General features: G+C 32.1%; 4 protein-coding genes and 1 long non-coding RNA gene across 5 annotated transcripts; 2 read left to right on the top strand and 3 right to left on the bottom strand.

Annotated features, from left to right (window-relative positions):
- The first annotated feature begins 21,015 nt into the window (after positions 1–21,015).
- On the top strand, positions 21,016–23,967 carry LOC108466033 (probable protein S-acyltransferase 1). The gene is made up of 5 exons (XM_017766403.2): positions 21,016–21,676; positions 22,068–22,247; positions 22,376–22,693; positions 22,773–22,994; positions 23,457–23,967. Exons 1-5 carry the CDS (start codon positions 21,530–21,532, stop codon positions 23,775–23,777), a joined length of 1,188 nt encoding a protein of 395 aa, XP_017621892.1. The 5' UTR covers positions 21,016–21,529; the 3' UTR covers positions 23,778–23,967.
- A 12,171-nt stretch (positions 23,968–36,138) lies between these two features.
- On the bottom strand, positions 36,139–37,256 carry LOC108466492 (calmodulin-binding protein 25-like). The gene has a single exon (XM_017766856.2). The coding sequence runs from the start codon at positions 36,990–36,992 to the stop codon at positions 36,345–36,347; it is 648 nt and encodes a 215-aa protein (XP_017622345.1). The 5' UTR covers positions 36,993–37,256; the 3' UTR covers positions 36,139–36,344.
- Positions 37,257–39,409: 2,153 nt separating this feature from the next.
- LOC108466275 (uncharacterized) lies at positions 39,410–40,256 on the bottom strand. The gene is made up of 2 exons (XR_008279032.1): positions 39,974–40,256; positions 39,410–39,687 (listed from the first exon to the last, which is right to left on the bottom strand). It is a non-coding gene; the product is annotated as an uncharacterized LOC108466275 (long non-coding RNA).
- A 13,258-nt stretch (positions 40,257–53,514) lies between these two features.
- Positions 53,515–54,322, top strand: LOC108466454 (50S ribosomal protein 5 alpha, chloroplastic). Its single transcript, XM_017766814.2, has 2 exons — positions 53,515–53,702; positions 53,817–54,322. The coding sequence occupies exons 1-2, from the start codon at positions 53,612–53,614 to the stop codon at positions 54,152–54,154; spliced, it is 429 nt and encodes a 142-aa protein (XP_017622303.1). The 5' UTR covers positions 53,515–53,611; the 3' UTR covers positions 54,155–54,322.
- A 950-nt stretch (positions 54,323–55,272) lies between these two features.
- On the bottom strand, positions 55,273–63,669 carry LOC108462284 (short integuments 2, mitochondrial). Its single transcript, XM_017762256.2, has 8 exons — positions 63,348–63,669; positions 63,139–63,243; positions 62,685–62,762; positions 59,965–60,106; positions 59,782–59,852; positions 58,566–58,662; positions 57,327–57,541; positions 55,273–55,653 (listed from the first exon to the last, which is right to left on the bottom strand). The coding sequence occupies exons 1-8, from the start codon at positions 63,513–63,515 to the stop codon at positions 55,414–55,416; spliced, it is 1,116 nt and encodes a 371-aa protein (XP_017617745.1). The 5' UTR covers positions 63,516–63,669; the 3' UTR covers positions 55,273–55,413.
- Between the last annotated feature and the right edge of the window lie 8,420 nt (positions 63,670–72,089).

Below are 72,089 nucleotides of genomic sequence, written 5' to 3'. Positions count from 1 at the left end.
AAGTTTGATAATGAAAGAATGCTTATCATAAAGAATGCTTACAAAGAGTTGCATATAGAATCACAAAATTTTCTCAGACTCCCTTTGAAATAAAAGGCGAAGTATGTAAAAAGTTTCAAGAAAAAATTACAGAATTTTCTCCGACTCCCAACAGGTTTCTACAAATAGTTTCATTTGAGTATTAGGACACATACTCTCAATAGCCATTGAAATGTTAAAGACACTCTCTAACTACATAAGTTTGCAAACATGTCGTTTTAAGACGTATAGATCATTTTCATACCCACATGTCATCTTTAGATTCTCCAGATCCATTTATCCTCTTCAAACCAACAAATCCTCTTTAAACAATCGAGTTATTTCAATACTTACAAGACACAAACTGTCTTAAGACCCACAGATAATCTTCAGACCTTTAGGTCACCTTCAGACAACTCAATTTTAGTATCACAAGTCTTTTATAGAGTTATAAGTTTTCTTCAAGTTAGTGATACACCTACAAGACATTTTTGAAATTACAAACAATAAATATTTATATAAGATCTTCATTAAGAAACTTGGCTTTCACATAAATCCCCCCAAATGATACAAAATCCTTCAAGGAATGCATTTAAATATCGATGCTCTCCAAAGACTTGATTACAAAAGTTTTGCTCCCACAAAATTGGTTGAGAAAAATCTTTTCCTTTGACATCTTCCTCATCTTCCATTAACGTATTTATCGATATATTTTGTTTGTTTTAGTATTACCTAGTCACTTTATAATAGGCTTCAAACTTAAAGGGGGGCTATTTTAATAACATGATATGAATAAGGAAAAATACGCTATTTGTCAAACACTACCAACTCTACTTAGTATAATGTAAGACCATTCCTTACATCAACATTCAATAAGAAGCAAGCTTGGAGGGCCAAGCATAAGACCATGAGATTTTATGTCTCTCGTCATATTTATCTTCTTCATTTTCTTTACTAAGTTGATATGTTTTTACTAACTCCATAGCTATGGATCTTTGACTAACTTAAACATCAAAGACTAACCAAAGTGCCAACTTCGACACCCTTAGCTCATCCTTTAGTTTTGCAAATTGAATTCAATCCCTCAAAGCATCTCAACAAGCTTGATTAATACTAGATTGAAGATGACACTAACAACATTAAAAGTCAACTTTGATAAAGCCTATCGATGGTGTAATACACCTTACACGACCCGATCGACAAATCTGAGCAACAGGATGCCACATTCGTTGTCAGAGCAACTACACTCAATTATACAGTAAAATAATCATTCAAACATACAAACATGCCATAAACACATTTACAAAATGATACATAATTAGATTCAATCCATAATCAAGCTTACAAAAGTTTATTTGTTGACCCAAGCATAAAATAGGACCAATTGTAAAGATTACAAAACTTTGGGTCGACGTCGCAACGTGAGGGGATTCATCGTCGTAATGTGACATACTGACTTGGTCTCATTATGATGATGGGGTTCCTCATCACATCGTGCCTTAAAGTCCAAAGCTCGTCACGACATGGACTCTATTTTAGTACAAACTAGGACATTTAGTACCTATTTCATGTCCACCTATAAAACCTTCAATTTGGTGCAATATTACACAATTGAACCTGTATAAAATCAACCAACTACATGCCAAAATTTGTCTTTAACCATCCCCAATCATTCATTCCAATATGACTTCTATTTGACACCAAAACATACTAATTCAATTTTAGTCTATTCAACTATGTTTTTTGGCCATTTAATACCATCATTGTAACGCCCTGAACAATTTAACTTTGTTTCTTTGAATTTTGACATCAATATGTTCTGTTTTAGTGGTTAAGTATTTTTTTTGTGTGTACGAGGCCTTGGGTTCAAGCCCCATTTTTGGAAATTTGATTATTTTTTATCCTAGCCTTATCCCTGTTGCGTGGGCTTATGTTATATTTTTGGTAAACTTACATTAGAATGAGCCTACTGGTTCGAGTGGTAAGGAGTTAGCTTCCTGGAGGTCTTTTGTTTGAATCTTTGTATGAGCGTGGATTAGCTTGCTAGAGGTCTTGTGTTTGAATCCTTGTATGAGCGTGGGTGACAATTTTCATTTCGGTTGTCTAAAAGAGGCTCGATGGAGTTGGGAGTCAAAGGTAGTTGGATGTGGTTACTGGGTAGGATTTTATGAGATAAGTGGTTAGTGAATGGAGTAGGGTTAGTTCAATTTTTATTTTTATTTTTATTTTATATTATTCTCTTTCCCAAAAATTTTCCCCTGTTTGACGTTCTTTTTCAGTTTTTTGAGAAGAAATTTCTTTCTTTTCCATTTTGAATTCTATCTCAATTTCGTTGTTTAAATTACTGTGCCTTGATGTTCTTCGTGCAGTTTGGTAAGTAGAGGTGGTTAGGTTTTGCAGTTTAGGGGTAAATTTCAAAGTTGTTCTTAACTTGTTGTTCTTTTCGTTAATATTGTTTCTGGGTTATTGGCAATAGTGAATCGTGAGGAACTAAACTCGCCTCTTGCAAAATCATAGTAGAAATCGTTCGGGGATTTAGGTAAGTGATGAACCCTTGAATTTCACTATTTTCGATTTTGTTGATTCAGTTTAACTGAGGATTTAGGATGAATTTTGGAGCGTGTATTGTTGATTTTTAAGTTCTGGTCTCTCAAGATTGTCTTCGCATAAAAAACGAATCAGGTGTGTAACGAAAACATGAGAAATCAAGGTTTGCCAAAAGTTGAAAAAGTAGCCTGTCAGCGCCACACAGGTGTGCCCGGCAGTGTTGTTGGCCATGTGTGAGACACGGTCGTATCACAGGCAAGTGTATGGCTGTGTGGGCTACATGGGCATGCCACATGAGCATGTGGGCCCAAAATTTTGGACTTTTTCCTAGGGTCGAATGTAACACCCCTAACCCATATCCGTCATCAGAACAAGGTTACTGAGCATTACCGGGAAACAGTAACTTAAAAAATTTCATTCTTAAGCATTTCATATATCATAGCATATTTCATTTAAACACATACATAATGTCCCTTATTCGAGCCATCGGTGCCTTAGAATCACTTTAGAAACAATTTAGGACTAAATCAGAAAATTTTATTTTTTAATAGAAAAAGATAGAATTTTCTTCAAACTATAGGGTTCACACGGCCGTGTGACTCACACGGTTGAGACACACGCCCATGTCTCAAGCTATGTAACATTTGAAATAGGGACACATGCCCGTGTCCTTACTAATGTAACTTACTGACTTGTCCCACACGGCCAAGCCACATGTTCGTGTACGAGGTTGTGTGCTAGGCCATGTAACTAGCTTATTTGAAACCTTTAGAAATTATAAGAGACACACGACCATGTGTCATACATGGCTGAGACACACGCCCGTGTCTTAAGCCGTGTGGACAAGAAAATGACCACTTCTAAGCCATTTTTTTAACCCCTTTCAAGCATAAACATACAAGAAATTTCTACATGTATACAAGACCTGTAAACATACTCAAATTATGCAAAGAATGACTAATCTCCATACCAAATGTTCATACAACAAATATGCCAAAAGGCACCTCAATCATCAAGTATCTAACTTATATATATATTTATATACATGAGCATATTTGTTCAAACCTTAACCATACATACCTAATTAATCTCAATACTATTTCTATGCTATATCAAAAATAATCTCACCACATTTATACCATTTACCAACTGACTTGTTTCCATACCAATACATAACACAATTGACACATACCAACCTTACCATATTAGGCATATCATATCTCAATCATGAACATCTATTCAAGACTTTTCCAAAACATACCATGTCTTGGCCATGTTGAGATCGATACAACATATACCAAATTTGGTTATTTCTAAACATGCATCAACTTGACCATATTAACCATAACCAATAAGATATCAATAGTACCTTAAGTACCTCAAATGCAAGGCAACATTTCATGTCATAATTATCAACTAAAATGACATATATATACCAAACTAATCAATTAAACATTAGACATAATCCACCTATACATGCCATTATAACCTTAACCAAGACATCAAAATCTACCGATATAATCACTGGATAGTGTGATAGATCTCTGACAAGCTTCTAACCCGATCGAGCTTCTAATAATCTGTAAAGTAAGGGATAAACAACTACATAAGCAATGAAGGCTTAGTAGGCTTGTACAAACTTTAAACATAATATTCCAATTCAATAATAAACTTTATATGATAAATATAAAGCTATACCAATGCTTCAAGATTTATCAACTACATAACCATCAACTCATAAATGAGTAAGCCTATCAACATCATATATATATTCATTCCTACCATAATAAGATTTTATAAAACATTTTACACCATCATTAACATTTTCATAAAACTACAAATAACTTCCTTTACTTACTTTCCATTCCATTTACTAAACATAAACTTAAATAACAGCATCAATTAACTAATTAATATATTTATTCACAACATAGATAAGTTCAACAATAACATATGTAATTTCTCATACATAAGTACATTATTCAACCCATCAATCCTTTTTTCATCATATCACATTTCAATTATGAACTTACTGTAACACCCCTTACCCATTCCCGAGACTGGGATCAGGCACGAGGCATTACCAGACACATACTCGGATAATTTTGGGAAAAACAGGTTATAAAATTTCGTTCCAATTTGAACCCAATCAAACAACATCTCAATGTCCCTATTATGGGCCTACAAGGCCCAAAACATACATTGAAAATGGTCCGGGACTAAACCAATGACCTAAGGAAATTTTAAGAAAATTTCTATGTTAATGTCTCACATGCCCGTGTGGAGACAATGCACACGCCCGTGGGCTTTGGGACACGCCGTGTGGAGACAATGCACACGCCCATGTGCTTTAGGACACACCCGTGTCCCCTATCCGTGTGGAATTAATTGAATTTATTTCCTATTTCGAACCTACAGGGTATTTTACACGGCCGAGCATACACTCGTATCCTTGGCTCGTATCCCTCACACGGCCTTGACACGCCCGTGTCCAAAAACTTGAGCATTATGTTTATGACGTCAGCATGCATTTAGGGGCACACGGCCAAGACACACGCCCGTGTGCTAGGCCGTGCCCTCTACACAGTTGAGACACACAGTCGTGCCTCTACCCGTGTGTTTACTACCATGCAATCTGACTTAAACTTTTTAGGTGCAGGGGATACACGGCCTAGACAGACGCCCGTGTGTCTACCCGTGTGGACCTTGTTGGACTATTTTCCAAGCCTTTGGTCACCCTCTAATATTCATATCCACTTATAGTTTTCAATAACACTTAAAATGGTGTAATTATACTCTTAAATGACATTAATATACCTCATTGCATGAAAACCTCATCTCATCAGTCTTATACATACTCGGTTATCCCTTTTATATTAAGGATTTATATGACTGATAACTCAATTAAGCTTGGCTCATTGTCTTAACTCATTGAAAAATTGTGGCCTAACCACCCCATATGATTTGGTCATATTATATATGACTAATTGTAACACACCATATTTAATCATCACAAGAACATTGGAACATAACATGCACAATTTGGTAGGTCATAACCTACACTAAAATGAGCCAATTCCTCTGGCCATATACAAGTGAATATGTATACTTTTATAAGCTTTCATAATGGCTAATCAAATGAAACATATAACAAAATAACAAAAGCCCTATACATGCCATTGAACAAAATAAGAGTATCTATATACCAAAGCTAAATAAGATGATAGTGTGTTGATTCTCCAACCTTCTCCCAATCTTCGCGAGTCCACGAGCTCCATAACACAAGGAAAAGAGAGGGGGTAAGCATTTACATGCTTAGTAAGCCCAAATAACTAGAAAGTAAACTTACCGATTAATTAGCATGCATCCATATTAGGCAATAAAACCAACAAGCAAGAAATAGTTTCCCTATCACATGCACTCAAACCGACAAGTTAGTTCCATAACGATACACCATGTAATTTGTCTTAGATGAGTTCATCAGTCAACATTTTCATTTTTTTATCTCACGTTAACCCCGTGGAGTTTCTCTGAAAAGGTAGATGGATTCTCCATTTACTGTCAAGTCATAAGAGTGATCATCTCAAGTACGCGCTCTCGCGAACCTCACATCATACGGCGGGATTACCAATCCAGGCTAAATCCCTTATAGCGACAAACACTCTTAATGAGCTCGGATCTGAATTACCAGTCCAGGCTAAATTCAGACCCTAATCGGATTACCCGTCGGGGCTAAATCCACAATGCACACATATTCTTCGGAAGGCTCAATCACTCAAGGAATACCAGTCTGGCTAGATCATTTCTATATTTGAGATCAATGGATTACCCGTCCAAGCTAAATCCTTTTTCCTACAACACATGGCAGGATCTCAAGTCATGTAAGCCATGGTTTAACCATCGAATTTCCCTTTTTACTTCAACCGGGACATTGATTATCATATCATTATTATTAACACATTTCATGGATTTTCATGCCATCACTGTAACCAATTATTTTAAATTTATAAAACATGCAATTAGACATATTAATAGTTTACTTAAAGTTATTCGAACTTACCTGGTACTCGTTTCGGTTTCGCATTTCGGTTATTCTAAAACTTTTCATTTTCCTCGATCAACCTTCGAAACTTGTTCCTCGGGGTATATAACAACAAAAATGAATCATTAATACCTCACATTATCCTTTTCGATTCTAAATTTCACCATAGACAAAATGACTGTTTTACCCCTAACCTTTCACATTATTTATGATTTAGTCTCTAGGCTCGTATGATGAAATGCATGAATTTTCTACATTACCTAAGCCTAGACAAATGTTCTTTCCTCTTATGGCAGCCCACATTTTTCCATAATTTCACATTTCTACCACATATTTTACACCTTTTTGCAAAAATGTCCTTTTAGGGGTTTTTCATGAAAATCACCTAGAAAAAGATGTTTAACACACATCCAACTTTCATATTCCTCCATAAAACATCAAGGAATAAACATGTCACACATGGGTCACTTTGCAAACATGAACCCTAACTCAAAATATGGGTAGAAATGGATAGAGTAAGCTCCGATATTTCAAAAATACGAAGAATATTAAAAACGGGGCTAGAGAGCACTTACTATTGAGCTTGAAAAGCTTGAAAACCCTAGCTATGGGAGAACCCCAATTTTCAGCAGCAACATGGAGAGAATGGGTTGGTTTTTGGCTTATTTTCCCATTTTATTTCATTCATTAGCCAAATGACCAAAATGCCCATAAGCCATTTCTTTTAAATTTTATCCATACATGCTAATTTTTGTCCAAAAACATAGAAATTGGGAAAATTGATCTTTAAGTACTTCTAATTAATAATCTAACGCAATTTCATGCAAATTGCTTCTAGAATCCAAGTTTTACAATTTATTTAATTTGGTCCTTGTTTTCCAATTGGACACCTTACTCATAGAATTTCTTCATGAAACTTTAACACATGCATGTTTTCATATTCTAGACCTTATAATAATCATAAAATAAATATTTAAATGTCGGATTTGTGGTCCCAAAACCACTGTTCCGACTAGGCCCTATTTCGAGATGTTACACTTACCGTTTCATTTGTATAATACTAGACATAAACATATACATCAATTATAATCTCAAGCTTGACATAAGCCTAAGCACCACCATCAATAGAAAAGTTAGTCCATTTATGCATATAACTCATTTGGGGTCAATCACATGATAAACCATTTTATAAGAAATTACACCTTTTGAATCTTACCACATTTTCATGAACATAAACATATTTCCGTTTAACCAATTATATGCCAATGTATATCATTAATATTCAGCATGATAGAATGCAACAAAAAAATTAGCACAAACCTAAGCATTATCCACAATCTCAACTATTGAATTCATTTATGTTCAGGTCAATATTCAATATATAACAAAACTTTCAAATTCATTTAACAAATTACCTTACCAAGATTTTCCATATGAAGAATGACTTACGGGTAAGAATACATCGTCAACAGAAGCTCATAAGAGCTGGTCCTCTCGAACACGCCAATAGAAGCTCATAAGAGTTGAACAGAAGCTCGTAAGAGTTGATCCACCCGAATCACGCCAAACAGAAAGTAAAACGCAAAAGTTTGCAAAAAATGCTGAACCCCAGTTTACTTGGATAAAATGCCGATATCTCACTCCAGTACCATCTCCACTACAAACCCCCGTCCTACACCAAATCATGAATGTACTTAAATCCTGCGTTCAATCCAAACTGAGTATTAAATTTGATAATATATTTCCAAAAATAATTCAATTCCAACAATAGAACATATATATAATACCAATCATCAATTTGTAAAAATGTTAAATTTTAACCGTACGAACTTACCTGGCTAAATTGCAAAAATGTCAAAGTACAGGGGCATTTTGGTAATTTTTCATTGTCCTGGATTTTTCACTCAACCTTGATCTAAATTAATAATTTCATTCAATATATTAATTCAGAAAATAAAACAATTTATTTTATGAAATTTAGTAATTTTTAATTTTTTATAAAATTGCCCCTAACATTTTACTTTTATTTAATTTAGTCCCTAAGCCTAAAACATGCAAATTAACCATTTTTAATGCAAAATCATGCTAGCCAAATATTCATGGCATTCATTACAGTCCATTTTTGAAATAATTTCACAACAAACCCTTGTATTTTTACTCTTTCAATAATTTAGTCCCTAATAAAAAAGTTCATCAAAAATCCCTTAACAAAATACTTTTAAATACCAACCAACATTTCAAATTCATAATTTAAAATAAAAATCACTAAGGTATCCAATAATCCAATTTCATTATAAGGGTATCTAATAATCCAATTTCATTATAAATTGACTTCCCATATTGTCAATCTCAATATCATCAATTCATCAATCGAGATATCAATTCATATATAACATAGCATGAATCATATTAGTTTAAAGCAAATTTCACTAAGTAACATTATCTTTAATTTTATTCAATTTAATCATCTATCTCACAAACCAATCAAATCCATACCAATATGATTCAATCAATCATAATCAGCCATCAATTGATCTAATATCTCAAATTACAATTCATCATATTCAATTTATTAGTTCTTTACAATTTTGTCCATATCTCATCTTTTATACCAAATTGCAAACATTTCAAATTACTACTAAATATACACAAATTCATAAATCAAACATACAACAATTGAAATACAATCATACCACATGAACTTACCTAGTTAAATCAACAAACAAGTTGAAATTCAAGGACTATTCATAATTTTGTCTTTTCCCCGATTATTTCTAATTTGGTCCAATTTCTGATCTATATAATAATTCAATTCAATTTATTAGTTTCAAGCATATTATATTTTCATATTATATATATTAGTTCAATTTCATTTTCTGAATGCCTCCTGAAGTTTTGCATTTTATTCAATTTAGTTCCTAAAATCAAAATTGTCATAACTTTAAAATTTGATCTTCGATTTCAAAACTTACCTCAATTACATCCTTCTATAACCCTCTATTATTAATAATTATAGAAATTTAACATTAATTTCAAAATTTACAAACTTTAGTCCCTATGTTAAAAAACTAGCAATTATACTTTACAATCTTGTCATTTTTCATATCTAACTTAAAATTTAATAATTTAAAACCAATTTCTTCAAGAATTCAACAATGGAAATTTTTAGAAACTTTAATACTTTTACAAAATGATATATGGGTTAGCTAAATCAAGATCTCACGATGTCAATAACATAAAAATTACAAGAAAATGACTAAATTGAACATACTAATTGAATGACTAAAAAATTAAAGCATGAAACCCTATTCTTTTCGTTTCACTTTGTAATGTTGAAGAAGGTGGATGAAAAATGCCTTTCTTTTCTTTTCTTTTATTATTGATACTTAAGTTAATATATAATTAATAATAATTAACCTCATTAACCATTAATTATTAAACATAAACATAATTAACAAAAATTGGTGGAGTACAATTATCATCCACCATCGTTTATCCATTTACTAATGGTCCAATTGCTTAAATGATCCTTCAATTAATAAAATTCATAGCAATGAGCTTTTACAATTTAATCCTTATACCTTAATTAACCATCCAATTGAAAGAATTAATAACCTATTTGTTAGAATTAAGTGACCCAAGTTCTTATTTAAATAAAATACGTTGGAAAATAAAATAAAAGTAAAATCCATATAGAACTAGACTTCTTTTATTTTATTTTAGAATAAGGTTTTTAAACCTTATTAAACTCTATCTATTTTATATTGATTAGGATAAGGTGTTTCAATCCTACTAGAATATGGCTTTTCAAGCCTATAAATAGACGTAGTCTATTCCTCTTGTATTTGATTCAAATTTTTCGACATAGTGAATTTTCTTCTCCTCTGCCCGTGGTTTTTTCCCGAAAGGGTTTCCACGTAAAATTTGTGTGTTCTTTATTTTTCACACTATTAAATATTAAATAATAATATTTATGGACTTGAACATCGAAAATGGGGTTCCAAAATCATCATTTTTGACACCACTAAAAAATGGGCTGTTACAGATGGTCAGATAAAAGGGGAGCAAGAGAGGTAATTATAAAAAAACTTATAAGGGTGAGTGAATGACATGTTCAATACCTTTTGAGATGATAGCATCGATGTTTGAAGCAAAGGCCAAAGCTTGTCTTCGAGCAATGGAGTACGCTTTAGATTTGGATTTTCATAGGATTCAAGTTGAAAAGGTAGATTTAGTGTCATTAAGAAAATCAAATGACTAACACTTGATTCCTCTCCTATAGGCCAATGATATTTGACCTGGACTGGATCGACCGATCAGATTTGTTAGACTGAGAATCAAACTGTGTATTGATCTAAAGAAAGCCATTACACCTGTTAACCCAAAAAACGGTATAAACCAATCAGTCCAGGCAAAAAACACGTTAAACAAGGAAGTTGAATCGAATTTTTTTTAATTTTTTTATTTAATTGAACCAAATTGACCAATTGAACCAATCAAATTGATTGGATTGATGAATTGATGACCTGACTTGACTAGTTCTAAAAATCTTGCTTTCAACACTCTAATCTTTGATAGTCACCAAATAACTCTCAGTTTTAAGGATATTTCCTTCCTGCATGTGGAAGGGAATAGGAATCAAGTTACCATAATTTGTCAAAGCTAGGACCAGAATCACAAGACTCAACTTTTGGCTAAAGCAGATTATAAAAACTTTTCTTTCTTTTTGTAAATAGTGATCGTTTCTTATTACATTTGATGTTAAATGGATTGATTAGATTATACTGGGTGGCACATCAGTTCAATATTCTATTTTTTTAAATGGGCGTGAGGTCGGTCCTATTATGAGTCTCTGTCAGAGAGATTCATCATCTCTATACTAGTTCTTATTATGCACTGAGGGATTAAGTTACTTGATTAGTACAATGGAATCGCAAGGTGAATTGCATTGTATATCGGTATGTAGACGAGGTCCAAGTATTTCTCACCTTTTATTTGTAAACGATAATTTTCTGTTGTTTTGGGCAACTCATTCTAGATGTAAAGTGGTCAAAGACATACTCAGGTATGAGGCGGCATTAGTCAAGCAATTCACTTTGTGATGTCAAGAATCATGTTTAATTTAAACACTAGTGGTGCCATTTAGGATTCAGTTAAATCGATGTTGGGCGTTAATATCCCTCTTAATCATGAGTGTTATCTTAGGCTTCCTTCATTGGTGGGTCGTAACAAGCAGCAAATATTTGGTTCTATCAAGGAACATCTTAGTAAACACATTTTGTAACAGTCCATTTTCAGTGAAATCAGAACAGTGGTTTAGGGACCACATATTCGAGCTAGAAAGAAATTTTATTTTTATATTTTTGCATGGTTAGTATTTTGATGGGAATGTCATAAGAAAATTCTGATAAGAAAATTTTATCGATTTTCTGCTTAATTACAGATAGGACCCAATTGCATAAAATGCAAAAGTTAGATTCTAGTAGCTAGAAGGATTAAATAGCTATGGAATTCAAAACTTAAGGTCCTTATATGGTAATTATACCATTAAAGAAAATTTAGTAGATATTTTTGATGATTCATCCATGGAAAAATTAAAACAGTGTAAGGACTAAATTGGAAAAGAGAAAAATTAATGGATGATAAATAATTATAAGAAATAAAAATCATTTTATGTCATATTCTTCCCCAAATATTCCATGGAAACCCTAGGAAAGAGAAAATAAGTTTTCTTGGCATAATTGGGTAAGTATTCAAGCCCCATTTTTAGTAATTTTTATATTATTGAAACCGAGATTGTCTAATTCATCTATTTGGAGGATTAATTTCAAAATTTATCAAAGTGTAGAAGTTATTGCATGGATGAAAATGCTTGAAAATTTGAAATTTATGGCAGAAAATGAAAGGTTGTTGATAGATAAACAACTTTTACAAAGTGGATTATGATGAAATTGTGATTTAGGGACTAAATTGCAAAATTGTGTAAATTGAAGAAAAATTTTGAATTTTATAGAATATATGTGCTGTAAATTTTATATTTAAATTTCAGTTAGGCTTGGAATAAGGAGTAAATTGTATGAATTTCATTTCCCGAGCCTAGGGACGAAATTAGAATTTATGGAAAGTTTAGGGGCAAAATGGTAATTTTGCCTATGATATAAATTGAATTCAATAGAATATGAAATGTGAGTAATTGATGATTAAATTTATTTATATAGATCCGGATAACACAAATTCAAAGCTAGATCGAGGAAAAGAGAAATTTTCAAATTAGTAGATTTTCTTGTACGAATTGAATTATTATCAAGGTAAGTTCGTGTAACTTATTTATGCATATTAACATGTTAAATTGATTGTCGAATATGATATATGTTTTTTGTGATTTATGGAATGTTATAAAAATATGAAATGATTTCATGATTGGAAATGTATTTAAAATGTTAAGTTTTGTTTGAATAATGAAAATCGATGGATACATGTGATTTCTCGTATATGAATGTGATTCTGCATATGTTGCAGAAGGGATTTAGCTCAGACGAGTAATCTCGATATAGCCTCTCGAACATACTGATATATATATATAGTTCCTGCGAGCATTCGGGTCGGTACTGATCTTGCATTTGTTGCACGTTACCGTAGCTCTTTGTGAGTGTCCCGACATAAGATCAGTTGTGATCTTGCATATAATGCAGACACAAACGCAGCTCTTCATGAGCGTCCTGTTAAGCTCGCTTGAACTCTCTGTTACCTTATCCAAAGCTCCTTGATATGATCTCTTCAGAGATATCAAAAAGGCTCTATGAGCTTCCTGAGTAAAAACTCTTATGAGTTTCCTGATTAGCTCAGATAAGTGTTTTGTTACATGATTACATGGCTTATTTGAGCATCCTAACATGTGACTCGAGAGTATGTTCCCTGAATAAGAATTAACAGTTTATAGTTATGTACACCTTGAGTGTACCATTTAAGTATCCATCGATACTTCAATAATTCAACGGATAAAACTCTTGAAATGAGAAAATGATGAGATAAATAGAAATATCCTCTGAATGTTTCTGAATTATTTGATGTAGGATTATATGATGAGCTCATCTATGTTTATTTGATGTATAAATGTATGATATGGCTAACTTGTATGATTGAGTGTATGTGTTTAGGCAATTTGCCAAGTTGATGGGAAAACATGTTATTGTATACTTAATTTTAATAAATGAGATTGATAAGTTTAATTCCTGTTATACAAACTTACTAAACATATAATGCTTACTAGGTTTATTTTCTCTGTTTTATAGTGCTTGGAGGCTCGCGAAGGTTGGAGATCGATTGGAGCATCGCCACACTATCCACTAGCTTGTTTTGGTATAAATAGTAAACTCATTTTGATATAATGGCATGTATAGGTAACTTGGCCATTATTGGCATACAAATCTAGTTTGTAAATTAGCCATTGGTATAGTTAATAATGTTTTGTTTTGATATACTTATAAGGTTATATTATAGTAAATATCTATGTGTTAAATATATTGAATATGATTGATAAAGTTATGCTTAACATAATAAGTTAAACAAAGGTAAGATTACAATCATGAATACATATAATAAAATATCATATTTGATGTTAAAATTTGCTTGGATTTAATGCTTGAATTGGCTAGTATATACTTGTAAGTTTTGATGTAGGTTAATGGCAAATTTGGGTGAGAAATAAAGCTAGGAAATTACTTTATTTTGTCCACACGAGTAGACACACAGGCGTTATGAATACTCATATTGGGCCTCGAGATCCCGATTTAGTCTCGACTCGATTCTAATACCCATATTGGGCCTCGAGGGTCTATTTAAGGGACGTCATGAATAATCTTGGAAAATGAATAGTAATTGTCGTGAATTATCTGTAAATGTTCTAAAAATTCTAATAATGCTCCGTAACCCTGTTTCGGTGATGGGCACAGGTTAAGGGTGTTACACATTTTTCATTGGCAAAATAAGATACTGTCTCAGGCAGGTAAAGAGGTATTGATAAAGAATGTTGCTCAATTTGTTCTCGTATATTGCATGAGTGTATTTTTGTTGCCTATGACATCTATGTGTTGAGTTGTATAGAATGTCGAACTCGTTCTGATAAGGTCCTGGTCAAGACATTCGTAAAGGAGTTCACTGGGAATAGTAAGATTATTTTTATGTCCCTAAGAAGTGGTGTAACACCCTTCGCCCGATCCGATCGTCGGGTCAATACAGGCTTCTATATTCATTGCCAGAGTAACTACAGTCAATTAGTAAACAAACAAGCATTTATACATGTAATCAATTGTTAATCAACCTCAAAATATGATAGACAATCATTTCAAGGTCTTAGTCGAGCTTACAAAAGCTCAATACCATCCTGGGGACAAACCATGAACAAACTGAAAATTTTTAAAATATGCTAGGTGGGTATCACGATATCCAGGGCTTGAAATTGCGATCTTCCAGACAGTTACTAAACTTCCCAACCTGAGGACCAAATTGAAAAGTTTTCCAAATAAAACAGGGTCGATATTTCGAGATCGAGGGTATGGTATTGCAATAATGGAAACAGACCACTAAGTCCCTTTTTTTTTTGGAAAAATACACATTTTTTGTGCCTATTTTAAAGATTCCATTTCAACCATTCAAATATGCATCAAAATAGCATTCCTAATTTTCTCAAGACTTACCAAACATACCAAATCCTTCAAATGACTATGTTCAAGGTTTCATCAAAACATTCATTACATGAACATCATTTAAACTTCAACAAATCGATGTCAATTACCACAAATTCACCAAGTCATTTCATAGCAACTTTACCTATGCCAATCCACTTTAGAATATGCAACTTCATAAGTCATACATACCTTAAACATATAATTCAAAGTGTACCTATTCAAACTAGGCATCACAAATACCAAATCATGCATTTTTAAACCATATATAAAACCATCTAGATCACACATATACCAAGTTCAGTATCATGTTCAACTCATTAAGACTTTTATACATCAAAATACCTATATACATGCCACAATTCTAGCTTTAAAATGATCAAACATCTACCAATTCAGTGATAGGATAGTGTGAGCTTTGAACAATCCGGCTTGACGAGTTCCACAAGATAAAGATCTACAAGAAAAATGGAAACAACAGGATGAGCATATAAAATGCTTAGTAAGTTCATATGAAAATTACATTACTTACCTTAATCAATTCAACAAGCTAAATTATGAATTACATTGGCATTCAATATGGCATACATTGACATGCTTTGATGCAACTAATACATATTATCATATACAATCAAATAAGTTAGCCAATTTGCATATCAAGATCAATAAATAAGAAATCACATACCACAACTCAAATTGAGTGCATATGCAAACTATATCCAAACCATTTCAAGATTTCCACCTCCATTAGGTTAAAGTTTTGCACGAAGGAACTATAGTATAATGAACCCGAATACACAAGAATGTTTTGCTTACACAAGCTGACATAGATCAGGGTTGCTTATAAAAGCTATCATTTTAACAGTATTTTCCTCAGACAATCTAACATCATATCAAGGTTACCAGTCTAAGCTAAACCAACGATACGTATAACTCGAGAATCTACAATAAATGCTAGATCTTGTATCATCATGTAAATCTTTAATCAGTTACGTAAATAACCTTGATAACATGCCATATGTATCCTAATCTTTTACTAAGTTCACATGGGCATCATTGTCGTATTCGTGTCGTTAACAAACCCAATATCATTTTACATATTTCATACAAGTCTGGTACACATTCAACAATCATATTTAGTACTTCATACCTATTCATAATAACCAATATTTTTATGCTTTTCAATTCAATTCATTTTAAGCCAAATATGTCAATTTCACCAATTTAACTTTAATATAAACATATAAATTAAATAAACACTATTCAACATAGCATCAAATAAAATTGTAAGTTATATATGAACTTACCTGGTCAAAACAACAAGCAAATTAAATCCTTAAAGACTATTCAATAATTTTGGCTTTTCCCCGATTATCTCTAGTTTGATTCAATTTTTCATCTAAACAATTATTTTAGACAATTCATCACAAGCAAATATTTTTATATCATTCTATAATATGCATAAACCTACTTAATTCCAAATTTTGAATTCCCCTTAAGTTTTTCATTTTATTGAATTTAGTCCTTAAAATCGAAATAGCCATAATTTTCAGTTTTGAGCTTCAATTTTAAAATCAAATTTAATTACATCCTTTAGGTACCCTTTGCTATCTATTATTACTGAAATTTCACATTTTATTCACTTTAGTCCTTATGAACAAAACTAACAATTAAATTTTATAATCTAGTCATTTTCACATCTAAGTTTAAAATTTATCAATTTAACACTAATTTTTTTCAAGATATCAACAATGGTAACTTTCAAAAAGATCTAACAGTTTTATAAATTAGTACATGAGCCAGTCAAATCAAGCTCCCATGACCTCAAAAACATAAAAATTATAAGAAAAAATACTTAATTGAACTTACTAATTAAAGGTAGAACGTTTGAAGTTTCCTTAAGGGTTTTCTTTCTTTCTTTGTTTGGTAGAGAAGAATATGAATAGAAATTGACCTTTTAATTCTTTAATTTATCTTATATAGTTGGATTGGGGGTTAGTTAATTAGGTTTAATTAACTTAATTATACTTAATTAACAAAAAAACTAATAATTAAACTTAGTTAATGGACAAATCATCACCATCCACTATCCATAATAGAAAATTTGTTTAATTACTATTTCAAACCTTAGGCTAATTACAATATATGTCGCTTGGTCTTTGGCCAATTAAAAACTTATAACGATAAGACTTTTACAATTGAGTCCTTGTACCTTAATTAAGTAATTAATTGAAAATATTGAAGGTACCAAACTTTAATATTATATTATACCAACTCCATATGGACTCGATTTACAAAATGAGGTTCTAAAACTGCCTTTTTCGGTACCACTAAAAATTAGACTGTTACAAGTGAGGCAACATGGGCTTTAGGGAATTTCATTGTTTTGACTTGGCATCATTGAAAAGCAGGTTGTAAGATTGGTTTCAAATTTAGACAACTTAGTTAGTTGTTTCTTTAAGGATAAATATTTTACAAGCTGTAGTCTTTTTGAAACTGATGAGGCTGCCAATCAGTCTTTCTATTTGGCAAAGTTTATTGGTTGCATGACATCTTGTGTACAGCGAAATTTGATGGAGAGTTGGTAATGGGTGTGACATTGGAGTTTATCAAGATCCATGGCTTATTAATGATGATTTTTATGTTGATTCACTTTCGTTACCTAGTATGAAGAATCTTTGAGTTTCTAATTTGCATAATGTGGATGGGGGTTTTTGGAATAGGCCATAGATTGAATGTGTGTTTTTGCCAAGTGATTGTGAATGGATATGGCAAATCCTAGTTAATTTCAATTGTCGCCTAAATAAAATTATATGGCACTTTGCTCTTGATGGAAGGTATAGTGTAAAGTTGAGTAATAAATTAGTGATGAACTTGTATTCTAATATGAATTTTTTTAATTCAGGACAAGCCTTGGCAATAGATATGACATTTGTATATCCTTCTACATGTGAAGGAGTTTCTTTGGCATTGTTTGCATACCTTTCTTCCAGTTAAAAGTTGACTTCTTAAAAGGGGTATTTTTGTTACGCAAGTGTGTAGGGAAGGTGATGGGAAGGAGGACGTTGAGCATGCCATATTATGCTATTATAAGGCACAAGCTGTTTGGACTATAACAATGGTACCTATAGATAAGGTTACTTGGTTGGATTTCTTGTTGGGATTGTTGACTATGTCGAACAGTGAGGTTTAGAGACGGTGTCTTGTGTTGTTGTGGTAAATATGGTAGGCCAGAAACTTATCTTTATGGCAACATCGTGAGCTTCCACCATTTTAGGTTCTTTATAATGTATATTGTTTCATTCAAGAGTTTATGGTTACAAATGTTGTTTATCCGAAAGCTAAGTCCCAATCGGCCTCAGATATAGAAGATGGGAGTGAGGTCGGGATGAGAGAAGGATTCCCAGAGTCTCCAAGGTGTCAACTAACTCCTTCCCGGCTGTTCAAATGTAATGTCAATGCCTTTGTTTTTGTAGATGAACCGACTATCAGGGTTGGACTAGTTCTTCAAGATAGTTGTTAGAATTAAGTGACCTGAATCCTTATTTAAATAAAATACAATGGTAAAATAAAATAAAAGTAAAATCCATATAGAACTACACTTCTTTTATTTTATTTTAGAGTAAGGTTTTTTTAATCCTTAGTAAACTCCATCTATTTTATATTGATTAGAATAAGGTGTTTCAATCTTACTACACTTTTATTAGTATATGGCTTTACAAAGCCTATAAATAGACATAGTCTATTCCTCTTGTATTAATTCGAATTTGACATAGTGAATTTTTTTCTCCTCTGCCGGTGGTTTTTTCTCGAAAGGGTTTTCACGTGAAATTTTTTTGTTCTTTATTTATTTTATTTTATTTTATTTTCACAATAGTCGTGATGTTTTGATAAAAAGGTTTTCGACATTTGAAAGTGTAACATTTAGCCCTCAGTTAGCTGAGGCCTTCGTCATCCGAGAGGCCTTGTCATGGTTGAAATCTAATCATTACGATCACATCATTGTTATGTTGGATTGTGCATCAGTGGTGCATGCATTGAATCAATCCATTGTTGACAACTCAGAGTTAGACTGTTTAATTTAGGATTGTTTATGTTGAGTGCTTTCTTTAAGTCCTTATCATTTAATTGGGTATGTCGATCAGCTAAAAGGCAGCTCATTCACATTCTCAGGTAACCTTATTACATATTAATCATACTACATAATCTACTTTACCGTCTTCATTTTTAGATGTTTGATGATTATTTTATGGTTCACTAAACTAGATACTGTCACGAAAAAAGCAAGCGCACATATCGAATGGTAGTATAGCTATGGTGAGTCCAGAATATCGTATCCACAAGACTAAAAGTACTAGGATTAACTATCTTTCTATTATTTAGCCTAGAATAGAAGGGATTTTGTTTTAATCTAAATTTAACTAAACTAATTAACTAATAAACACGACAGAGAGTGAAGAAAATAATCGAATAAACCAATAATAAAGACAATACCCAAGGAAGAATCCACATAGACTTCACTTATTATTCTGACTCTGAATCAAATGATTTATTCACTTGTCTTGATCCGTAGAAATCCCTAAATTATGTTAGTATCACTTTCGAGACTAAAAACAATTGACTCTAGGTTGATTAATTGAAATCTCTTTCTAATTAAAACCCCTATTATAGCATTAACTCAATCTATGAATTCCCTTATTAGATTTGACTCTAATTCGACAAATTTATGTCGCCCTATTTCTAGGATTGCATGCAACTCCGCTTAATTATGGTAGATCTACTCTTAGACAGGAACTTTTGCTCCTCTGAATAAGCACATCAACTTGAATTAATATCCTGAAAATATTAGATCAAGAATTAAGAACACATAATTAAGAACAAGAACGAGTATTTATCATTAAATTCAGAACATTAAATAATAAGATTCGTCATAGGTTTCATCCTCCCTAGGTATTTAGGGAGTTTAGTTTATAATGTGAAAGGAAAACATCTCAAATTTAGAAAAACAACAAGACATAAAAAAACCCAAATAAACTTCGAGAGAAATTTGAATAGAGATCTTCAATCTTGAGGTGGGTCTGCTTCTGAGACGATTCCAACGGCTTCCTTCTAGTAATTCCTGCTTTCTGCTCTATGTGTCCCCATAGGTCTTCTTCTAGTATGTATTTATAGACTTTTGAATACTCAGAAACCCTAAAAATTACCTTTTTTCCACATGTTTGGGAAACAGGGAACGATATCGACACGGACTGGCACATGGGCATGTGGCCTACCCGTGTGGATCCTGAAAACTCCGATTTTGGCCCATTTTTCACTCCTTTTGCTCCGAAATACTCTCTTAAATATAGAAACATGAATTTAAGGGATTAGGAACATCAAATTCACTAATTTACATCATTAATCATCCATAAACGCATTAAAATGGGATTAAAATATGTTACATTTATGGTTTATCAATGTTTTAAATAATAATAATTTTCTTGTTTCATCTAATGAGGATATTAGGTAATAGTCGTTGAATTTTGTCTACTTATTTTTTGTTTTGAATATAAGTTTACCTAAAAGAAAACTATTATAAATTATGTATTAACTAGTTTGTGCATGGATTTATTTTTAGATATTCAATATATACCATAACTAGTTTGTCGTTATAAATCTAAGGGATTTATTTTTAGAGATATATATATATACACACACCACCTTTTCGACGTACATTCTGAGTTGCTAATGGATCTTCACATGTAATAATACTCCAAAATTCGCGTTTATCTTTTGCAAATTAAAAACATTATATTATTAATAAGATTTTATTTAGAGAGAAATAGATGGATTGATAATGAGAGTTAACCAATAAAAAATAGTGATGAGTTAGTTGAGGAGCATAGAGGGTTGAAAACAATAAAAAGTAAGGGTAAGGAATATAAAAAAGAAATTAGTTTCGGCTGCGGAAAGCTCGCTTGAATTTAGAAATCTTGAGGACCCATGAAAAAGTTCGTTAGGAAAAAGTTGTGAGGACCGATCTGGTAAACCAACAACTGTTGATAAGGGAAGTTGAAAGAGAGAGAAGAAAAGCAAACGCTAACGAAGCGTTTGGTATCCTTTGTCCTTTGGCTTTCCTATGTTAGGAAAACAATGAAAGCCATTTTGACCCTTTTCAATTTTGTTTGGTTTTTGTAATTAAGGTTCATTTTTTTCCTCTTTGTGGGTGTTTGTCTCCCATTACCACGTACCTTGGGCCATGCATTCAACAGAATTGAAAGACCGTACAAAGAGAAGCATGAGAACGAGCAAAAGCCAAGTTTATGATTCTTCTTCCATTGAAATTGACCCCTCCCCTCCCAATTCCACTCCTAAAAGGAGTTATCAAGTTTGGAAAGGAAATAATGTATTCTTTTTCATCCTTCTTCAACTTCCCTTTCTTTCTTTTTTTTCAATCATATTCTTCTTATTTATGCATATTTAAAGGTTTTTTTTTTCCTTTTGATTAATGAACTTTTAACATTGTTCATGCCATTTTCCTTTTTTTTAATAAAGTATGTATGCATGGTGCGAAATAAAAGAGGGCTGAAAAGATGACGAGGTACCCCATAGCATCATTTTGCAAAATCTGGTTAAATCCCATGAGGGGATGGTACCTAAACAGTTATGCTTTAGATACTATCTAAATGGTTTTAGGGTTGAAAAAATTGACTATTTTGAGTATAGCAGCTTATATGATACAATTATAAATTCGGCATTTTTATGTGCTAATGAAAGAATACATTTTTCAATTTCAGAAATTTTGTTGTGGAGGAAGAATTATACTTGGCCCCGATGCTTCATCACTTTTCTTAACGTCGTTTTTGATTGGATGCCCTGCAATTGCCTTCTGTATAAAGATGGCGTTGCATATCAAGCCCCAAGATACAATTTTTAACCATCAAATATTGCTTGGGGGACTCATCCTCACTGTTTTGGTTGGTAAAAAGATTTTATACAGCTTTATTAGTAGTGGTAGTAGTAAAAAAATTAAATTTGGGTTAATATTATATCTTCTCCGGTCCTTGATTGTTTAGTAAATTTGAAAAGATTGTTGTTTTTGCAGGATTTAGGTTTTTTATTTCTGACAAGCTTTGGAGATCCTGGAATAATACCCAGAAATACAAAACCACCAGAAGCATCATCAGATGATGATGATCTGTGCAAGTCAACGTCATTTGATTGGGCGAATGGTAAGACTGGAACCCTGAGACTACCGAGGATTAGGGAAGTGAAATTGGAGACGGGTGAAACGGTTCAAGTGAAGTTTTGTGAAACTTGCTTGTTATATCGATCCCCCCGTGCCTCTCACTGCTCCATTTGCAACAATTGCGTCCAGAGGTTTGACCACCATTGTCCATGGGTCGGTCAATGCATCGGAGCTGTAAGTTCCTTTATAATGATTCATTCTTCATCTACCCTTTCTTCATTTGTTTAAAACCAAATTAATGAATGATTTGCAGCGCAACTACTCATTCTTCATTTGTTTCATATCATCATCCACTGCCTTGTGCATATACGTCTTCACGTGCTCTTGGGTGAATATTCTTCGACAACGCACGAGCTTCTGGACTGCCATATCTCGTGATATACTATCAGTTATTCTTATACTCTATTGCTTCATTGTCGTCTGGTTTGTTGGTGGCCTTACAGTTTTCCATTTCTACCTCATTTCCACTAATCAGGTCTTCTTCTTCTTTTTTCCCTTAATTCCCTCCCTCATCTCTCTCTCTCTAAATATATATATATATGAAGGTTAAATGCGGTAAAGTATCTTAAAGAATATTTGTATTAAGAGTTGATTTCATTTTACTAGTTGATTTCATTTTACTCACTCTATTAGAAAATGGCTAAACTAATCTTTGTACTTAAATTAAAAAAAAAAAAGGTGCAAATTAATTTATTTGTTAAAACTTTTCATCTATTTTCGCTATTAAAAACTGATTATATATATTAACATGAGGTATATATGACATAATACGTTCACTATTTAGTTATTTGTCAACAACAGTTTTTAAATGGTACAATTTGATAAAAATTTTAACAAAAAGAATCAATTTACTCTTTCATCTAATGTATAGAGACTAATTTGTCATGATATTTTTACCGGTAAAAGGTTAAATAAATAAATAATTGGTTGATTTCAGACCACGTATGAGAGCTTCCGGTATCGGTATGATAGGAAGGAAAACCCATTCAACAAAGGCATATTGAGCAACTTCAGACAAGTACTGTTTTCAAAAATCTCACCTTCGTTGATCAATCTCAGAGCATGGACATCAGAAGATGACACTGGGCTTTCAGTTATAGATGACAATGGAGACAGCGAGACTGGTTCCAAAAATTTTGACGTAGAAATGGGAGTTCCCAAGCTTTTGCAGAAGATCGACTTTGATGGTTTCGATAATAAGCCTTCGAATTCCAAGAACCAAGATTTTCATGATCAAACTAAATTTGGTATAGCTTAATTATTACAATCACCAAACCAATTAGATTGTAAATGAACCAAGTTTAAATGAACCGTTTTCCGTTCGTGCTTGTTCATTTATTTATTTTTGAGTTTGTTTGTATTTGGTTTGTATTTTTTAAGAATTTGAATTTGAGTTCAAAGCTCAATTTATTTAAAATTATGTGTATTCATATTCACTTTAAATCAAATGAATTTGTTCACGAATATTAAAGGAACATGTTCATCAATGTATAATTGAATATGCTAATGAATAATTAAAATATTCATGAACACTTTTGGAGATGACATTGTTGAAAAGATAATTACCAAATTCAAACATATATTATAAAACAATGAAGGAAACAAAAGTAATTCATGAATAAAAATCTAAAACATTTTACTTTTTTTTATTAAAAAACACACATCACAAATGAAAATGTTTCTTAGTTTTAGATATAAAATGATAAAACTAAATGTTTGCATAATTTTTAACTTCATTAAAATGAACTTATGAGGTTCATCCTTATAAACGTTATTAAATCATAATGGCTTAAGTGCTCATTTGGTCCTGAATTTGACTCCTCTTTTCAACTTAGTACATTTAGTTTTTTTTTTTTCAACTTCATACTCTAAGACTTCTTTAATTTTCATCCACTATTGTGATACTTGTTTGTAGGTTTTCATTTGAATATAGTGAAAAATAATTACTAAATAAGTATGTTAAAAGTTCATTTAGTACAAATTCAATGACCTCAACATTAGAGGTATTAAGTTACTTGTAAAACAAATTAATGCATCTGCATTTAACGATGATCACTATGCTTTTTAATTGTAATTACGTTAATATATGCCACAAGCTACTATACTTTTCAAAATTAGAATTTAGTCGTTAAATTATATTTCATAGAATTTAGTCTCTTTACATTTTAGATTTATAAAAAATATAAGTCCAATTATTAACATTATTAAGTTTTTTTATCTCTTCAATTCGTTGTTGTGATTTTTTCAAATAAAAAATACTCACTTAGTAGTCATATAATTAAAAAATAACTTTGTAATTAACTTGAATTTAACAAAAAATAAAGTCAACACTGTTAACAGTTGAACCTAAATTTTGAAATATAAAAATAAAGAAACTAAATTCTATAAATAAAAGTACAGGGATTAAATTTTCAATTTTTAAAATGACAGAGACTTGTGGCAAATTTTCCCATGAGTGCGGAGCTCTATACAATCATTTCTTTTACTGTGCCTATAAATACCTCTCCCTTATTTATTTTTTTTTACGCAAACAAAAATTACGTCTCATTGTTGTCGAGTTTCTCACCCAAAAGCCTCTCCAAATTTCTTTCTTTTACCTTAAATTCAAATCATATGCTTTGGAAGGTATGGATATGTTATTTTCATAATTTATTATTCAGGCTAGTATTTATTTATTGTTAATATTTAATTTTAGTATTAATTTTTATATTATTGAATATAATTATTAATTTTTTCCCTTGATTAGGGAAAAATTCTTTGGATTTAACAAAATGTAAAGGATCTGACGTTGATTGAGAGAGCATGTTTAGAGGTAGCAAGTTTTAATATGGTTGAAATACTATTCGTATGTATTTATTTTATTTTTCTTTTAGTGAATTATAATTAATGTGATTTAAACTCAAATTATGATGAAAAGGTCTTATTTTTAATTTTTTTATAGTAAACTGACAATCATCTTGCAACATGATAATTCACTGGTATAATAGTTCAACCTTAAGTATCAAGAATCAAAAGGATTAGTGAAGGATGAATTAGAGTTAAGTGTTAACTTGGTTAATTGAAATATGTTTTAATAATAGTGATTTTAGAGTAATCAATGGAAATGATTAATTAAACTTTAAGTTGAAGCTAATAAACACGTATGATATACATGGATGTGACAAAATTAATATGAAATTGATTCATGATGGAGTAATAATTAAAAATTACCGAAGTAGGACGGGTAAGTTGATAAATGCCAATTTACTTTATTTTAAATGTTTGTATGTGGATGGAAAAAGCTATGAAATTAATAAAATACAAAGGCAACCTAATAGGTAAGTAAGTTGCTCTATAAGTTTATTGTATAAGCTGGTTGAGTCTTAATTCGACTAGCATCGATATTACTATCAATATAGGAAGACGTGAGTTCGAGTGCACTGAACACATTATTCTCCTGTTTAAGGGTTGGGGAGGGGCTATAGGTAATTCTAAGTATTGTATCAGAAAGAGATGATATTATAACACTTTTTACCGAGTTCGGTCGTCGAACCCGAGTAATAGAATGCCATAGATAAATACGAAACATTTACATGCAATTCATAGTTCAAATTTCCAATTCAATCTCAATTTATCACATATGATCAAGCATAACACGCAATACAACCAAATTCAGGTTTAAATCAAGCTTACGAAAGCTTTAAATTAACTTGACATCAATCAGAGATAAATTTGAAACCAAAAAAAAAAAAAGATGGAAAAATTTTGTTAATAGGGGTCACACGGCCGTGTTCCCTGACCATGTGAAAGGTTGAGGCTATGCAAAGATGGGACACACGGCTATGTGGGCAGACCGTGTAACAGACTGACCCCGTGTGAGACTAGAGTCACACAACTGCGCGAACAAACCGTGTAACTCATTGAGGCCGTGTGGGTCAAAAGTACAATTATTTAAAAATTGTCACACGATAGTGTAATAGGCTATGGCCACGTGCAATTATGCAAGCATAAAATTTAACAGGTCACATGAGTGTGTGCTAACCCGTGTAACAGCCTGATGTCGTGTCAAGGAACCATGTGTGGCACACGATCGTGTAGCACCAAAAGTGAACTATAAATCACAACAACAAGCCTAACATTTTTCCACATACATGCATGATTCACAATGGCACTTATCTATAACCTGCACATAATTCACTAGAATAACATCCAAAATACCACATTCAAACTGCGACACCCCTAACTTATATCCGTCGCCGAAATAGGATTATGAGGCATTATCGGACAATATAACATTTATCAAACATTCAATATCGCATATCAATCATTCACATACACAAAGTCCCTTAAATAGGTCTATGAGACCTTAATACATGCTTAAGAGTGGTTCGGGACTAAACTGATTACACATAAAAATTTCCAAACACTTAGAAATATTTCATGAAATCATAGGTCACACGCCAGTGTGAACAGGCCGTGTACCTCACACGACCACCAGACACGCCCATGGCGCAGGCCGTGTGAAAACAGGGCATACATACTAACTTGTACTACACGGTCGAAGACACGCCCGTCTGCCATGGCCGTGGGAAAACTAGGGAGGTTACTGAGTTGGGTCACACGGCCGGCCACACGCCCATGTGCTAGCCCGTGTGTCTCACACGGCCAGTAGACACTCCCGTGTGTCTAGGCAGTGTCAAAATTGTAAGGTATACTGCCTTAATTCGAAAGGGTACCCTAGGGGACACATGGCCGTGTAACATAGCTGTGTGTCACACACGGCTGAGACACACACCCGTGTCTCTATCTGTATGGACAAAAATACGCCATTTGAAAAGCCAATTTGCCACCCTTATCTCATGCATACAAATTAACCTAAATTGTACCATTTCAAGACATTTATAAGCAACCAAAACCAGCCAATTTATACATATATCATGCCATCTATACACAATCATTTTAACTACTCAATTCCACAACCAAAACACACCAAAAATCATTAAACTTGTATAACTTCTAAATGCATTTCATCATCACTTTATCACCTATTTCATGCCACAAATCTTACCATTTCAACACTACATAATCAAGCCACAACACATAAGGCATTATATACATCTCATGTATCATATATTAAACACATAACTTAAGCCAACTTATATGGCTAAAAATATACTAACATTTATATTATTAACAAACCAAATCACATGGCTAACATTATAACTCAAAACATACCAAAATCACACTAGCCTATACATGCCATATACCATTTATACAAAGCTTTCAAAGTACCAACAAAATGATCGATAGTGTGACAATGCTCCTGACGATCCCCGAGTCCAAGCTAGCTTTGACTATCTATAAAACATAGACAAATAACACACAGTAAGCTTCATAGCTTAATAAGTTCGTAGTTAAGCAATTCCATTCATCAAATAATATAGTTCAACCATTTGCACATTACCAAATCAACATTACATTAACACAAACCATATTCATGTCTCAAACATAATTAAATACCATTTCATTAAAATTTCTCAATGTAATACTTGAATAGATTCCATACATACATGTATCACCTCGTACTAACCTCTTTCTCAACCACAATATTTATTTATCAGTTGAATCATTAGGGTTAGAAGTCAGATACTCAAGAATCGCAATAGATAAGTACCTATACCATGGCCCATAGCCAAATCAAGGTAACTTTTCTCAAAATGCCTATATCATGGCCCGTAGCCAAATAAAGGTATTATTCGCACCCAAAGTGTCGATATCATGACCCGAAGCCAATGCATTAACTTAATGATATTACATTAGCATCATAATTGTACCTAAGGTTTAACTGGGAAGTTTCGCTTATCGATTTCATCGTCAAACACTTCTGTATAGTTGTATTCCTAATTCCAAACATTATCCGCAATCTCATAAATACATTTTATGCAATATCAAAGCATATAACATCCATTTATAATGAAATTAACACCTATGAACTTACCTCGGTCGTAGAAACAACAAAACTAGCCGATTAATCAAGTACTTTGTTCTTGCCTCGATCTAAGTCCGAGTTTATTTTTTCTTGATCTATATGTATTCAAAATTAACTCATTTAATCACTTATTCATTCAATTTCATCCAAAATATACATTTGAGCATTTTTGTACTTTAGCCCTTAAACTTTCACATCTATTCAATTTAGTCATTATTCCACAAATACATGAAATTCACAAAATTCAATTAAACCCATGCTTGGCCGAATTACCATAGTACCCCTAGCAGCCCATATTTTTTATTTATTTCACAATTTAACCCCTCAGTTTATACTTTTCTCAATTTAATCCCTAATTGACATTTTCACTAAAAATCATTTTATAAAACATTATAATCTATCAACAAATACTCATTTTACATCATCAAACATTCAAGAACTCAAGCATTCATCAATGGCACTTTACAAAATCATCATAAATTTTGAAAATTAAGGCATGGGCTAGCTAGTACTCAAAGCAACGATCACAAAAACATAAAAATCATCAAAAACCGAACTAAAATCGTACCTTAATCAAGCTATGCAAGTGCCAAACCCTAAATGAGAAACAATGGTTCTTTTTTCTTCTTCAATATTTGGAAAAAGGGAGAAAAGATAGACTAAAATTCATTTTGTTATGTTTTTAATTACCTTATTTACTAAATACCAATTTTAACCTTAAAAACATTTAATAACTACACCAAATGCCATGCCATTATCATCCACTATCATAATAATGGTATAATTACCACATAAGGGCCTTAACTTTAAAGTTCTATAGCTATTAGACACCTTTAGCTAATAGAACAACACTTTTGTAACTTACGCGATTTAGTCATTTTCTCAAATTAAGCATCCAAACGATAAAATTATTTCACGAAATTTTTACACATATATAATCACATGCTGTAAACACAAAAAATAATATTAAAATAATTTTTTGACATCGAATTTGTGGCTCTGAAATCACCATTTTGATTTAGCTAAAATCGGGCTGTTACACAAACCATACCGATATGCCTTTAATGGCACCTTAAAACAAGCAACCAAACACGTATCAATTTAACCATTCAAACAATCTCAAATTGACTCCAAATCAACCTTTTAATTTATGTACTAAACCTACCAAATTATTTCAAGCATAACATAGGCATATGAAACACCTTTTCACACCAATTTCATGGCACATCACCTAATTACCATTGAAGCAAATAAACATACATATAAATAAACATACTCAACAAGTTATCATTATCAAGATCATTGCCATCACACACACACACACACACACACACACACACACACACACACACACACACACACACACACACACACACACACACACACACACACACGTGCGCGCGCGCGCGCATGTACGCACGCACGCACGCATGTACCCACGCACGCACCCACGCACCCACGCACATACATATTCACGATATTCAAAATGCCAAACTCATCCAAAACATAATAGTTGCACAAACATAAGACTCTCTAGGTACATACCATTAATAACAAAAACATCACCAACACTTCGAATTCGGGATTACTGTTGGATGCTGATGTGACGGTCAAACAAAAAAGAATTTAACTTACGCATAAAAAAGAACAAAATTGTACGCTGAGTATAACTCAGTGATATTTCTATAATTCGAACATTATAACATAACATAATTCATTTAAAATTCATAAGTTAAAAACAATGATGATATGCAATTAACATGTCCAATATACCATTTCTCACATTCCTTGCTCAAATATACTAATATATAGGCATAACAATTTACTTCATATATCATATAATATCTCAATCCATAAGATAGCACATTCTATCTCAATTTCCAATTCATGTATTTAATGAACATAACTATCATTGTTTTAACTCATTTCATAAATAGATATTTCATCTTACATTTTTACTTTTATTTCATATCCATTTGCAATCTCAATATCAAATACCACATCTCATATTAGATTTTTTAATCTTATAGATTCGAGGACTTATTCGTCATCATCATTTCAATTATGAATATTTATTTTTTACCATTTATCTTCTTATTAACTCGACTCGGACGGATATACAAATCCAACCAACACACCAGTTTGGCACCCAATACCTCATCAGATAAATTTGAAGTAAATAGTTTGTGTCCAGTGCTCATCAATAAGTTTGACACCCAGTGTCTCATCGGTATAACTGAAGTAATTTGGCATCCAGTGCCTCATCGACTCGTAGTCGAAGTAACCCTGAACTTTTCCTATTATAAGGCATGCTAACTATATCTGACTTTGCCCGAACAATTAATAAGGTATTCATTACTCATTTCATTATCAATCAATAATCTCAATTCATATGTATTTTCATCATGAATTTACTTATCTATTCATATGGCAGCATAAATCATCTCAATATGTATTCAATTACACATTTATATAAACATACACATTTTTCAAATACATTTAATTTAGTCCTCCCTAACATTATCCAATTCAAATCAATCTAAAATAACTCATTATAACAAAGTGTCTCACCTTAAGTACTTACCATGCCCAATCAATTCAATATGTTGCAATTACAAAGTAGTTCAGATTATAGAAACACAAATCGTAAACTACAAACTATTCGTCGATGATTTTTTATTTTCCTTTCTTTTTTGAGAAACTTAGATCGACGTTACCTACAGATTAAGAAAAAATACAAGATTACCAATGTGCAAACAATTTCACATTCAATTGCTAATTTAAGTAACTTTTGCATTTAATTCAATTTGGTCCTTAAAACCAGGACTAACATAACTTTCAATTCTCTAACCTCTATTTTTCATGTTGATACTATAGTCCCTATTGTACCTCCTATTTTTCATTTCTATCACAAATTTTAAAATTTGTGCATTTTAGTCCCTATTGAACAAAACCATCAATTGACTTTACAATTTAATCCTCTTTCAATTGTAAACTTAAAACCTATCAAATTAGCACTTAAAACTTCAACTATTCAATAATGGAAACTTCCAAAATCTTTAACAGCACTGAAAAATACTACAGGGGTCAACTAGCTTAAGCTCTTGGGATTCAAAAAACATAAAAATTACAAAGAAATAACTAAACTGAGCTAACCAATTTTGGAATTGAAACTAGAAAACCCCAAGCCGTTTGCCCTTCTCCTTTTTTTCTCTGGTTTCGGTTTTGTATGAAGAAAGATGACAATATCTTTCTTCTCTTCCACCCACTTTAACTTAATGTTTTAGTTTATTTTAATTTAATCATTATTTTATACTTTAATTAAACTTAAATTTTATTACAAACATAATTAGAAATCGCCACTAAAGTTCTAAGGGTATAATTACTATATAAGCCCCTTATTATAAATTCTAATTATAAATCCTTAAGCAATTTACACTTTTATCAATTATATGATTTAGTCTCTTAACTTTAATTAAGCACTAATTCAACAAAATTACTTGGCTAAAATTCAATTAACTTATAATATAATTTTGTAAATATTTAATAAATATATTTATAGTCTAGTTTACGAAAATGGGATTCTGAAACCACATTTTTCGACACCATTGACTTTCGAGTCATCACAGATTCTATAAGAATCTGTAATAAGTTTAATTTTTTTTAAAAATTTGAATTGTGATACTTTAATATAAGCTTAATTGAATGATTAATTCCGTGAATTGTATGCTAAATATTTTTATTTCTATTATTGAAGTTATATGCTTATATGATAGTAATTACTTTGAATAATAAAAGTGATGAAACTATTTTATGAACTGAGAAAACCCTTGTAAGCTAGGTGGGAAACTAGTTAGATAAGATATGGCATGCCATAAGATATCGTAGCAATACTATCATATAGTATGGGTTATGTTTGTACAGGGTGTGGTTGAGTGGATAAATACTTGCATTATATGTGTCATAATAAAGAACTGAACAATTACATACGCACTTGATACCTTACTTGGAGAGACAGATACATATTACTATATTTTATTCTAATTCAAAGAGTAGAATGAATACTTATTTGTTTATCTATGGAGTTATGCCTCGTATTTTTTGGCTTTTATTCTCCCAATTAAATTTTTTTTTTAGTTTCTCACTTAAACTCTGATTAGTGTATATTAATTTAATATTATTTGACCTCCAAATTAGCCTATAAATTGGTCATTTTTCCACCTTAGAAAAATAAATCGTTACACATTTAGGTATTAGCTTTTACAAGCTTTCAGAGAATATTATGTTTATGTTTTGAGGGTTCTTATTTTAGGTTTTAGGGTTTAATTTTATCTTTATCTTTTGTACTCTTCATTTTTTCCGTTTTAGTGAAATTATCTTTGCACATGGTTTTTTATCCCCTTTTCGATCTTTTCAATTTCTTCGTTATTTTACTTGTTCGTTGCTTAACCGAGTTTATCCCTAATAAATTGGTATTAAGATCTAGTTTGATTTCAGTAATCAACTCGTTCAAAGATGGCAGTAATAAGGTTTGATATTGATAAGTTTGATGGCATCACAAATTTCAATCTGTGGCAAGTTTAAATGACGATAATTTTGATTCAAAGCGATCTTGAGAAAGTCCTTACGAAGAAGAAGCCTGCAGACATGGATAAATTAGAATGAGATAAGTTAGATAAAAAAAAAACTCTCTCCACAATTCAATTATGTTTAACAAATAATGTGTTGCATGAGGTTTTGATGGAGAAAACGGCATTCGCCTTATGAAAAATGTTTGAAACCCTCTATGTGAGAGTCTCTAACTAACTGATTAGTGTTGAAATAACGTTTATACACGTTCCGCATGGACAAAAGTAAGCACCTTAGAGGTCATATCAGTCAATTTATTACTCTTTTGAATGATTTAAAAAATGTTGAGGTTTAGATTGATGATGAAGATCAGGCTATACTATTATTGTGCTCTTTACCCCCTTTATACAAGTCTTTCAAGGAACCCCTGATTTATGGTAGACATAATCGCTTATTCGAATATGTGAAGGGTCACCTGTTAAGTAAAGACAAACTTGATAATGAGCTTGGTTTAGATAGCAAGTCAGATAGGCAAGCCTCGATTTTGGTAGCATCAAGAAAGCGAGACAAAAGATGTCACCATTGTAAAAAGTTAGGTTACGTCAAGACAGATTGTTACAAACTGCGAAATAGAAAAGCTGCTGAAAGCAACGAGGAAGATTTAGCTGGTGCTAATTTGGCCAATGACAAGGGTGATGATTTCTTGTTGCTGTCAACAAGTGAAAGCTCCGAGCTTACATCCAAGTAGATTATGGATTCGAGGTATTCTTTCCACATGTATCCCAACAGGGACTAGTTCTTTACATACAGTTCAATTGAAGGTGGAGTTGTGCGCATAGGGAATGGTTTACCCAATAAGGTACTCGGTATTGGTACTATCCAGATTAGGATGCACGACGAGACAATTAGGACATTGTCAGATGTCAAGCATGTGCCTGACTTAAAGAAAATCTCATCTTCTTGGGAATTTTGAACTTGAAGGGTTGTAGAATTAATATCAAGTCAAATAGCATTAAGGTATCCCGTAAGGATCTTGTTTTGATGAAAGGGAAAAAAGATTAGCAGTCTTTATGTTCTGGAAGGATCAACAATGATTGGTGAAACAGGACGTCCCTAGTCTGTTAAGGAGTCGAAGTCGACTCGTTTGAAATGGAGGCAACTTGGTCATAGGAGGGAAAAAGGTATGATCGTTTCGTATAAGAGAGGTTCTCTTTTGGATATAGGTTTTGAAAAGATAAGGCATTGCATTCGTAAAAATCAAACCCGAGTCAATTTTGGTTTGGCAGTGCACAAGTCGAAAACTAGAGGACTTCCAGCTTCTAAGCACAGTTTTGACTCAGTTAATATCCTGCATAGTTCGAGATAAGCCCGTGGTAGGCTTTAGCAAAGAAGGCATTGTGGAAATACAAGTCAAGTTTTGTGGAGTTATACCTCGTATTTTTCGGCTTTTCTTCTCCCAATTAAATTCTGTTTTTAGTTTCCCACTTAAACTTTGATTAGTGTAGGTTATTTTAATATTATTTGACCTACAAATTTAGCCTATAAATAGGCCATTTTTCCACTTTAGAAAAATAACCCATTACACATTTAGGTATTAGCTTTTATAAGCTTTCAGAGAATTTTGTGTTTACATTTTGAGGGTTCTTATTTCGGGTTTCGGGGTTTAATTTTATCTTCATCTTTTTTACTCTTCGTTTTTATCGTTTTATTGAAATTATCTTTTCCCGTGGTTTATTATCCTCTTCGGAGGAATTTTTCCACATAAAATATTTTTATTTGATCTTTTTAATTTCTCCGTAATTTTACTTTTTGTTACTTAACCGGGTTTATCCTAACATTATCTAATATTGGTTTTCATCCATGTTTATTTGGGTGAAAGTATAAACAAAATTAATAAAGAAGTTTAAACCGGTAATTGATAGCTTAAAAGAAAATTAAACAAAAGAGTATAGTTATGAAAGACCCAAAGTTATATAATGTATTTATATAGCATAAAGAGGGTGAGTAAAGATAGTAAAAGTTCCAATAGGCTTCCTTGTATAGCTAATGATAAATTTAAAGTACTAAGATATGTTTAAATGGATGTCAAGATAATTAGAGTTTAAGAAAGCAACTTATAATTAAAAAAGTACAATTTTATAAAGATGTTTATCAAATGAATAAAAAGTTAAATTAGGAAAGTGTAAAAACATAAGTTGTAAAATGGATCGAGTCTTAGTCACTAATTGTCTATTGGCTTAAATTGATAAGAAGTGTTGAAAAGGTTATTGTAATATATGGTAAATTTTGGCAAAAACTTAAAAAGAGAAGAGATTGTAAGAGTATGTACAACTGGTGTAATAAAAGTTTGGATTAATGCTCAATTTGACCTTCGAACTGTTTTTTTTTATTTTGGTACATAATTTACTTAAATTATCATTTCGTTATCTGATTCAACTATATCTTTTGTAACGGTGTTAAAAAAAATATATGTTATCATATTGTATATTGTGATTTATTAGATGTGCCACGATGAACGATTTTTCTTACGTTATTATTAAAAAAAAAAAAGACTAAACAGAATAATGGAAGACAAAAAAAAAGTACCAAAATAATATATATATATATATATATATAGTTCAGAGCCAAATTGATAAAAGTTCAGTATGAGTTCTAAAAATTTGAATTGGACTCGAGGAAAATTGCTTCACGGTTCATGTGAGCACTATGAGTTCTTGAAGCTCGATGCATAGTTATTGTTGTCACGCACAGTTGTAGCAAAGATTCGAGTTGCGGTTCTTTGAAGTTTAAATGGGTAGAAAATTTAGTTATGGAAGTTTTCTAATTTTTTCCTTTACCACTATTTACGATCTTGTAATAAATTAATTATTTAAAATAATAATATACCTCATCGGTCTATTACCTCTCTTTTTTCCTAATAAAAAGTGTAAAATTAATTTAATTTTACATATGCTTTCCCGTAAAATTATGAAAATATATTATAAATTGCAATGTAAATGGATTCTTTCTTTCGAAGTTTTAAAGGTTGTTTTCTTTCTGGTATGTATGTGTGTTGAAAGTTTTGAAGTTTCAAGTAGTATGATTCATTCATCAACTGGTAAAATAAATTAGCCATTAGAATATCATTCATGAACCATACTAATCTACAAGAACATCATGGAGTCAAAAAAATGGGGGAAAAAGAAACTATATTAACAGCTCCACCCATATTCTACTCCGAAAATGATAAACTACTAGCAGAAAAGCAGGGTACAACTGATAATTTAAATAACTAGCAAAAATGAAAAACTAGGCTTTCCAGGATTCTAGAGTGGGAAAGCAGGGAAAACTGTTGGGATCTAAGGTAGCTTCAGCAGAAGCTATACCGTCTGAAGACCGTAATGGAACTAAGCTGGACCCGGAAACAGCTCCTGAAGATGGCTGATGCTGATCCAACAAATAGGCTGATGTGTCGAGCGTAGGCAGGCATCCGGGTCTTTGAGGCTCGGGCTTCAGGATCGGACTCAAAGACATCTGCGCGTTACAAAAGCGGACTCCAGTTACCTGTTGCACCATCTGCCTGAAATTGGCCGGATCCGCCTTTATGAAAGTGGTTTGAGAGAACTTGGAGGCACGGGACTTGCGTTTAGACTTTGAGACTTTTCCAGTAGGAAGGGGCTTGAGTAGTGTCCGCTGACATTTAACAGTGGTTTCAGGGTCAGAGCCTGAAACGTTTGACCCGCTGGGGGTAGGAGTAGGCGTCGGTAAGGGGTTAGAGTTGACAAGGCTGAAGAGCGGGGAAAGAGAATGCGAATCAGAGTTACAGAAGGAAGTAGAGATGGAGTCTTGGAGTGCTCTGGTAAGAGCTTCGGCTTCGGAGAGCCAAGAATCAGCAAAGCTGGGACGAAACGCCCACGATTCAATGTTGGCCAAGTTTTCCGATGATGATGATGCCATCTGCTGCAAGTTCAGTGAAACTATAGATCTCTCTGTTTTTTGCTATGTCCAGTTGGAAAATTGTAAAAGAAATAAAGGAAGAAAGAAAATCAAAAGAAAGGAACCATCCAGTAGTTGTGATTGGTCACGTTATGGAATTATATTTTAATTTAGGTGAGACCAAAAAAGAGACAAAGCGATTGGGAATAGCATAAGAAAGAAAAGAGAGGAAGAGAGGTGGAAATGGGGGAGAAAGAAGAGACTTTTAAGGAAGCTTTAAATAGGGCGGTGGGGGGGTAGGGGGGAAGAAACCGCGTCGTAATGACAGAGGGACAGGCGTCATATTTTCTCGTACGGGAATCGACCGAACGTACTACTTAGCTAATCTAATCTAACCATGGTTTATTATTATTACTTTTTTTTTTTTTTTTTTTGAGTTTTGAGTTTTGAGTTTGACTCAACGAGTGCAATGGCTTTCATCTACTTATTCTGCAGGTTTGACTGTCAAGGCTGCGTCTTTCGGCGTCCACTCTTACGCGTTAACTCCACTTTTTTTATTATTTATTTATTTATTTATGATAGATTTGTCTAAGTTTTATTTTTTTAGTTTAGTCTAAAGCGATAGAAAAAAAAAGGTCAAAATATTATTTTGGAAAAAATTAGCTCTTTTATTTAAATAAAATAAAAATTATATTTTTTACTCTTATAATATATTTTATCAAAATAAATTAAATTCTATAATATTTTATTTTTTAACACCTAAATCATCAAATAAAATGATAATTTTAAGATTTCAATCATCAAATTGTCATTTAATATGGAGATTTCAAAAAAAGTAATATTAGTTTATTTTTGTGATGAAAGATTATGTCGATGTTGGGGGGATAAGATGGGAGGTGTCCGAAGAGGAATGGATAAAGGTGAATACTGATGCAACTATGGGAGTTGGCTCATTTGTTGTTGTGGTGGGAGGAGTGGCCAGGGATAATGGAGGACGTTGGCTTTGTAGGTTCTCCCGTAAGTTAGGAGTTTGTTCGATACTGAAAGTTGAGTTATGAGGGACAGTTGAGGGAATTAAACTAGCATGGGAGAAAGGAGTTAAAAAATTGTCTTAGAGATGGATTGTATAAAGGTAATTAATTTGTTAATTGGTCAGACTCGACATTAGAACTTGTTAGGAGGAAGAGTGAGGGATTTATTGGAGTGAAACTTAATACTTGAGATTAGAACATGTATCAAGACCGAAAAACAAAGTAGTGGAGGATATAGCTATACTTAACATGAGAATAAATGTGGAATGACAAGTCTTTAAGGAATCTTGTTGAGCGTTACATGACATTATGAAGGTTGAGACTCCTAATCCAATGACCAGATAAGATAAATAAGTTTTGTTTTGCTTTAAAATTTTCCTTTTAAACAAAAAAATTTATGTGGATGTTAAGATAAATAAATATAAAAATAATAATAATAATAATAATTCAAAAAAATTGGAGCTCTCAAAACCTCTTTAAAACTTTAAACTACACCTCTAAAAAAATCAAATAATTTTAAACTTCAAAAATCTAAAACTACTAATTATTCTAGCAAAAACCACTTAAATAAGAAATTATTTATTGTCTTATTAATTTTCAAATTTTTATGTATGGTTTATTATGATAGTTTTATTTTTAAAATATTAAGTACTTTTTATTATATTTTTAAGAGTATTATGTTTTGCTTAATTTTTTGAAGTGATACGATTTTTTATGAATATAATTGTTTGACATGTTTATTGAGTTTTGTGAAAAGTATTATTTTGTAGTAATTAGAATGACAAATATATATTAATAATATGTTATTTTTCAGACCATACCTGGGATGATAAGTAAATATTTTAAATAAACGTAAAGTGTGTTATGTAAGTTTTGTATATATTAGCATGATTTTGCATTTATTTAGTCATGTTTGGTAAATGACAATTAGATTCGTTCTTAACATTTTGAGATCCTAAGCGAAATAATAAATTGGGGTTTCTTTTTAAAAAATTATAAAATGTAATACAATAAAATAAAAACATATACTACTAATAAAATAAAATAAAATAAAAATTGAGGTCCCTCGATCAGAAGATTTAAAATATTGAAGATTTTTTTCCCACATTAAAAGCTGAAGAATTTTTTTGGACCCCTTCTAACCTTGAGCCATAGGCAGCTGTACTCCCAAACTACTCTAGGGCCCCAAACTACTCTAGGGTCGGGCCTGCAATGACACAGTATTAAATTGCAAATTTTACGCTTTTTTATGTTTAATTTAATTAGATGATACAATAAATATAATCTATTGAAAGTAATTGTTATATTAATTTGATTGGTGCATTGTTAGGGTTTTAATTTTTAGACATTGAAAGTAACATAATATATTGTTAGTGTAGAAGGCCCATTTTGCCCGGGCCTTTAAAATTATTTACAAACAAATAAATAAACCAAATAAAAATAAAATATAGTCCACAGTCCATAAATACCAAATTTACATTTAACCCACATACAAATATAAGCCCAAATTTTAAACTCATTTTACAATAGGGCCCAATCTTAAAATAGCCCAAATAGCCCGAGCAAATTGAAACTTCTGGAACCCTAGGGTTTCTTTCCCTTGTGCCATTATTGCCTTCGTGCCAGCTTCCACGAGCGTCGTTGCTTCACGCTCCACGTGCACCACCACCTCCAGCTGGATCCTCCTGCAGCAAGTTAACAAACCATAACAGAATACAGCAAAGAAGAAAGCAGAAAACGTGTATTTAATTTTTTTTCATTTTTGGCTACAAAAAGCCAAGTGCAACAGTGTATAGAAGGAGGGGAGATCAGTACATAAAGTTGAAATAAAAAAGGAAAAAAGCAGTTTACAAATTCATGGATTATTTTTCTGTTTATATTTTTTGCTTTATTTTGAAACTATTCGACGAATATGCGTATATTAAAAAGAAAAGAAAAGAAATCAAAAAAAGGGAAAAGAGGGAAAAATACCAAAGTCGATTTGCTCCTCCATCATCGGAAACTTCCCCTCTGGCATCGGAGTTGGCCTTCGGAGAGTCCCCTAATCTCCTAACAGTGGTGCGGCCTACTTTCGTGCCTAGTAGAGGAAAAAAGGTGAAAACCTTTTTTGTTTCTTTTGATTTTGAGCAAACAACTCAGGGGAAAGGGTTTTTTTTTTAGTTTTTATACATAAATGAAACGGCGCCGTTTAGATGATGAAGGAACTCACGCGCGAACCGACCCGACCTGGGTAGGATCCGCGCACTTATTTGATTTGGGTAAATTCCGCATTTGGTCCCTTCCTATTTTGTTGTCGTCTGATTGAGTCCCATTTGTGTTTCTTTTGTTTTTTTAATTCTTGCCTAAAACTTATGCGCCATTTTGATTTGATCCATGTTTACATGGTGCGTTCAGAAACTTGGAACAATAGCGTTTTAATCCTCGCACATTCACGCGCATTGTGCTTTGGTCCTTATTTCTATTTCAATATTTTTTTTATTTATTAATTATCCTTCTAATTTGATTTTATTTCAATTAAGTTTTACTTCAATTTTTATATTTCATTATTTTTTTAAATTCATTTTAGCATTTATCTTTTAAATTTTTGTATATACATTTTGAATTACCTTGATAAGTTTACTTTGTTTTTTTTCAAAATTATTATTTTTAAATTCCTTTTATATCATTTCATTTTAACATCTTGTATAATATTTATATAAAAGTTCTTATACATTATTATATATATATATATATATATATATAATTCATGATAAAGTTAATTTTATTCTATGTATATTATTAATCTTATGTTATTTTATACATATAATTTCTTTTAAATCTACTCACATATTTTATTATATATCTTTGTTATTTAAAGGAAAATCCTACGTATCTTATGTATTACTAAAATTATTATATATACATATATATATATACTAGTACATATGTTTATTCTATATACATTATTAAATCTATGTTATTTTATACATATAATTTCTTCTAAATCTATTTATATACATATTTATGTTTTCAAATCTATTACATATATAATTCATGGTAAAATTAATTTGATCCTATATACATATTTAATCCCATGTTATTTTTACATATAGTTGCTTCTAAATTTATTTATGTATATACATATATATGTTTTTTAAATTCATTATGTGTATGGTTTATTTAAGATTATATTTTATTATGTATTTTAATATCCTTTCCTATTTTATGTATTATTGAAGTTTTCCTTTATTGTGTGTATATTGTTAATTTTTTTAAAATCAATGTTTTTAATACATTGTATATTATTTGATTTAAAGATCTTCACTCTATAACACATATTTTAATGATTACATATATATATCTCTACTTTTTATACAAATTATTTCAAATTCATCAATTCATCAATTCATCAATTCATCAATTCATCTATTATATATATTATGTGTTCATTAATTCATCACTATTTTAAAATTATCTTATATCCCATTGGTTTCTAATCTCCATTTTGTTTTGCACATTTTGTCTTGATTGTGTTATATTAAATTATGGGTTATTGTTGCATATTACTTTCGTATTTTTATTGTTATATCAATTGTTCGCCATACATGCTTGGAAAGTTGATTTCATTTTGCTTAGACTAGTTATACTCAATTGTTTAGTTGGACTGGTTAAATAAGGTTATGGTATCTTCATTTACCAAGTACTGCACTTTATGTGTGCATATTATTTCATGTTTATTAATCCTTTTTTATACAAATGTTGCTTTGTAATATCCAATTTTTTTTAAAATAACTAATTATTCCATCTTCTCTTAAAACAAATAAATGTGTTTTGAATAAATTTATGATTTTCTTTATTATTCTAAGATTCTAAAATAGGGCAATATTCAATATTTGGAAATTCGGGAAATCGTGCCCTATTGTGCTGAGTATGCTTTTTTGTCGGACTAAATATTTGGATATCCTTTTATAATTTTTGGCGTATGAGCTTTTAAAAGTCAAAAATCAATCGTATTTTTGAAGGTATAAAGAATCGTATCTAATAGTGCTGGATATGATGTTGCCTACCTTTAAAACGAGAGAATTTTGACGACCAACTTGAACCACTTAAGTGTTTAAATAAGAACAATATTTCAAAATTTCTTTTTTTTAATCTAGACATAAGGACAGCACTTAATCAATCTGATACCAGTTTTTAGGCGTAATGAAGGTGTTAACCCATCCTCATACATAACCGGCTCTCGAACCCATTTTTTTTACGTGGACTAAAATTGATTTAAATGGAACAAAATGTTTTAATAGGTGACCCAATCACACCTAAACAAAAAGATTGGTGGGGACTCCACATTTTTGTTTTAAAAGTCGATCCCCGTTTTTTTTCCAAAAACAAAAATGGTTTCGACAGTTAGAAATTGAAAATCATATAACCTTAAGCAATAGTTGAAAATGTGTGCAATATTTTAATTGAAATTGATCTATGACTATACCATTCGAGCAATTTAAGTGTGTAGCTTTAATAAAGAAGATGAGTAATTAGATTACTGCATAATGACCAAATTCGTTAGTTCGATGTTGGTTATGTTTTTGAATTGAGTCACCAGATTAGTGTATGGTTTAGTACGAGTGCTAAAATTGATGAAATAAAAAGAAAGATTGGGTCCAAAATAGCTCAACATTTCGGGAGGGTGTTATCAAAACTATTTTAAAAATGTCCAATGCCATTCAATCCTTGTATATATAATTTCATCAGTAACTTCATGTCGCGGAGTTGTATGCAAAGTTATATGGTGATTGTTAGAGTTGTGTAACCCAAATTCTAAGAGGTTGCTTGCAAGTCAAGTTAACAAAATATATTTTCTTTCTAGAAGATTTAGTATTTATTAGTATAATATATTTAGCATTTATTAGCATAGTTTATTTGACCTACTAATTTAGCCTATAAATAGGTTCTTTTACAACCTTAGAAAACACACCCATTAGAGATTAGAACTCATAACACATTTAGAGAATTTTGTGTCTACGTTTTGAGGGTTCCTTATTTTTCGGGTTTTCGAGGTTTAATTTTTATCTCCATCTTTTGTACTCTTTGTTCTTTTGCCATTATAGTAAAATTACCTTTGCCCGTGGTTTTTTATCCTCTTTGGAGGGGTTTTTTCACGTTAAATTTGTGTGTTCAATTTCTCAATTTATTCCGCTATTTTTTGTTACTTGTTGCTTAATCGGGTCGATCCTAACAGTCATACTATGACTGAGAAACCTATTCTACCGTCTTCTTCTACATATGTTGTTCAAGATGTTACCTCAATAAATCCACATAACTGAATTCAAGCAAAACGTTCTTTGATGTACTAAGATCGTCGTGCCTAGACGACTATCTGCATATAGGTAAGACTTTGATCTAAATATTGACTTAGTAGTCTTAATGATTATAATGTGACACTGTCATCAGGTGGCAACCTTTACTGTAACCTAACCCAGAATATGTCTTACGAGATACAATTGTTGGTAGTTGGTTTTCTAGCCCTCCTCATCTTCCTTCTTCTTCCCCTTCTTTATTCTTTGCTATAAAGTTGGTTCTTAATTCTTGTCTTTTTTTTTTTTTGTTATCCTTCAAAATAACCACTGATCTTTCGAGATTTCAAGTGAATGGTGTTATAGTGGAAAGAGAAGAACGATTATACACCACAGTCGTAGAAGATATGACAACCATGTTAATGTTGCAATGTCTAAAATTGCATCACTATTAATACGACTCAATTCCATCAAGATCATATTGAATGAATGATGTTATTGCCGATTGTAAGTCTTGTAAATTGTCATTATTAAATTGTCAAGACTATTACTAATACAACTCAGTCTTATCAGGATTACATCATTATTAACTATCATTATTTATAATGCATATATGCTTTCATTTTTCCAACATCGTCTTGCAAATCTCCAAGAACTCTCCATTTGATTCTATATTAGAGTCACTATCAGTTCTGAATTAGTTACAGTTTGATTATTGAAAAAAGAGGTGATAGCAATATAGTTGCTAACATGCTCAACGTCCTTATTTGAACTGCTAGAAGAGTCTTCAACACTCCAAGTAACACAAAAAAAATTTTTGTTCTTGAGTGTATTAACACACTCTACTTGAATGTGTCTAAAGCCATGACATACATGACATTGTATACCTTTCTCCTTTTCTCCGGTGGATTCAACATTGATCACTACACCTTTGCTTTTGTTTTTAAAGAAGTTTTTTGCAACATTAGACTTCTTGTTCCCTCTAGATATGTGTAAGCAAAGCCATCTACTTTTAGAGTTCTTCAACAGTAGTATTATCACTAGTTACAACTAGAGTGCAACTTGAAATGCTATGTTATTCTCACATTTATATATACTCTTATGTTCTTCCCAGATTCATCAAGGTTCATTTCAAATATTTGTAATGACCCTATGTGTTCATCAATGCACATACTATCTATATCTTTGGCCTTTTCAATTGTATCCACTTTGATAGCAAATCTCTTTGCTAATGATCTAAGGACTTTTTTAACCAAATTTAGGCTTGAGTATTCATTACCAAGTGCAAAATGCTTGATTTCATAGATTATATAACTTGGCATAAAACTCGATCAGAGTCTCACTTTCTTGCATTTTGAGTGTTTCAAATTTGGTAGCCAACACCAGTAGCTTCAATTGCTTCACTGTTTTGGTTCATTTATAGGCAATTTCAAGAATATCTTGGACCTCCTTTGTTTTTCCACACTTGGAGATCCTTTTGAATTCTTGATCATCAACTCCACAGAAAATAGCATTCAAGGCCTTGAAATTTGGATTAGTCAACTTCTCTTCCTCAATAGTCTAAGTGAGTCCAGATTTGGGAGTTTTAACTCCAAAGACATCAACTACAGAGGTGGCTCCCACCTAGTGAGAATTACACACCTACTTTTTTATCCATAGAATTTATAAAGGTGTTTATCCTTGCTTTCTAGTATGTGTAATTAGATTTGTCCAATATGAGGGGTCATAAAACTAAAGAGCTTTCATAATGAGCAAAAGTCAACACCATGATCACCACTTACTATGCCAAGTGTGCCACATCCCAAAATTCGGTTTAGTAGTTTTGGGTTAGTGGTTCAGGTAGCCGATTCGGGTCCCAAAATTAAATTCAGAGTGAATAATAAGGATAAAATAATAATAGTGGCCTAAATTTAGGTTAGGGAAATTTAAATTAAGACTTCAGAAATCAATTTCCTTAAAACGCTTTTTAAAAAATAAAATCAGATTTTAAAAAAAATTAAGGGAAAAGGTTTTTAATTGAAAGGGAACTAATTTGTAAAAGGGTCAAACTTGAGAGTTGGCCCAAAAGCAATTAATCCAAGTTTTAAAATCAATTTTTTTTCCTATTCAGCTATAAAACCCCCTTCCAAGTTTCTTCCCTCCTTCATCCTTCTCATTTGAATTTTTTGCCAAACACAAATCACACAATTTTCTCTCCAAACAACTAAACCATTTTGATTTTCTCACCTCCCAAACACTCAATTTTCTCTCAATTTCTTCATCAATTTTCTCATTCTTCTTCAAAGGATTTTTAAGGAATTCAAGCTTTAACTCATTTTTCTTCTTCAATCAAGGTTAGAATCAGATTATTCATGATGTTTTCATGCTTGTTGATTTTTCAAATCAAGATTTGATCACTTATAATGAATTTCCTATGGATATAAAGTTTTAAGCCGAAATTGAGCTTGAAAATGGTGAAATTCGGATTTCTAAGTCAAATCATTGTTTCTAAATGATTTTCAACTTGTTTTGACATGATTAAAAGGATTTTAAACTCAATGTAACAAATCATTAAAGGATTTTAAAGAATTGATGATTTTTCCCACTTGAATGCCCATATACGATGATTTTATTGAAAAACTGATATTTGATTTTGTAGGTATTTAAATTGATTTAAATCTATTCTAAATTTATATATAAGATATCTAGAAGAAGTTTTAAGTAATAGAAACAAGAATCGATTAATAAAATCGATTATTTTGATAAACTAGTCAAATTTTCTAAGAAGAGAGTGGATGAATCTGTGTTTTTGTTGATGTTTAGATGTGTTTGTGATTGTTAGTGGTCAAATGACTTTTTGTTTAATGTGTTTGCAAATTTCTGGATCCATCGAAGCCTTGTACGAGTAAGGCAAAAGGCAATGAGAAGTTTGTTTAAGCTTTTGGCAATCAAGCAAAAGTTAAGTAGTGAGTGGACTAGAATGTTGCTTGTAGCATAATTACTTGAGTTAATTAGGGGCTTAGGTTAGCCTAAAATCCTATCCTAAGTTTTTAGTGTAAGCTTTCCTACTCAATCTTATTTTATTTTTCCAATAATGCATATATGATGTGATATGTGATACATGATCAGCTATTATAGCAAAGTGAGATGTGTGTATGTCAGAACGTGATATGAGATTTGTTGGTTTATGCACACATATGAAATCTATACTTATTGTGGCTCATTAAGCATTGTTTTGGCACTTGAAAGTGCATTAAAAATGAATGTGATAATGTTGTGAACATGACAAGTGAAAGTGTGCATAAAATAATAAATAAATGTGTATAAGTGGATATGTTGGCCTTGTGATCTATTGAAATCATTGGATATAGTTGGCATGCCATAGGATTTAAGTATTCACATGTGTTTTGATTATGGGCGTTGAGGCCCCGGGATATGTTGGAAAGATAAAAGAATGTTGTGTTTTGACTCCATTCAATTGGACATGTTGATGTGTTGGAGAGTGTTAGCTTTATGCTGCACTTGCATGGGACATGTTAGACTCTTTGAGTCTTTGGTGTGTTGGAGACCTGTTTATCCAATGAGATATGTTTGCATATATGTTTTTCAAATCACAAGTAGCCAATATATCAATTATGAATTGATTGAATTATGCTTAAAAGTGCCATGATTATTTGTTTTAGTATAATTTTATTTTACCTCGGATATTGTGTTTTATCGTGGCATCCTTGAGCACTCACTGAACTTTGTAAAGCTCACACTCGTGTTTCAATATTTTTCATAAGAATAATGATCCTGAGGTGAGGGGAGTGGGCAATAAGGGTGATTTATACAAGGCATTGTGTTTGAGTATGTGTTGAGGTTTTTGAACTCTTCTAATAAAAGCAATGTGGACTGGATTTATAGGACTAGACTATTCATTTTGGGATTGTAAAATGGACTATATGGACTGTTGTTAAAGACTTTGAACATTGGATTTTGATGTTTTGATGATTGTGAATAATGATATTGATGCATGACATGTCTTGGTTAAATCCTAAGTGTTAGAATTGCATGAAGCTTGATATCTAAGTGTTATGAATGTTTAAACTATATTTTGGAAGTTGTGGAATGCTTAAAATGACCAAATGGTTCAATATGAACATATAAAACCTTTAGAAATACATGATAGGCTGATTTGATATGTTGAGTAAATGACTCAGAAGTTATCACTTGTATGATAGCATGATCATCTACTTTAAGGCTCAAATTTTGCTATTGGATGTTATAGTGTATTTGAGCATGTTTTAAATTATGTATGTATGTAATATGACTTGTTAGAATTGTGAAATAAGCCTAAATGCATGAGGTGGTATGTTTGGTAGTGACCAAAACATGACATTGCAGATTTCTAGGCTGCTATTGTAGAAAATGCAGCTAACATTGTGACAATGTTCGAATGATGTCACGACGAGGAACCAACGTCAAGTCACCCTTTATTGTGTCAACATGACGAGGTGCCTCCTCCAATTCATGTCATGACGTGGGGACCGCACCATCACGACGTGACATACTATTTGTTTTTGGAGTGTTTCACCAGATTTGCAATTTAGTCCTAAGTTTTATGTAATGTAATTAGAGGTCTAAAATGCCATAAAATTTTTTAAAAATTTACATAACTGAGTTTTAGATGTCTAATCTCATAAAACCACAAATAATTTCAAAATGGTTATTTTTATATTATGATTTTCTTTCAATTTAGTCCTTATTCCTTGTTTTAACATTTGATATGAAATATTAATTAGTTTTAATTGGATCTTCAAATTATGATTTTAATAGAACCTTAGAACTAAAATTTATATCTAATTTGTTGTTTTATGGATCTTCTCATATGTTGATAGTGAAATAACGATTTTACCTTTGAATGTCGTTTGAATGATTTTGTTAGAAAATCATGTTATTAGGGTTCGTATGATTAACCTTCATTGTTTGATTGATAGTTATGCATGATGATGTTGTGGTGTGAATGGTGGTTTGTGGTGTGGTCACGTAAGTGACTAATGTGACGTTCCAGATTAAGGTCGGACTATCTCGGACGAGTTTGGGACGCCACAAAGTGTTTTCCTTTTATTCCAATTTGAAGTAACATTTGGTATGTGAGTAGATATGCAAGCAATTATAATTAACACAACTAACAAGTGCATAGTAGGAATACCAAAAGTTTGGCTACTGTTAGAAAAAATCTAGTTCGAAATGGTTTTCTTGTATAGTGGAAAATAAATATTTTAAAAACTGACCCGATTTGTGCTATTTATAGCAATAAACCTTAGAACAAAATCGTACTGTGTTTTTGAATAAATGAATCATTTTCTTTCCCAATGATAGGCATCAAAACCACCAAATAAAAATTCCTATGACAAATTAACTCTAAATAGTAATAAAGAGTAGTAGGGTCGAATCCACAAGGATTGGTTATTGTTATCCAATTTCATTTTTTCTTTTGAATAGGATTTCTGTCGTGGCAATAATCGTGCCCGCGACTTGAAACAAACTCGCTGAAAAATAAACAAACAAAATAAATTACGAGAGTTGAAAATATTTAGAAATTAAATAAGTGAGATAGCAACAATAAACAGTTATATTAATTGAAAGTAATATAAAATAAGAAAGTGATTTGAATTTTGTAACTAGAAATATAAAACCTTAGCCTTAGACTCAGTGAATTTTGGTTTCTGAATCGATCCTCGAAAATAGATTCTCTCTTCCAAACCATAAGTTAGTTATAACGATCAAAAACGTCTTAATCGCCAATTCTTCCTTTTGTAGTTGATTCTACTACGACCTGCAAATCGACCCTTACCAATTGTCTAACTGCGATACACGCTTTCACAATTGAAGACCCCGACAGCCTTTTGTTCTGAAAAACCCAACTCAGATTAATAGCCTCAACCACGCAGGACGTTTAAATCTGATCACTATCTCCCTTGACGAAAATCCCACTAGTATGACATCGCAGGATAAGCCAATTTGTTCACGGGAATCCAAATACAGCACGGTTGACTCGACTTTCCAACTATATGCCAAACAACTCCAACCCAACGTGGGCTTTTTGAACTGAAATTGAATCGACTTTAAGGGATGAATTTATAGTATCCTATATTTCGGAGAGATGGTGAATACTGTTATGAAATATTTTTAGTCTGGATTCATTTCTCACAATTCTTTACCGAAAAGAATATTAGCCTAAAGCTAAGTTAGAAGTTTAACTAAGCATGAAATTGGTCATACTTAGTCGGTTTATGGAAGTGGATTTAATAGAATGGTAGAAGATGGAAAAGGAAGAGAAAATGACTAAAATGGAAAAAGTTGGCAGAATGTCTGCAATTGGTTCTAACGTTGAAAGAAAAGAAAAGAATAAATTTTATTCATTCAATTTCCAAGTGAGTTCAAGTATGAGTCTTTCAAAGGCCACCATACACCCTATTTATACACAAACCATATACTAAAATTAGGCTAACCCACCTACCCACTAATTACATGAAATAAAATATCAAATTTTCTTTTATAAATATGGCTTTTACAAAGTCAAAAATCTGATCAGCCCTTAAATGTTTTCAAATTTCTGATTCGGCTCCTCTTATATTGCTCATGCTTCAATTTAATCATTTTCTAGTGGTCTTTGAATTAAAGCATCTGAATTTCGTTCTTAACAAAATTTAAACATAAAATCACCAATTTAGTAAGAATTATTTTAAGAATTAATTGATTTGAACATGTAAAATATAAAAAATAAACATGTCATCACCAACTATTAACCAAACGATCTTTTTCACTATTCTTATACCACGAATTGCCTCGAGTCTGGACTCGATCAATCAAATCAAATTAAACACAGAAATTAGAAATAGTTTTCTTTTCTTTTAGGGTGAAAATGAAAATTTTCTCTTCTCGAATAGAAACTAGTAGAGTTGTTATTCCAGAAAATATATTTAATACTTAGAGAATAAAAGTCTTTCTATTTCCGAGCAGTCTAAGAGTTGTGTAAATAGCCCTACTGGTGTCATCTATTTATAGAGAGAGAAGGTAGAACCCTCATTGAATTATAGAAGTTTATTTCAACTAGAAAAATGAAATCCTAATTCAACTAGGATGTAGGGGCAGCAACCCTAGTTAATTATATTAGGGTTTGTCGTCCCTCTTTATTACATAAAGGGCTTTTAGGCCTCTTCTATATCAAGTCCAATTATAAGTACATTTCAAGGTTTTAACCCAATACTTTATAATTTGATCCAACCCAGTAATTTTTTTTTTGTGTTTCTCAAAAAAAACTTCAATATTTATATTAAATAATTTTCTCATCCTAATTTTATCCTTGATAAATATGACGATTTTACCCTTGATAAAAGTTCCAAGAAAATATATTTAATATTTCACCATTCAACTTGTTCACTATAATCGTATGGTTTGTTTTCACTTTCAAGCTTTAAAATAGCTCAAAAATATAAACTTAATCTTACGATCAATTTTGAGAAATCCTTATTCATTTCTAAATGAATTCATTTCTCATTTTCATTTCCATTTTAGAGAAAACCACATTAACTTCTAAATGATTTCATTTCTCTATTTTCATTTTCATTTTGGAGAAAACTTTAATCATTTTTAAATGTTTCATATTTCTACATTTCACCATTTCTATTTATTTTCGCTCATTTGATTTAACATGCAATTCATTTCTAATTTCAACGAGCTAGCGGAGGGACCAATTGGACATATGCAATTGAGGCTTAAATGATTTATAATTAAGTTCCAGTTTTTTGCCTATCAATTATAAACTCATTTAGTCACGAAGTCATTCCACTATAATATCATGACTGAGCTCTCCCAATAGCATAACATTACGAAAACAACTTAATTAATTCTCGTCCAATGACCTTGTCATAAGTGTGTTACCCTCATAGAATATTATTAATCTCTTTAGGATAATATTCGTTCTCCAAATATGATCCTATTTTATCTCATAGTAATTATTACATCTTCCTTCATAAAAAGTCAATCATCATCAAATAGTGATCAAGTCATTCATCACAAAGACGAATAACCCGTGGTCATGTTTAATTTTCATCAATCATGTAATGCCAATGAGAGGATATCATTTACCCATGTCTCGAGCTACGAATTTCATTATTGTTAATGACGCTACATACTGCAGAAGTCGTACACCCAACGCACCAGCTTTCAATGTCTTATTTATTCGAACTCAGGCTTTTACTTACATCAAAGTGTACGAGTCACACAAATATAGTCCATCATCCACTCAAGATTTAAGTATGTCACACAATGAACATCACAAGTGAATAAATCCATAAACAAATTCAGGATCTATTCTTCTTGGGTCTAGTCCGATGTACAATCAGTCTAGTCAGTCACATCTATGTCTCTATCTTTTGAGAGTCATCCGCTTCGATGCCCAAGACAAAGCATCTCCCCAATTGGATTTGATAGATGACATATTAGTCTTTCAATCTATTTGCTCATTTCCGATTAAACTAATGACATGTTTTGTTTATTAGTAGAACTGTCTTTCTGTATTATGATCCAACCACGTAATACCACTTAGTATTAATTTAAACATTATATAACCAATGAGCAACATTTACTTCTATTTTGTTTTTCGCGCAAAAATCATGTGAGGACAATATACAAAGTATTAATGTATTTCATGAATAATTTTATCAACCAATCTGTTTAAAAAATTACAAGTGTACTTAGACGAAAATATTATACTTAGGGCACCAAATCCAACAATTACAGAATTTGATTTCCACCTGTCTGCTGGTACCTAGAAAGTTAATCCACAATGTTCAAAAAAGTACAAGTGATGATTTAAGTCTTGCCACTCACTGTGTAAGATGTAATAACCTCACGCTCATACAAAGATCTAAATCACTCTCCACTAAGTTTTTCCTTTGAAAACTTAGTTGTAAAACTAAGAGACTCATTTGAGTTTTACTTACAAAATGCACTCCCAAAATAGTTACTAATATAGAAAAGTTTAAATTGTTAATTCTCTCATACTTTTTACCTAGACAAGCTTAAGCTATATGTAAGTTTAAAGCTTGTTAAAATATAGATCAATTTCTATATCAATTTCCACCAAAGTAGCCTGCAAAACTATACTACAATTATCCTAATAAAGACTAAGATAAAGAAGAAGAAGAAAAAAAGATCTTCAAGATATTCTTTTATGTTGTCGAATCCAACCTTCATAAAATAATGATTTCGATTTGTATGATCTAGTTGGACCCAATCATTTGTGATTTGTTCCTCCATTAGATCAATCTTCAAATATAAGTTGAGAACACTTTCAATAGATTACAAATTCAAACAAATTTTGTTCAAAAGATAGTCAAACTCTAAAAGTGACAAGTTATGATTTTAACCCATCAGAAATTGAAACTGCTCTTGTAATTTGAACTATAATTGCTCCAACACATTTTATGCATAATTTAATGTCTTTTTCCGTTATTATATGTGTTTTAAGGATAATATAATAAGAAAGTGTTACTAGATTATCTTCTATTCTCTCAACCAAAAATATAATTCTACATTCTAATTGACCAAACAATAAAATTTAATAGTGTCAATAATATTTGTTTTCCTTTTCTAAATTCTACCAATAATATTTTAGGTAATATAAATAAAGAATAACCCTATTACTAGAAGTAATCAAACCTTCTGTAACTCAAATGTCTAAAGATTTGAACATGATATTGATATTTATATGTAGTATTACAATGATTTAACTTTTAAGTCAATGATATATAGTTAAAATTGAATTATTATAATAATTTATGCAAAACACGAATGAAAATTAAACATAACATAAGAAAAAATTATTAAAATAACACAGAAATATATAACTACGTAAAATATAGGTAATGGTCTTATAATGCCTTGAATATGATAATTACAAAAAAACATAAAAATACAAGATTTTTTCTTTCGTCTTCCCTTTCCTTCCCTTTTTTTTTTTTCCTTATTCCTTTTGATTTTTTTAATCAACATATAGTCAATAAAATTGTCCCATTTTTCGATTGAAAAAAAGTTTCAACTATAACTTTTCATTTTTTATTTCTCAAAATAAAACTTTTCATTAAAATGTCAACTATAGTTAGGTGTCTTAAGCAGCCTTATATATATATAGTTTTAGGCTGTTGCCATGTCCTTGACTTAGTGGGCAATAGGCCGGCCAGATGCATAGGCCCATCGAGGCTTTATTTATTTATTTGCTGTTTAATTTTTTCTATTGTTTCGATGGTATGAGGACGGGGTAGAAAAAAGGACCATTTATCTAGCTTATCCAAATCGAAAGTACAAGGAAATGGCTCTCCTCACCTTTAATCCACTTACCTGTCTCTCTTCTTCTCCGGTTCGTTCTTGCTCAACGTCGTTGCCCATCGTTGTTTTACCAAGTAAGTTCGCTTTTCATTTAACGTCATCTTCTGTGTGGTTTTTCATCGAACACTTCGTTGTCATTGATGTAAACATTCTTTATCTTGTTTGAAATCTTTTGTATTCGTCGTCAGTTTCCAGGTTGCGGGTGAATAGAATCGATGACCATTGTTCAAAATGTTCAATTGGTACACAGTTTGTCCCCAGCAAGAAAAGATCGGTGATGACTGTGAAAGCATCTTCTGCAAGTACTGATGGCGAGGAACAGGTTCCGGCGGAAAGCAAGAAGGAAGATTTACCAGTAGGACAACTTCCTTTAGAATCAAAGATGCAGCAGATGGCGGAGCAGAAGATGAAGATGAAGATGGCGAAGAAGATAAGGCTTCGTAGAAAGCGACTTGTCCGCAAGAGAAAGTTGAGGAAGAAGGGACGATGGCCGCCTTCTAAGATGAAAAAATTGAAGAATGTATGACCTTTTGCTTAGTCGTTTCAACTTTCTTATTCCTACTTTGTAGATCTTATATACTGTTATGCAGTGATGACCTTAAAGAACTGAATCTGCTGTTATCCAATTTCATTATGAAAACTGAAAGATTAATGCCTAATGTGCTTGCCTGATTTTGGCATCTCTTATGCGAAATTATGCCAGCTATACGTTCCTTTGATTCTTGAATGCATCTGATTATGATAATCCTGTCATTCCATTTCACTACCCTGCAACTATTTTATGAGACCAAAGAAAATGAAGTAAGTTGATTCATTCTTTGTTATTAGGATTTGGGTGAAGAATGTGGTAAGCTATGTTCTAATGTAGTTAGATGGGATGGTTGTAATAATCTATTTATTTACCTTTTTTTTTGTGTTAATGATAAAATTTTTAAAATAATATAATTATTCTTAAATTATCCTTATATTGTATTGTCATTAGTATGGAAAATACCTCAATATATGGGTACATTATTAGGAAAAAAATGTGATGGACTAATCCACTATAAGAATGTTTTTTGGATTATTATGTATTAGTCATAACAATTCTTATAGTGATAATAATGCACATAATTTTTGAACTCGAGGTCAATATAGTTTCAAACATCAAGAGGTGTATGCTTTAACACAGTGGAAAGTCTTCCGTTACTAAATGTACTATAAAAATTGTTGTTAGATATACTATAAATTATGTAATGAGACCTGAGTGACCGTGATAAGATTTGTTCCTTCTACGTAATAGGAGTGATGTCTTGCACCCTCCGATAAAATTAGACTAGAAATGCATAATCATACTCAAATTAATCGATACGAGATATCAAACTCATTTAAATTCCTTAGTCTATAAAAATTTAGAATATAAAATGTTGGAATATTCAAATGTGATTGTTCCATGACTTTCAATCTAGATATAATGGACAAACATATATTTAACAGGAAAGCTCTTAAATGCACTTAAAATTAAAATATTAAATAAATAATGTGATATTCTTTTTTGTGGAAAACCGAAAATGTGAAAATCTCTTAAATGCACTTAAATTTTATTTTTTAAAAATCTACTATTTTGAACTTTGTTTTTAATAACTCTACTTGAATAGATTCCAGTTATGTTTTTAAGAGACCCAAAATAAGAATAAATAGAGGATAATAAGCTACTAAAAACCGTTGAAGTGATACAATATACCAATGATTCATTTCCTCCCATTTGTGAAAATTAAGGACTAAAATAAAAGGGGGAAAGTTATTTTATGATTCAGGGACATCATCAAGGACAAAAGAACCAAGTTTACCTGACCTAAATAAAGTAAGAAACTTCTTTGATACCATCAAACGAGCTTCAGATGACTTATGAGGTATCCTCAATACTTTCTGCAGCACTTCAAATTGATGTTCAACAAGGCACTCCATGTCATTCTCATCTTCGATATTACCACCAAATTCGGACAGAGTTACATAGAGTGCATGACGAACTTCTGCTACAAGATCCTGAAATTGAGAAACAACAAAGAGTGAGAACATTGAAATAATGATAAATGAATAAGGTTTTGTAGTTGATCCTTTTCTCTGAAATCTGCAAGTCGTAGAACTTATAATATCAAATAGGACTTGGGTAAAAAGAATGACGATTCAATTATGGCAAGCAGACAGAATTAAACCCAAGCTGCCGACATGTAGTTATAAATCATACATAATGTTCAAATATTTTCTCAAGAACGTTCTTTAACCCTTGTAAATTTATGAAAAAACATAATTATAGGTAATATCTTTTTCATAATAATGACGAATATATGCACACACAAACAGGATTCTGATTAAATGAAACCTTTTGTAGTCTCCAAACTTATAAAACCTATCCGAATCTCAACTTTTTTACCCTATGCGTGTATATTCATAAGCAATTGGACTGCACGAGATGAAAGTTCCATGACATCTTTTCTAAACTTCGCACAATCGCACAATCTTCATAAACATAGCTGGAACAACTCTGTAAATCTTTTGCTACGCAAATAAGAGACTAAGCAACTCAACCTAAGAATATAATTCGAACTTTACATGGCATGGAAGAGACAGGCAACCCACAAAATATTCTAGTTCGAACTTTGCAACTCTGCATACTGGAGACTAAGAAACTCGACCTAAAAATACGGTTCAGACTTTGCTTCACATGCAAGATACCGGCAACTCCCAAAAGAAACTAGTTCAAACTTTCCCCATGTTTTAAATACAGACAGAAAAGGACAGCAGCAGTTTCCATTAAAGACAAACTACCTCTTACAGCCTCAGTCTATTGCATTATACTAAGACTGATACTTATGCAATCAATATATTACATATATAAATCACACCATTTTCCTGGTCAATGTATAAATCACATTCTTTTAGGACATATGTCTAAACCATTGTGGAATCCAATAGAGATAAAGCCTTATATTTACCCTTTCATTTCAAAGTAATTTTTAAAGGATAATTTCAGCTACACTACTCTAGAATTTGTTAGATGCTATAATGAGTGCATCCAGAAGATCCTAGTCAAATCGAAGTGTTTCTTTTCTTTTTAATTATTTTTTCAAATGCTATTACTATAACTTGAGACTTCAAGTGTACAGCTGAATTCCAACGTACTTTTATTTGAGTTATAGACCAGATGATCTCTTACAGAGCCAACACTTATTGTTATCTATTGTCACGGGCTACTGCCTGCAACTATAAGCCTCGAATATAATCCTTTCTCGGAGAGTCACATTCTACTGTGTACAAGTGTTGATGCCTTGTGTTATGAGATTTTTGTGTGAAGGATTCAAGCATAGTGGCTATTGAGCCCAGAACAATCACAGATTTGAACATCCAGATTCATAAGAGTAACTATGCAATTCCACTTAGCCTTATTATCAGATTTCAACCTATCTATAATTTTGTCTTAAAGATTAGTCAAACTAGTAATGCTCACATAAGGATTTGCTAAATTTGACAGATCTTAATGAAACCTAATGCTGACCAAACATTAAAACTCAAAACAGTGAAATATCTAACAAAAACAAAAAACAGTATCATATCTAAGCACCGTGGACTACAATTAGACTTGACGACAAAACTGTAAAAAGCTTCTCACAGACTTAAACATCCTGAATAAGAGAGGAGAGAGTGTTGACCCTTACTACCTTGACATACAGCAGATCAGATGCATCGGGCAGCTTCTTCATTTTGGGCCGTAGATCTTTTGGATTGTAACCTGGTTTGTCCTCAGAAATTTGGGTGGTCTTTTCTGTTGGGTTAGCTAAATGCTTCCAGTGAAGTGGAGTGCCTCTAGTATTCAGCACAGTCAGTAGATATTGTACAATGCGATCCTCACCAACTACTGAATCCTTTACAGACCCTGCAAGTGCATCGAGGTAGTTGAAGTTCTTTCAATAGCTAGGGTGAAATGCAGAAAACTGAACTTACGACTTTTATATTAGCCAAAAGGATTTAGACACATCCTATCCAGTGATGTCACGGCACAGCAAAAATGGCCATTACCACCTCAGCCACTTCAAGGCAAGGCGACTTCAATCAGGCGAGTGCTTGGTGCGCTTTTCAGGCACCTTTGTTGCAAAGCCAGGCGCAAAAAAAGCACGCCTCACTAAATTGCCATTCTATCCTCCTATTTATTTTATTTTGACTTATAAAAGAATGATATAATATAATATAATATAATAAATGATTTTTTATTAATTATTGACCTAATTTTATTATATAAAAACCTAGTTAACGCTTAAAAGTTCAAACTTTTTAAGAGAAGATGAAGAAAATTTAGAGAGAGTTTCTGACGATGATATTTAATTTTGTTCTTATGGTGTTTTATTTTACAATATATTAAGTAACTTATTAAAATTAAACTATTGCACAATGTTTGAATTTATAAATTGAACTATATTAAAATTTATCTTTCTTTTACTAATTAATTAATACTTATTAATTATATGTATTAGTTACATATGTTTTCAAATACATTTTACATATATATTTATATGCTTGTGCCTCGGTTTACTCGGGCGAGCACCTTTTTTGCGCCTTGCACATCAGGCTATATAGAAGTCCTAGTGCCACGAGTGCACCTGGCAACCTTGACAACATTGATCCTATCTCTTAAGAAAATTTTGAATCAACAATATTCAGAAAAAAAAAAAGGTGCAGAAAACAATGTCACAACAACTTCCCACTAGCATAAATGCAGCAACTGTCCAAATTCCTTTTGCAAAATGAAGTCTAAAACAAGATAAATATTCAAGAAACAGCAGAAACACTCCATATTTTGAATCCACGTATCAGAACCCCCATTTGAGTATAGAACTATTACAAAAGGAGCACATGCTTATATGATCCATACAGTGCGATAAAGGAGAGTACAAAAAATGTACCTGCCAGAGCTAGCTTTAACCCTATCTCTATGTTTGGGATGTTTGGGACTAGTACCCCTGGTGTATCAAGCACATAAATGCTTGGTTGATGAGCAATCTGTAAGTTTGTGAGGACAAGGTATATTAAAACATAAGTCCTTAATATTATGTTGAAGTTACTATTCATGAATAAGAATGGAAGACAAAGTACTTTAATTGCAAATGACTGAAAAGAGAGAAAATGGAAAGGGAAAAAAAGATGGAAATGATTGTAGCAGAAGTAATAGAGAAACACGGGAAAATCTAGATAGTTCTTTAGAGAAATCATCATTATTAACTGTACATAAATCAAAAATAAAAACCAAGAAATTTTCCAAATGACCAAAAAAGTTATGTTTGTCCAACTTTAATGCTCAAGACATCACCAAATCAAACCAATAGCTAGAGAAAGGTGACAATTTCTGTTGGAAGGGCATGATGCAGTGACCAAAAATGAAATTGAGAAAAAAAGGATTTAGTCATTAATCATATTAATCCTCTACATAAAAAACAACTCATATTACAAAGGTTAACGTGGCTGATATATCCATTTAAACAAGTCATAATAAGTTGATACGCATATAATTTAAGATTAACATGCTCAATCAAACAACACCATTGTAATAGGAAATCTATTTTATTCAACATAACGATTGAGACAACAATTGTTATAACTTAAAAATAATTAAAAATATTTTCACAATTGACTTTGTATCAATATATTTTAAAACGAAAGATAAAGATTGAAGATTTAGTAAAACTTCATAATATAATTATAAATATCTTATATTTCTGCTTTACTTGGTAGTTAAGTGGATCATAAATAGATATGTATCTAAACAAGTGAACCAGCCATTATCCTTCATTAGTTTCAACATGGAGTCAATTTCACATTAACTAGGCCTAATATGACAAGTTCATTAATTGTCTTGAATAGTGACCTAATTTTACTAAATGCGCCAAAACCCACAAGGTATCTTAACCGGGAGTCGTGTTTGCAGGCCATGTTGGGCACTACGGTTCAAAAGCTAGACTTACTAGTTACAACCAGATTAAAAAGAACACGACGAAATGAAGTTCACTAAGATGACAAATCTTAGCCATGGCTTGGATGCCGTAAAATAGCTAAGTCCAGCTTGTATCTGGATTCATCAGGCACATGTATGTACAAAAGAGAGAGGGAAGTAGAACACTTGACCTTGTAACCAGCAATATCTTGAGTAACACCTGGCAATGGACCAACAGTGGCTTGTTTCATCTTCTCCTGCACTATGCATAAAACTCTATACTATTATTAATCAAGTCAATGTATCTGGATTAATCAATTTCCATGCTCAAAGATATTCTGTCTTAATATCATATCTAAAAGATAACTTCTTACGAGGAAAGCGAGTTGATGCAATTTGATGGATTGAATTTATCAAAGCTGATTTCCCCACATTAGGAACGCCAACTACCATAACAAGAAGGGTAGGCTCTCTCGAAATCACTTCCTTCAATTTGAACTCCACAAGATCAAGAAGCTAGAGAACATGAACCATCAAAGGGGAAAAAAGGAAAATGATAAAGAATAGCGTAAGTAATGGATGAAGCTAGAGAGCAATGTGAAGAAAAAATATTTCAAGATCATGCAAATACTGTATGAATAAGTACATAAGCAACCAATCATAAGGAGATACAATATAGAAAGGTTTATTGACTGACAAGCATAGTCAAATATGCTTAGCTCATGATTCAGATCATTCTAAATCAACATTAATAGAAAATCTAGAAAAATAAAGTACTCATATCTATTTAATAAACCTATGGGAAAAGAAAAAAACCATATTGAACAATCAATATCAAAGGGTGGAATAGTATAAGTGAGAACCTAAAATAACAGCTTTAATCTTGTCTAATCTAATCAGATACAGTTCTTGGATAATAGCATACTACATTTACCTGAAATGGCATTATCCAATGGAGACAATGTGCATAGAACCTGATCTTTCCAGTATAGACTTCAACCAGACATCAGCTTAAGCTATGAATGCCCCAGAAATTAGGTTTACATTTTTAGTTCTCTTTTAATTCTAACAAATAAGAAGAAATATTTGTAACTTAAAATCAAGATACACGCATTTCATAGTTTATTTTATAATACTTCTTCCCTTGGAAATCTCTTCGTCCTAATGTCTCCTTCCCCAGCTCCCACAAGTTGAGGGAAAATTTTCTAAGCATGCAAAGATAGCCCCCATTATCCAATGTAGAATGAAAAGGATAATTCCTGCACTTTAGGGCTTTGTTTCTCTAGTTTCCTAGTTTGAATAAAGAGATTAAGAAGGCTTTTCCTAGAATATATCTTGTTCTAATTTGATTTTTTTGGTTTTGTCGCTGCACCTTGGCGTGCATCTTGACATCATTATCTACATCTTTTTTCCATTATTATATAAATTTCAAGTCTAAAAGATCCAATAGAAAAAATCATTTTATAAATTATAATCATGTCGGAAAAGAAACAACCTTCAAAAAGGCCATGGACGTTGACGATCATGTAATTATACGACCCTATCCAAAGACTAACTTCAAAGTGAAGATTTCAAGAAATGAAATTGAATTGGTTCTCTTCTATATCAATTTGATCAATTTACATGGGTATTTGATACAAAATCCAAAGGCAAGATGTGCATCAAGAATTAACTTTTCTGAATGGTCCCATTACAAGGTCTAAAGCAAAGCAATTGAAGATGAAGTTACAAACTTTCATGCAAGAATTTCTCTTTAAACAACTTGAAGAAGCTTGTGAAACTTCAAGAGACATCAAAGACAAGCATTGGATCACTTATCAAAATTTGGAGAAGAGACCCAACTGAAGTAGGATTTCTGAAGGTCCCAATTGGAGTAGGAGAGTTTCAGTTTAAGTAAGGCTCTTCATTTTTAGAGTTTTAGTAGTTTTAGAAGTTTTTTTAATTTAGGAAAGATGTAAAATTCGGTTGACATGAATAAAATATATTCTTCAGCCGAGTTTAGAAGAGTTTTAGTTTGAGTAGAACCCTAGGACTTCTAGTTAAAGTACGAATCTATTATTTGAAAGAGTTAATATTTTATTAAAGTTTTGATATAATTAGTACTCCTTCATGTCATAGCTGGTTAGAAATGGTAGTTCTAGAACAGTCCAAGTCATACTAGGATTCTTGTAAAGGGTGACCAAAGTTCTTTAAAAATCTTATTCACCCACGGCCCGCCCTTAATTATGGTTTCTGGATGTTTCTTTGGGATAATTGATGAGGTTCTCAGCACATGTTTAGTACGTAAAGGTTGTAAATGAGATGTTTAGTGCATTCCAAAATTGCCTATAAGGATACAGAGCCGCTATATTTTGTAGTGGAGCTAATTAGCTAATTTAAAAGGCTAAGAGAAGCTTACATGATGCAATTATGATTGTAAAAAGAGCTTCAGAAAAGTCTACTGGTGTTACTAGAAGTGGTGAGGTAATAATACTAGAGGCAGCATGAATGTGCAATAGATGGGAAGTCTAAACTTTTTATTAGTTCTTATGGCAAAGTTATTGAGGTTTTCACACAACAGGTGACTAACAATGCTGGGTTTCATTCAACTGATGTGCTAAACAAATTAAAATAGCATACTCACTCATTCTTCTTCACTTCAAGTTTGTAGCTCATTTAAGATGTTTGTAGGTGTCAATGCCTCTCAAGTGATGATCTTTTCAAGAAGGCAGAGGAGTAATCTCTTCAGTTACATCCTTGAGGACAAGGATGTTGTTAAGGGGAGGCTACTGATACGTGCCTAATATTCTATTGTGCTGTTTTTAGTTTATGGTCATCGTTTTAGTCTAACACTGCATTAGTTTCTTTTAATTAGTTGTTAACTTGTAATTAGTTACAACTTAGCAATTGCAAAATGCCATTCAAGGCATGTAACTTTGGAAGGGCGGTACACAAAATATATATTCCTCTTTCCTGAAAACTCCCTAAAAAATTCTTCTCTTCTCTCCTTCTTCCCTTCTTTCTCTTTCTTTTCTTCTCTGTTGGTCAGCCTAACCTCAGATGGCCCATATCATACCCATATCATCCACAAGGGAAAGGAATCAAATCAACTAACCTTTCTGACAGAACTTCTGCTATGTGCACTTATAGGAATGCAATCTTGCTTACACGAATCAAAATAACGGACCCATTTCTGCAGAAAATAATTATATCCCAATAAGCATCATATTCACGTCATATTCCACAGACATAAGCTAACCGAGTTCATTGACACAAAACACCACATAATCTCAATACTGAAGTTTTCATTCGAAATAGAAATACAAAGAATTAGTAAAAACTATATTCGGTTATTACTTCTGCTACAACTTTCTCACTGGTAGCTAAATAGCAAAACAAAATTCGAGTAATTAAATGAATGCTTTTGTATCTTAAGGGGTTTTTTTTTTTTTTCTTTCTTGTAAAAACAAAAGGCAAATCAGCAAAAGTAACAATCAGACACAGCCAAAGACTAAACAAAAAAAGGGAAAAGAAATAAAGGAAAGAATTGAATGCAAACATGTACGAACATTGAGGACATTGGAGTTGGCTAAATCTTTCTTGTTGAGAGCAATGACACGCCTTTTAGCTGAGAGCTGAGGCTGCAAGTCTTGATTAGCAGACGAAAATGGAATCTGCAAATAACTATTTCTTTTTAACTAAAAAAAACAGTAGAAAGAATTTTTGAAAACTTGAGGAGGTATATTTGAAGCAGAATGAATAAAGAGAAAGGACTAACACGGGCATCACGAACTTCGATGACGAGGTCGGAGAGCTTGAGGCGGCTACGGATGGCGCGAGTGGCGGCGGCCATGTGGCCTGGGAACCAGTTAATGGCTCCACCATCTTTGCTGAATCCAATTTCTCCCACCTCCATTGCTTTCTTTATTATTCCATTTTTTCCCATTTATTTCCTCAAAGTTGTCCCTCTTTTTCTTCTTCTCTGCTCTTTTCGAATTTCGACAGAGATTATCACCGGCGAACTGCAAGTGAAATGAGAAAAACGAAATTGGGTCTAAGCCCATTTTATCTAATATTAAGCCCAGAAATACTCCACACCTTTTTAGGCAGCTGCTGCGATTGTTATTAATAAATCAAAATTAGGTATAATTTGAACTAGTGATTAATTTTTTTAATTGCTTATTTTTTAAATTAATTAAAATTAAATAGTTGCAATTTTTTAAAAAGGTTTAATTTATACATTTAAAAAATGGCAGAATTGGTACAGAAAAAATTGCAATTACTCTGATTAAATAAATACATGCATATATTTGAATTACTTAAGTAATTAAAATTGATTACAGATATATAGCTAGAATTAAGATTTTTTGGGATTAATGTTAATTGAAGGAGAGTCTTAATAAGTGTAGGTCTGCTACCCTAGCATGACATTGTCTGCCGCCACTGGCATGAGGTTTTAGGTTTTCTTGTTCTTTGTCTAGTATCTGTTTCTTTTTTGTTTATTAGTTTTTTTTGCAATCGGCATCTCCAGTTCTTTTCCTTCTACGATTTAGAAAGATTTGGTCTTATCTTCTGGCCTTTAAACCTGCAATTATGGAAGCCGAATTAGCCCACTTGACAATCAATGAAGAAGAGAAAGAAATCTTGCAGATTGAGGCAGATCTGAATACGAATAGAGAAGTGGGGGAGTTTCAACTAGTAGGCTGTTTCCTAACCGCCAGTATAATTCACTTCCCAGCCATGAAAAGTACTATGGCAAACCTGTGGCATCCTGCTCGTGGGTTCAAATTCAAGATCTGGGAGATAAAAGGTACCTTTTTCAATTTTTTCACATTATGGATATGGAAAGGGTTTTGAAGAGTTCACCATGGACTTTTAATAATCATTTACTGGTGCTTTACAAATTAAAAACGGGGGAGGACCCATTAAAAGTACCATTAATTTTCACTCCTTTCTGAGTACAAATTCACGATGTTCTAATTGGGATGTTTTCTGAAAAGGTAGCAGTACAATTGGGGAATTTTGTAGGGTTTTTTTAGAATATGATGGATCAAATTTGGGAAAAGAAAATTGAAATTACATGAGAATAAGAGTGCAGATTGACAGTAGGCGCCCTTTGAAAAGGAAGAAAAAGGTCATGTGCTGTGGAAGATGTTCATATGTCAAATTTAAGTATGAACAATTAATCACTTTTCTGTTTCTATTGTGGACGTCTGGGGCATAACGACTCTTTTTGTGAGGCAAAAATGACGTTAGGGGTGGAAATCACTAAAACAAGCTGGGACTTATCATTAAGGGCACAATCACGAATAGTTGGATCAATGAATAGCATATGGCTACGAGAAGAAGGTGAAGGAAAAAGAGAAGGTAGCTGGCAAGATAACCGGATTCTGGGAAGTAGATCATGGAATGAGGCAAACAAAGAAAGAAGTGGGACATTTATTGATCCGATTTTGGGTTTTAACATTGAAGAAGAAATGTCGCCTCTTGATCAAATGAGGGAGAAACCTTGGCTGGATCAGATACAAATTGCCATGGATTATGACTTGGAAGATGGTATTTTAATAAGGGAAAAGGGAAAAAAGCGTAATCGAGGGGAGATGGAAGGTCTGACAGGAAAGGAGGGAAGTGACAATGACAAGGCAAGGAATAGAAAAATGGTTGAGTTTAACCTTGTATCATCGGCGGTTGCCACAAGGCAAGCTGACCGAGCGCAATGAAAATCATAAACTGGAATGTTCGTGGGTTGGGAGCCCACGAACGATTCGGAGACTTCGACATTTTCTGAAGTCTCATAATCCCCAAATTGTCTTCTTTATAGAGACAAAGCTTTGTAAAAGATAGATGGAACGAGCACATAGAAGTTGTGGTTTTGTTAATGGTATTGAAGTCGATTCAGATGGTACGAGAGATGGGCTGTATTTAGCTTGGAAGATTGATGCTAATATTACACTCCAACATTTTTCTAGAAGACATATTGATGTGTTAATTGGAAACAATGAATCAAGAACCAATTGGAGATTTATAGGATTTTATGGATCCCCATACGCACAAGACAGGAACGATTCATGGGCTGTTCTGAAAAGTTTGACTTCTAATATGGATATCCCTTGGTTAGTTTGTGGAGATTTTAATGAAATTATGTACGGTTTCGAGAAAAAAATGAGAGCTGCCTAGAGATGAAAGAATGATGGAACAATTTCGAAGAACTTTGAAGGAATGTCAACTGAATGGCGTGGGATTTTCAAGACATTGGTTCACTTGGGAAAGAGGTAATTTATCGGAGACAAATATTTAAAAATGATTGGATAGAGGTTTTGTTAATGCAAAATAGATCACTTTTTTTTCGGAGGTGAAAATTTATAGGGCTGAAACAGTGGGCTAGGCAAATTCAAGCAGGTAGGAAAAAGAAAAAACAGGTATTTATGGAAAAATTACCCGAGCTAACTGAGATAGAGAAAAAACAGGTCTTTATGGAAAAATTACCCGAGCTAACTGAGATAGAGATGATAACAATTTGGCTGATTTGATTGACACGAAAATTTATTTAAATTTAGAGATCGAGAAAGATGAGTGCTATTGGGAGCAGAGGGCCAGATTGAATTGGCTGAAATTTGGGGATAAAAATACAGTATTTTTTCACAGTCAAGCCATACAGCGTCGAAAGACAAATTTTATTCATAGGTTGCGAAACAAAAATGAGAGAGAATTGAAGGCCTTGCAGGACATTGAAGGGGCTGCACGATCCTATTTTCTAAATTTGTTTTCAGAAGGGGATAGGGGGAACTATGACCATTTGATGACTAGGATTGATCGGTGTATTAATGAGGAGGACAATCGAAAGCTTACAACAACATACATAAAAGAGGAGATTCAAGAAGCAGCGTTTGCCATGGGACCCACAAAGGCATCAGGAGAAGATGGATTCCCAAGTCTTTTTTATCAGAAATGCTGGCATATTGTTGAAGAGGATGTCACCTTCTTTTGCTTACAACTCCTTAATGGGGACATGGACGTGAACTCTTTTAATTTTACTAATATAATGCTTATTCCAAAAGTTTCTAACCCTTCAAATATGACGCAGTTTAGGCCGATTAGTTTATGTAATGTACTTTACAAAATTCTGGGAAAGGTAATTGCAAATCGGCTTAGAGGGGTTATTGAAAAATGTATTGATGGTGCGCAGAGTGCATTTATGCCAGGACGCTTAATTTCAAATAATGTCTTATTGGCCTACGAAATATTGCATATGCTAAAACATAAGAGATTGGGGAAGAAGGGCTTTATGGCAATTAAACTCGACATGAGTAAAGCATATGATAGGGTTGAATGGAATTTCATAAAAGATATAATGCTACGAATGGGATTTGACCAAAAATGGGTGGATGATCTTATGAAATGTGTAACTACGGTTTCTTATTCAGTGGTCATTAATGAGGACATTGAAGAAAAGTTTCTGCCTACCAGAAGCCTTTGACAAGGTGATCCTCTAAGTCCGTTCTTTTTTCTTCTATGTGGAGAGGGTCTCTCGAGCTTACTAAGACTTGCTACAAATGAGGGGTTTTTCAAATGTGTTAAGGTTAGTAGAAGTAGTCCACCGATTTCCCACCTTCTATTTGCTGATGATTATATTTTATTCGGGGAGGCTACAACCAGGGGAGCAAAATTGTTTAAGGACATTTTACGCGAATATAGATCATGTTCGGGTCAATGCGTGAATTTTGAAAAATCAACGGTATTTTTTAGTAGGAATACTACAGAGGAAGATAGAATATTAGTTGCCAACTTAATGGAGATCCGAAGCTCAAACGAACCAGAACGATATTTAGGATTACTGAATATGGTGGGTCGAAGGAAAAATGAATCTTTTCAAAATCTGAAGGATCGCCTCAAAAAACGTATTGATAATTGGAGTAGTAGGTTTTTATCTCAAGGCGTAAAAGAAATTTTTATAAATCCATTCTCCAGGCCATACCTACTTATATGATAACTTGTTTTTTATTACCTAAAAAGCTATGTGATGAACTTGAAAGTATCGTTGCGAAGTTCTGGTGGCAAAAGGGACATGGAAGAAAGGGCATTCATTGGTGCGTTTGGAAAAATCTTTGTTTTTTGAAAGAAAATGGTAGATTAAGTTTTCGAAATTTTGGTCAATTCAATATTGCGTTATTAGCCAAACAAGGTTGGCGTCTTATTACTTATCCGAATTCATTACTGGCCAGAGTTTTAAAAGTAAAATATTATCCGCAATCAAATTTTCTAAATGCAGAGTTGGGAAATTTACCTTCACTTACCTGGAAGAGTATTTAGGCTGCCAAGGGACTTCTCCAAAGAGGGCTGTGCTGGAGAGTATGCAGAGGGGATAACATTTCAATCTGGGACGATAGGTGGATTCAAGTGATCGACAGAGTGGAAGGACATAACAGAACAGAAAATGAGGAGTTACAGTCAGTTTCAGATCTCATCGACATTCAAAATAAAAAGTGGAAGACAGAGCTGATCTATGATACCTTTTCAACGGAAACTGTGAAGAAAATTTTACAAATCCCACTTGCAGAGACGGATCATGAAGATATTCAAGTCTGGAAAGAAGAACCGTCTGGGGAATTCTCAGTTCAAAGTGCCTACAAACTATTACAATGGGCTAATTTGGATCCTAGTAATTACTTATTACAAACCGAAAGTACAAATTTTTACAAAAAATTATGGGGTTTACAACTTCCTTCAAAAATTACTATAACTATCTGGCGAATCTCTTGGGATTTCATCCCCCATCTAGCAAATCTTAGATATAGAAGGATTACTGTAAGTGACAGATGCCCCCGTTGCCGTGTTGGGGTTGAAGACAGTCCTCATATTTTCAGACAACGTCCTGTAATAATAGAAGTATGGCAGTGTTTACATCTATCTTGGGTCACGAACAATATGGATCAAATTCTATGAGAGTGGCTTACCTGGGTTTTCAAGAGAGGAACTGAGGACCAATGTCGCATTTTCTGTATTGCTTTATGGCTAATCTGGTTCTCCAGAAATCAGCTCATGCACGAGAGGAAAGAGACGACAGGGAGAGAACTTGTCCAACGAATACAAGGGTATATTGAAGAAAATGAAAGAGTGAGAGAAACTTAGACCCTTTAAACATAAGTAAAAATTACAGAGTTCAAGAGGATATACCGAGAATAACGATCCAGTTTGATGTGGCGTTCGACAACCGAAACTTAAAATCAGCGACAGGTTTGGTGGTTTGGGGACTGATGGGCGAACTCCTGATTTTAAAATCGACCCTTCACAACAACATCCCTTCCCCTTTCACAGCAGAAGCATTCACATGCTTGGGAGGTATAAAGTTAGGGATAACAATGGGTATACAATCGGTTATAATAATGGGGGATTCTAAAACCGTAATTAAAAAATGTCAAATGTCTTCAACAGATAAATCAGAGATTGGAGCGATCATAAAAGACATTCAGAACAAGAATTCATGCTTTCAAAAAATTATCTTTAAGCACATCCATAGATCAGGGAATTGGAAAACACACAGATTCGCAAAGCACACTCTACAAAGCGGAGAGATCTCTTACCTGGTGGGAGAGGAGGTGAATCAGCACCCTTTAGTCTCGAAGGAAAGATGGGCACGAAGGCCAAACTGAAGGAGAGGATGAAGAATCTGATTTCAAAAAATGGATAGTAAATAAAAGCTTTATCCTTGGTATTGCTATCGTCAAAACGGATAGGGGCTTGGAAATGACAACTCAATTAATGGTAGTGGAGGCCAGCCGTTTGAGATGACTGAGTAGACAATTAGTTTCATGTTTTTATTCAGACGCATTTATTGTTTATTGTTTCTTCTAAGTTACGTTTTTTTACAGCTTTTTAGGAGGGCTTTATTAATCCATAAAGTAATGGGGCCGGATTTGAATTAGGTTTGATGTAATAGGCCAGGGCTCAAGGGTCTTTGTTGGGTCTTTATGTCTTTTTTCTATTCTTTTCTAATAATATACTCAGTCAATTGATTTAAAAAAAAAGATTATTTGGGATTAAGTTATGTATTTGTCTATTAATTACAATGCTAATGAAAGGATATCATTTACTCTTTTATGCAGGTTATAATTCTGCTATTGTGAATAAAGTCATGTCATGCCTGAGTCATGTATGTAACTTACCAATTTTTGATCCGCTACCTTAAGAGTACACATTTTCAATATATTAAAGCAATTGAGTTATACTCATATGGTCATTCACTTATTTAGAATTTAGGTAAGTCACATCATTAACACCATAAATAGATAAATCGACAAATGAATATAAGATAAATTAAAATTAGGTACTATCTGATGTATTGTTAATCTAAACAATTACATTTGTCTCTATTTTTGGGAGTCAATCCAACTTTGATATCCATGCAAGTTATCTCCCCAATTAAACTTATAGACAATGTAATAATCCTAACATGAATAATTTGTTCAAACTAATTTCATTAACCACGGATAATTTGGATTACCTATTAATATAAATTATCTTATTGCATTATAACTCGATCATATAACACAACTTAATATGAGTTAAACCATGTGTAATCACTAAACCAATATTTGCTTTTTCATTTTACTTTATATGTATAAAAAAACCATTGAAGACAACCATACAAAGAATATTAAATAATCATGTGGTGATTTTACAATTTATTCAATCAATTTAGACAATTACAAGTAAGCTATGACAAAAGCATGGGACTAAGGGCACAAATCCTAACAATCTCCAAATTGCTTGATTGAAGTAATTCAGATATATTTTGCGTTCTCATACCTTCTTGTTTCTTAAAATTACTAGCCACAAGATTCAATGTAAACACATCGACATGATAATTTTCAAATGCGATTTTGATTATATTTTACTATCCCATCCCTTATTGCCTTTGGTATGATATGATATTTGCAATTTATATGCTGTCTTCTTATGATATTTTATTTCTTTAGTGATAGTTATGGTCGCATTACTATTGCAATATAATGCCTATGCTTTTAGAAAAAATCTCATAAATATAAGTATATGTTATTTGATCGGAGTTTTAAGCTTTTGCTTAGAGTTCATTAAGTTGGTGATTACTTATTGCTGAGCTAGAATAGTTTGTTTGAAGAATAGCTTAGCGTTCGAACATGAATTCCCAATTGTAGTGCGATAACTTTTATGTTGTTTTTATAAAATGTTGCTATCATTTTTTTCAATGGAATCTAGCTTCACGTTGAGATTTAAGAGGACATGTTTCATCATAAACAATTTTCCAACAAAAATTTCTAAGTCATGCACAGCTGAAAGTGCATCATAAAATAAATTTTCATTAAGAATCGAAGAAATTTGACAAAATAAGTCTACTAGTGCCATAAGAATGAGCTAAGATATTGACAATTGAAAATGAGGCTTGATAAACTGTAGAATTAACTTAAGCAAGTTTAAGAGTTGATTTGTTGATGATAACTTTAATTATTTATCACTTAATTTAATTTAATTAATATAGTTCTCGATACCTAAATTTAAAATTTAGTTATTGTACTTTTATTTTATAAATTTAATTCCTTCACTTTTTAGATTTTAAATTTTAGGTCTAATTCTTAACATTATTAACTTATTTTGTTAAATTTAAATTCATTACAAAGTCATTTCTTTTAGATACATTACTACTAAGTGAGTATTTTTTTTAATTTCACATCAACAAATTTAACCAAAAAATAGTAACAATGGACTTAAATTTTGAAATTTGAATATAAAGGGATGAAATTCCTAAAATAAAAGTATATGAGACTAAATTCTAAATTTATGAAGAGTATAAGAAATTATGAGATATTTTAACCAAAATTCTATAAATGACAAATGATGTGAGGGAAAGCAATTAATACCAATAATGAAATATGAATAATTTTCATTCAGGCATAATATATATATATATATTAGTAAATATTAGTTTGTTATCTCCCACTTATTTCAGATAAATATATAATTCTTTATATCAATTAAATTAAATAATTATTATTTAAATATTAATAGACACGTGGCAAAATTTTAATCTCACTTTTATAATTAAAAATTTCACCTTCTAAATAATTACCTTTTTATTAAATAAAATTTAATAATTGTGTTAGGCATAGATTGTTTTAGATTAAATTATGGTTATGATTTCTCTACTATATTAAAATTTAGAATTTAGTATCTATTCTTTAACTTTATATAATTTGGTTCTTCTACGTAATATAATTAGTTAGTTCAAATAGTTGATACCCTTAATTATTTTGGTTAAAATGTTGATGTCAATTTTTTTAAAATACCCAATCCAACTTCACCTAGAAATATTTATTGTGTTTAAAAAGTATTTTAAGAGAAATTCACTTAATCATTTTAATCAATATAGCTAAAGATGTAATTTTTTGGACTAACTAATGTCATCATAAAAGTAGATGATTAAATTATGCCAAATTAAAATATAAAGGCTAAATCTCAAATGTGAGCATAACAGAGATCAAAACTA

This window comes from Gossypium arboreum, chromosome 2, assembly GCF_025698485.1.
Source record: "Gossypium arboreum isolate Shixiya-1 chromosome 2, ASM2569848v2, whole genome shotgun sequence".
NCBI classification, from domain to species: domain Eukaryota; kingdom Viridiplantae; phylum Streptophyta; class Magnoliopsida; order Malvales; family Malvaceae; genus Gossypium; species Gossypium arboreum.
The sequence above is the reverse complement of the archived record's forward strand: the minus strand, read 5'-3'. Positions and strand labels throughout refer to the sequence as shown.

Bases quoted from the DNA above. Each gene is read 5' to 3' on its own strand.
- LOC108466033 (XM_017766403.2), top strand. From the start codon at position 21,530: ATGCATTCAACAGAATTGAAAGACCGTACAAAGAGAAGCATGAGAACG. The intron at 22,248-22,375 runs GTTGGTAAAAAG...TTGTTTTTGCAG, and splicing joins GACTCATCCTCACTGTTTTG to GATTTAGGTTTTTTATTTCT. The intron at 22,694-22,772 runs GTAAGTTCCTTT...AATGATTTGCAG, and splicing joins TCGGTCAATGCATCGGAGCT to CGCAACTACTCATTCTTCAT.
- LOC108466492 (XM_017766856.2), bottom strand. From the start codon at position 36,992: ATGGCATCATCATCATCGGAAAACTTGGCCAACATTGAATCGTGGGCG.
- LOC108466454 (XM_017766814.2), top strand. From the start codon at position 53,612: ATGGCTCTCCTCACCTTTAATCCACTTACCTGTCTCTCTTCTTCTCCG. The intron at 53,703-53,816 runs GTAAGTTCGCTT...ATTCGTCGTCAG, and splicing joins GCCCATCGTTGTTTTACCAA to TTTCCAGGTTGCGGGTGAAT.
- LOC108462284 (XM_017762256.2), bottom strand. From the start codon at position 63,515: ATGGGAAAAAATGGAATAATAAAGAAAGCAATGGAGGTGGGAGAAATT. The intron at 62,763-63,138 runs GTTCGTACATGT...TATTTTCTGCAG, and splicing joins CCAACTCCAATGTCCTCAAT to AAATGGGTCCGTTATTTTGA. The intron at 59,853-59,964 runs GTAAGAAGTTAT...TTTTATGCATAG, and splicing joins TGCATCAACTCGCTTTCCTC to TGCAGGAGAAGATGAAACAA.